Consider the following 72,089-nt stretch of genomic DNA (forward strand, 5'->3'; position numbering starts at 1 on the left):
CAGACCGTAGAGGGAGCAAGGAGGAGCAGTACATGAAAACAGACACTTTTTTAGAACTTTAGCAAACGTACAAAAGAACATAGATTAAATATACAAACCCCAAAAAGGGCATAATATGGGCTCTTTAATATGAGTCATTATCACACATTATACAGGTATATGGTATAACTGGGCTGCAGAATAAACATGTTTCCATAAGATCAGACTTCTAGAAAAGAATTCCAAACAGTAAAAGTAACAATAGAAATGTACTTTAATTTAACCATCTTGCTGTCTTATATTGAATATCAAATGATTGTTTGAGCACTCTTCAATGACTTTAGTAAAAAAAATCCAAAATGTCGTCTTATAATTATTTTTGAATGATTTGCCAAATATGAACAGGATCCCACACTGCAATTCATTTCTTGGATAGAAACCCCTAAAGCCAGTCAAAGCAGAGAGCAGCTTCAGACAAGTTTGTGGTCTGTTTTGCTTTTTGTAACGGAAGATGACTGACTTTAAAAGCCCAAAGCCAACAATCTTCTCAGCACGCCTGTCAAGATATCAGCTAATTTAAGAAACAAATTAGTGCAAAAACACTTGGGCCTCTCACGTTCTGTTTTAGAGTGAACACAAGAGAGCACTTGATAGTTAGAGTCCAGCATCAGACGAATATGTCCACCCATTAATCAGTCTCTAGGGAGGTTTAAAGTGTAATGAAAAGGCTACTCTTTTCTCTTCTGTTACAGCCATTACAAGGCAGGCTGGTTTATAATTCTGAGTTTACAGAAAAAGTATTAAAGTGAGAACAACGGCTCTTTTTGAGAATTTCAAACTGATCAGCTCTGCCATTATCATTATTATAGCGCTGAGAAGTCAACACACACATTCTCCATGTGTGCCTGGTAGCATGTTTCCTGCAGAACTTAGAAAACATCATTATCAAAGACTGACCTCTAGATTTGTAAAGAAAGAGATATTAAATGAAGTTCTCTGATGTGCACCATGCTATATTATTTTGGGTGTTTTTGGGGAAGGGGGGAGTGAACATTAGTCTTGTTTGATATCATTAAAATATGGTCACGAGAGACATTTCTCTTCAGGGAGAAAATCACAAGATAAAAACAGAACCATCTTTGTGAAATTATTTATCTATCGTCCAAGGTCTTCAAAGACTGAAGGTCACATGAGAAAGGTCAGCATATCAGAAACATTTATCCTCAACTATCATGCAGTTATATTCATCATTCTGTAAAAAAAACCCACATGTAGCCTCAGTGCCTCGAATCCTACAATAACAGGTAATTCCTGGGATTCATTTTGACATTTAACATGCTCTTTATTGGGTTGAATCGTTGTACAATATTAGCAAGGAAAGCCGTCAGACATCTTGGGTTTGCCCTATCTCTGCACTTCCCTGCTTCTGTCCCTCAAGCACGTGTGGCAGACGCCGAGCTCGCTCCAAGAGACCACAGTGCTGTCAGCTCAGATCCGTCTTCGTTTAGGAGGCTGCTTGTTCATTAAGGCCGACATGGCTCAACAGGAGGCAGGCTTTTATAAACAAGCCTGCGTACGGTGTCATAAATCCACATTAGGAGAAGCAGAGGCATCTCATGTGGTGGGAGGTTGCAGAGGTGATGGTTTTTGTGACCAAGTAGTCCAGGCCTTCAGCAGAGCCCTGTTCTCCTAAAGATCAGGAGCAATGGTGCTACATCACAGAGATTGAGTGAATTTCTGTTGCTATGTTAAAAAAAAAAAAAAAAAAATCGTTATCATAATTCCAGTCTACAAAGCGTGCTCTGTGTGACTGCCATTTACGCGGCTGGATTGTTTTATTTTTTTCCTAGAGAAAGGTCAGTGGCTGGGGCAACATGCCAGGTGTTGTGGAGCAGCAGACCAGTGTGGTGTACTGAATGTAATTATGGCACTCTGGCAATCTGATAACCTGCCAGTCTGTCTCTCCACACTGCAAAGGTGCACTGGCATATTAAAGAGGGCTCAACAACATGGCTGTTAGCAGGGAACAGTGTGAACGTGTGGAGGTAAATGGGATAGGGGCCAGGGTTCGACTCGCTTCAAAGACCAGTTGTTTTCCATAGTGTTAGGGTAATTATTTACTTTAAAATACAAGAACAATTCAAACAAAACCATTGTGATTATTGATTTAAGTCATTCTATCTGACTGCATCTATATTTTAAAGTTCAGTTGCAACCAGTGCTGGAGTTGTGTGCACAGTTGTAGGCTGGTTTACTGTGTTAACCCTGGTACTAGAGTGCTTGTTGTCTGTGTTTTTACCAAGTTTTCAGAATGTGCTTTTGTGTTGAATATACTTTTATATCCGTATCCCTCTCTAAGGCTTTCCACATAATGGAAAGGCAACAAGTGATGAGACTTTTCTTGACGACAGCTCTTCTCCCTCAGGCCTTGTTCACCCATTGTCTGGAAGGCTAAAGACAGACAACAGAAGTCTCCCATGTGCAGTTAAAAGCTACAGATTACATGAAAGATTGTAGCATTATTTGGCGCTGCAGCCATGCTCCGCCTGATGGACTCTAGCCTGAGATAAAAGGAGGGTTTCCCAAATGTGAGTTACTAAATTAAAGAGGGGATCAACTAGAGTTGAAGAGCCTTCCTCTTGTTCGCTGTATAACTCTGTAATTTCCTGTATTTCCACAGGCAGAGTTTTGCCATGTAGAACTGCAGCGGAAAGACAGTAGCCCAAGGACAACATTTTGTTCTGCAGGATACCCACCTTAATTGCCTAACACTGTCGACTACAGAAGCATCATAGGAGCTAACGCCTGAAATTTGGCAAAAGATTTTGAAATAAATGAAGACTGACTTTTTTTTTTTTTTACCCTAAGATGTGAGTCGAGCATATCCGTGAAAAAAAAGACTTCTGTCTGCTTCACATAATATTCTGGCTTCAGTACATAGTCCTTCTCCTGTCAGGAAATAAGCTTCAGGCGACGACTCTAACAGATAACTGAAAGAGTCCAGGGAGCAGCCCGAGCCCTGCCACTGCCTCTCTGAATCTCAGCTGACACCATAAGTCAGCGGCCAGCTATTTAGACATCTAAGCTGTTTTGAGACTTGTGTTAACAAGCACAAAGGGGCCACTGAGCCAGCCAGAGAAGGTGTTGCCGTGCTAACAGAACAGAGAGCACTCTCCAAACTCATCTGTTTCATTCTTCCCTTTCAAACATTCACTCCCTCACTGGCTTTTTCCTTTTTTTTTTAGTTTCCTCGCTGTAATTACACCAGCTCCACCAAGCGTAGCTCGAGGCGTGGCTGGGCAAAATCACTCGTTAATATGAATCTGCAGAGTGTGTGAGAAGGAGAAGGAGGAGGAATACTCACAGGCGGTCTCTGTGGAAACATTAGGTTGTAAGCAGCCTGCACCTGTGTGGTCCTCCTGGGACGAAGAGGTAAAGAAGCCTCACTTTGGGGAATTGTGTGAAGTGAGACCATCCATTTTCAAAATGAACCTGCGACAATTACAAAGTCAGAGTGAGGAAACAAGCTTCTGTAACTAACAGCCATCGGGCTTTGGATTGTTTAAGCAGCTGAAACTAACCTGCAAAATGACATTCAGGAGGATGTCAGAGCCAAAAAGGAAGGTTTATCTTCCTTTATTTCCTTTATTTATCATCACAACAGAAGCCAAAAGGCGTAGAGAATAATAACATGCAGCATATTAGTGACTACACAACTTTACACACCCCTGCTTATCTCCAAGATTAGAATCCCGCTTTGGAACAACTGTCTCCTAAACAAAGATATCTCAAGGCTGAACGTGTGAATCAAAGGTGTGACGACACATCTTCAACCTCAGAGACAGTAGAGTGGCTGCTGTGTTTGTTAGGAGACATACAGATTAACACCAGACAGAGCACCAGACCAGACAGATAGTGTTACACAGCGCGCTCTCCTACCAAATGAGAGTAATCAGACACATCCAGAGATCAGAATTACAGCAGCAGCTGATGGCAAAATATGACTTAATTTATACCGAAATCCATATATGTACCATGACGACACACTGTTGTTGCTACAGTGATGGAAATCTGTGCAAAAGCCATGCTGTGCTACTACAAATGACGGGTAGCTGCAGGCTATGTAGGGCCAGTTGTTAGAGATGCTGTGTGTGTGTGTGTGTGTGTGTGTGTGTGTGTGTGTGTGTGATTGGGAAGAGAGTGAGAGATGAGTGAAGAGGGAAATTATTATCTCTCTGAGTGCTCTTCAACAGGCCAAGGAAGTTCACAGTCGTTCCTGTGTGCAGACACAAAAACACCCTCATTAATATAGACAGCTAGACAGCAACATGCATGGTACTCTTCAAAAAGGAAAACCACACATTCATTATTTACCATATTATACTGGACAGCGTGAAATGTAGCAATTGGGAAGAAAACACTAATGAAAAAACACTTTTCCTATGAATGTCACTTCCCCCTTAACAGGGTTACGTAGAGCGCAAAGCAGCTTGAGCTCATTTTCATAAAACCTCTGTGTCCCCCAAGTGAATAAGGGGGCTCAGTTTGCCTTCATTAGCATGTGCCAGGAAACACCATTACTTACGTTTTTTTTTGCAGCTGGAATATTTTGAAAGGCATTTAGTGTGTTCTCGAGATTATTGGACGTCAAAGGAGCCCACTGGCTGAAGCTCAAAGACCTTCTTTTGGGGAATTCACTGCAGAGCCAAGGTTTTTTTTTTTTTTTTTTTTTTAAATCAGATTCACAGCAGGAAGCAAATTGGATGGGAGATAACTGTTGGCTACTCTCATCACCTTAAGACCCGCAGATGGGTGCTCATTTATATTCAGACAGAGTCTCCTCTATTCAACTTCTCAATTTGACTTTATTTCCCACCGCATAAAACACACTAACCCCAAACTGTTGAGATTCTTCATGTGCTGATCCTTCATACATTTTCTGATTTAATGTTTTTTTTCCACATAGCTCATGCTAGCTATGTTGCTGCCTCAGGAATGAGTATCTCCTCCATCAAAGCCTGTGGATCACATTCCTCACTTATAGGATTAAAGGTCCTCAGTCAAGACAGATACCAGCAATCCAGAGGCTTTTTATTTAGCTGAATATCTTCACAGAAAAAAAGAGCAATTACATCTATCTAGTAATCCAAAAAAAACCTATGCAATGTGCACTATAAACGTTCAAAAAGGGCATACTTTATATCACAATTCACATATTAAAAATAACAAACTCATAAACAAGCAGTATAGCATTTCTCTGCAGCAGAGGCATAATGACAAGGATGCAATGACCAGCTGAGTGTTTGTTTATCGACAGGTATTCTTTCACAAAGTCACCTAACTCCGTCCGTTTCTCCTTTAGGAAAAGTAAAAATAGAACATATCACTCTTTGCAGCTCTTCCAAAAGAACAACAGCGACCGTTTACCAGAATTCATTGCCCATGCAATGCAACACGGAAGACACACAGCTGCCAGGTACTTTTATAAGACATGCGGCAGTGGTTGAATGGAGTTTGTGGGGGGGGGGAGGGGGGTAATAAGGAGTCATGACAGATGTCAAATCTGTATAGCATCAAAGGGGGAAAGGGGGAAGGGGAGGAAGACTTTCATGCAACTCTTAACAGTACAAGTCATTTCAAATCTCACTGTGAGGTCCATGACACTGTCCCACTATTGCTCACACATCTGAGTTGATGCTCAGGTTGGCCAAACGGGGGTCAGAATTTATCTCGTACCTGTAATGGTACCCCTCCATATGGTCCCTACAAGCATCCCGAATGTTGTACATCCAACGCTTGATACCTTTTCTGTTCAGGTAGAGAACCAGCAGAAATATGACGCCAATAAGAGCCAGAACCAGCCCCAGAAAAACATAAGAAGTCTCCAGGACGCCCTCCATGTCACCCAAACACTTCAGCTGTGACAGCTCTAGATGCAGGAGGTGGCTGCGCCTGAGGGCCTCGGGATCTGCGCAGGTCAGGTACTGCCTGTCCACGATCTGAGTAGTGTTTTTCAGCCAGAGCAGCATGTCTTCGATGAAGCAGTCGCATCGCCAGGGGTTCCCCGCCAGCTGGATTCGGAGTCCAGGCTTGTGGTCGAACTGCACCAGGGTGGCGGTGGGAAGGTCCCTCAGGCTGTTGTCCCTCAGGTCAAGGTCACGCAGCGGCACCTTCAGCGTCCCATTCGGAATGGAGATGATGGAGCTGTTCTGCAGGCTGAGGTTGACCAGGTGGGAGAGGCTGGAGAATATGTCATCTGGAAGAATCACAAGGTCATTGTTGGACAGGTCCAGGACTGTCAGCTGATCGAGGTTTCCACTCTGCAGGAAGCCCAGAAACTCATCCATGAAGGTATGATTGTGAAAAGTACTACTGAGGTTCAAGACTTGCACTTTGTTCTCACTGGGAAAAGCTCTTTCACTGAAATTCAGAATGTTGTTATTGCTAAGGTCCAGTCGCACAAGGTTTGGCAAGTTTTCAAATGCCTGTACATCCACAGACTCAATCTCATTCCCACTAAGATAGAGATCTGTTAACAGTTCTAGGCGGGTTGGGAAAGAGTCCACACTAATACCGGAAATGTCGTTTCCTGTGACGAACAGAACTTTGGTGTTGTTTGGTAAAGAATGCGGAATGTCATTCAAGTCCTGGTTTTGGCATTTCACAGTTTGTGAAACGCACAAACACTTGTCTGGACAACCGTGACAGGTCAATATGACACAGAGGAGCAACAGCAAATAAATCATCCCAGAATTCAGTACTCTCCCTCTGTTGTCTTCGCGGTTCCATCCGCATGACGTGCTCAACAGGCGCATCTTGGATTTTTACAAATCTGTCTGTGGCAGACTGTGCGTAAAGATTGTTCCCCAGCCACACAAACCAGTCACCGCCTCGATCTTCTAAGGGACCAGGGGAAAGTTTTTTTTTCAACTGTTTATCCCGCTTTTTCTCCTTTCGAAAAACTGCCCCGAGTTCCTATTTAAACTCCACATAACTACCCCCAAACCATCCTGGTTTAGGGAAAGTCTACATTTCCTTGGCGATAAAGGACGCTCGTAAACTTCTAGGACAATCCTCTTCGTTTGTTCTCAACCTCAGACTGTTTAAAAAACCAATCGATGCTTTAAAAGGCAAAAAAGTGCGAAGCAGATGTAACTACGGCAAACAACTTACGACCATTTCAGAGGCAGAAAACGTTGCGTGTCTCCAAACACTGCCATGTACGTAGGCTACTTCCAGCTTGTGGATCTTGTACACGGCGGGACTATGGAGGGGGAGACTAAACAGAGCAGCACTGTGCACAGCGTTGGAAGGTGGGAGCATACCATTTTTTGACGAAAAGGGGGAGGTGAACAGAACATTCATACAGGTTTATTCGGATTTTAAATGAAATATTTTACTAAGGATCCTATATTGTTTTTCTTTTATATTTATCTTAAGTCACTATCAAACATCTTGTGAAAATTGCATCTCGGCTTGTAATGATATGTGCTGGGGGTCCAGGAACCACTGAGGGTCTGCGACGGAGCTATAATGACGTCCCGAGCAATGTTACTGTAAAATGAGGTAGCCTCATTGTACTTATCAGATAGGCTTATTTGGTGATGGTTTAGTTGCAACTCCGTGTTAAGTGACCACTTGCACATTTTCAGATATAATTATTGAAGGCTATTATAATATCTTTATAATGCCTATAAGCAATTAAGTATAGGGAAAATAGGCAACAAATCATTAAGAATCGAACACCCATTTTAAAGGCCTACATGCACAACCCTAAGGCTGAGAGAAATCAGGTGAAGGAAACATCCAACATTTTATTCAGTGATAACGTCACATAAAGGAATCCATATTTTACTGCTATATATTTTTGAAAATTGAATTTTCATTAGGGACCCTTAATGATAAATTGATCTTCATATCTCACCCAGGGATGTCAAGATGCCATTTGTTTGGATGACAATTTTATATTTAACATGATCCAGTTCCACCTAAACAACAAACTCAAACCGAGAGCAAATCAGAGATGATTCTTCCCTTCTTTAAACCGACACATTAAATTAAATCATGTTGTTTTTTATTTTTATTTTGTGTGTGTGTGTGTGTGTGTGTGTGGGGGGGGGGGGGTATACATTTATTTTCTAAAAGGGGGTTTACTTATCATATAAAAGCGCAAATGTTAAAATTTAGGCTCTTCACTGCTATCTTTAGCTATCTATGTGCTGGAGCAAATGGTCAAAATTGATATGTTAGGATGAACTGACACATTTATTCTGCTAGAGTCAATCAAATCGAGTTAATTGAATAACTCAACATATTCACCTTGGAAAGCTTTGTTAGGCTTCAAAAACATTGTTCTAAAACAGGGGAATGGTCAGTTTAACTTTTTTCTCTTAATATATGGTCTGATTTTGTTTTCAATATTCTTTCAACAAATGATGAGTGGACAAATTGCCTGCTGGATTATGCAGGATAATACTGCTTAAAAAAACTTGGATGTGTTCATGCATGACTTGTCAGGGAGGGCATGCTCATCAATATCTCATATTTGGAAGCCCCTGAGAAGAACTCAATGTAACCCTACCTTTACCCTACTCTGACCCCATCCTGACCTCAGTCAATGTGACAATTGCTTCATGGAACCAGGATCAAACAATACTTTATACTTTATTTCAGACCCATAGGTCCATATCGTTATAAAAAAAAGCACAGATATATAAATACAGGACATTAACAAAGGGGTGTTTCCAGAAACACGAGGAATACCTTGTGTCGCTAAGTCTGGGCTGGGTCAGTGACATTATAATGACATTTTGTGAGTTATTTAATCGACACATAAATTTGAACATTAAATTTCTCCACCTGAAGCTAAGTTTGATATTTTTACAGGGTTGGGGCATTTTTATAGGCTATTTTTTGTCACAACAATGTAGAAACTCTTTTGAAAAGGACAACACTTTGTGTAACTGTCGTGCTTTAGGAAGAAAAAAAAGTCTGTTAAGTGCGCTACACAATTATTGTTTAAGACTTGCATGACTGGCAAAATGTTAATTCATCTTTTTTATTTAATAATAATAATTTGTTGTTATCTGGTTGTTATATAATGTTTATCAAGTTTATAACAGAGTTAATAATATCAATCCCAGAATCATAATAATAATAAAAGACTAAACATTGCCGATGACATCATTGGTACAGCAACAGCCCACTAACAAACCCACAAAATGAACCAATCAACTACTGGGATACACATGCCTGGACCAATCAGGAGGCTCGACACTAGTGAGTGTTTTACCTGCAGGGTTTCAGACTTCAAGCCCTGTCAACGTTTGCACCTGAGCTAAAAGCTGACAGTAGTAATGACACATTGGATGTACGTTGTTGATGCTACTTTCTCCATGTCATCGTTTTTCTTTATCTAACGGAAGGTAAGAAACTAAACGACGTTACTTTAAAAACGTATCATAATGCCAACGTCAGCTCTCGATGATGTGTCAGCTAAGCTAACGCTAAGCTAACTGTTTAGGATAACTATCCTCAGGTGAAAACGTTTGCCCCCCTTTTCTTACCTATGCCGTTATAGTTGATTTTCCTACTCTGTGTCTCAGCTTGCAGATAAGAAAATACACATTACTTTCTAATGTAATGGGGCTTTTAGTGTAACGCTTTCCTCCCTATGTGCTAACACTTAGCTAAGAGAAGTAGCCTCTTCATTTTGCACATTTTGCAAATAATTTTGTAACCTGTGTGTGACATCTGAGGGAAAAGATGATCAGTAATGTTATTCTAATATACATATAGGGTCCTTATTGTTTTAGCAGCCCTGTTTTTTAACGTGTGATTCCTTGTGGGCTTGAATTGGGGTATAGCCAAATTGAAAACTAGCAAGCTAATGTTGTCCGCTAACTTAGCTTGTTACATAATCAAGTTATTTAGGCAACGTTTGTGATGACCGGGCACTTTCTTCTAGTCTCCAGAGGCCCATATGCAAAGTTAAAATGTATTTGTTTAGGTCTTATCTGCACAGCGCTGTCGAATAGATGTACAGATATCAATAGATCCGACCTCTGACCTCTCCAGTTTGTTATTAGGCCAAACTTGTTATGACCTTTAACCTTATAGTTTTGGATCTCATTTCACTACTACAGCACCCTAACACAGTGTCACAGGCATGTTCACGGTTGCAAACTGTTAAGTGTGAATGTTGGCTGGTATTTAGTGATAACTCACTGTGATCTTTCTTCCTTAGGTGCACTCTACAATTATGGAGTTTTGAAAAAGAGACAGAGAATTTTGGGGGGAAAGGGGGCCTTTCCCCTCAAGTTTGATGGTTGGACTGCTGGGCTAGAAGGTCAGAGGGTTGCTGGTAAAATTGCCTTTTGTAAATTAAGAGTATTTAAAGAGTATATATTTTTGCAAACATTAATGTGTATAACTTTGTATGAAACGCACAAGAAGTTTTGTATTTATTAAATTCATGATGCCATTGTATGCTAAAAGCACCTTAGTTTGTGACCAACCCTTGGTTGAGATGGTGGACTGAAACGAGCCACAGAAAGGCTCTGGGGTTGCTAGGGTGCAGTGGAACCTCAACACAAGCACAATTCTAGCACTCCAAACCATCTCAACCTTTTGTTGACACATTTTATTTTCTTCTTTGAGAGCAGCTCTGTGACAGTAAAACGTTGTTTTTACTGTGTTTTCTTTTTGTCACTGCACATTGTGGTGTTTTTAAGTTTGTTTAAAGTTGTGGGTGGCGGGCTGTCATAAGGACTTTGTAATATAAAAAGGTGGAGGGTTCACTGAGGATTTGATAGAGGTCAGGATGAGTCTGGCACCACCAGAGTGCACCCCAAGATGCCGCTCACAGAAGCATGCAGATGAGGTTGTAGCTGCACTAACGGGTGGCTCTGAGGGGCAGCTACGGGCGTTCCTGACTTCATACTGCCACAATGCGGCCACCCTGCGGGATAACTTTGGTCGCACTGCCCTGCACTTGGCAGCTTCATTGGGAAAGAAGGCCCTACTGGAGTGGTTGCTTGAGAGTAAGAATGCTGACCTGATGGTGAAGGATAAGGAATCTGGCTGGACCGCTCTGCATCGCAGTGCTTTCTATGGACAGATCCACTGTCTCATATCGCTGGTCAAGGTAGGGTTTTAACTTGGATTACCTAAAAATGTGTGTCCAGTACCTAAAGGTGTTCTCCTTAAATGGTATTTTATGACAAAATTCATTAAATGATAAATATTAACATGGAAAATCACAGGGAGTTCCAGGAAAAAATAAATCTTGTTAAAATGTATTTTCTTTCTTTGAACTGTTTCTTTCTTCTTGAATTACTTACTTTTGGTATTTTATTTATTTATTTATTTATTTTTGTTTCAGCATGGCGGGCTACTTTCCACTCAGGACAAGGAGGGTCTCTCTGTCATGGACCTCACAATGAAGGACCGACCTTCACATGTTATCTTCAAAAACACTGGTACGATAGACCAATGCTCTCTGAGATACTGAAAAAACTTCACTCAATATTTATTCAGACATTTAAAAAGGTTTTTCGATGTTAAAACTCCAGCTTCCCTCGCAATACAAATAATCAATTGTGAGAGTAAGAGGATTTAGCTTGTGCTGAAATGTTTGTGACATTCCCTATACCTGAATGACATTGAGGAAGAAACTTAAAATTGTGTAACTCTGTTGTTTTTATCACAAGGCTAATGAGCAATATGACTCATTCAAGCTAATGAAGTATTTCACACTCGTACAGGCCAGGGATTTGAGGATCCCTGTGGGTTATAATGTGTCTTTTTAACTAGTATGGTCTCTCCTTTTTTTAAATTACAGATAGAATCTCTAACTTTAATGCATCTAACATATTATTTACCATTTAAAAATCATTTTATAAATCTTTTTACAAGTGTTTTTACATGACCCTTTGCTTCTTCATTAAGGTCCTATATGTGTTATATGAAACTTTCTGGATTGCCTTGTTGTTGATTTTATTCAAATGACTTGCCTTCTCGTAATGGTAGAAGGGACCGGTGGTTAAAACGAGCTCAGGTAGAAAGCAGTGTTTTGTCTGTGCTTTTAATTGTGTTTTCTTCCTCATTAAAGACCCGACAGAAGTATACACGTGGGGAAACAATACTAATTTCAGTCTGGGTCATGGCAATCAGGAGAGCAGACAGCACCCTGAGCTTGTGGATGTGTTTGCTAGGACTGGAGTTTACATCAAGCAGGTAGGCAACACTGTGATGTTATCCCAGTTCTCCAGGGGACAGGGAAGTGTTTTCCTACAGCATGGGGGGCTTCCCTCCCCTTAAACCAAACTCAGATGTGTCACAACCATAATGACCTGAAGCACAACTCTGTGCCAACATGTGTTGCATAAAATAAATTTAAAAAAGCAACTGCACAGAGGTAGTCCAAATAAGCCACACCACCTGGGTAAACCAGCAAAACACCCCCTCCCAGGAGTGTGTTACACAACCGTCTCTGATGCTCAATCAGCATTTAAAAAAAAAAAAAAAAAAGAGTGTTTCCCTGTGAGCATTACCAATACAAACCACAGCAGTACAAATACTGGTTATTCTTGGAAGTTTTCACGTTTACTCGTAAGAAAAGAGGTTTAATTGAACTTTTGACAAATGAAAAAAGTTTGTGAATGTATTACCATGGTATGTCACATCAGGTCACATTTATTAGGTATGCTGCAGGGAAGCATGTACAGTGTTCTTGGCTCAATATGGTTCTGGGAGGAGGGGGATCCCTCAGTGATGATGTTTGACTGAGTCAAAAAGAGGACCTGTATAATATTAATGTGGGACTGTATGGAGCTGGTGGGTGCATGGTTGCACTATGTAGACATGCTGTGCCAGCCTGGCTACTATTTCATGTGTTTGTCATGTGAATGCTCTTAGTGTGATTAATATAGCTTCTGGCACCGGTGCACCTACCCCCAGTGGCGTGAGTACACACCAGGTGCTATTTGTAGTTGATTAAGTAATACTGAATGACAGTGTAAGAAATACCGTCATTTTAATCTATTGTAAAGACCTGACATTTGAAAGCAGCGTGTGCGCTTGTTCAGAGGTTATAATCGGGTGAGTTGGGTCTCCCATTATCTGGTGTTTACAGAAGAAACCCTGTGTTTGAGGTGTTTTTCAGCCTTGCAGGGCTTGTCATGCAGAGTCATTTCATAAAGCCTAGTGGGGGACAGATGGGTCTGATTTCATGACCACACAATGACCCAGTGCCATCGGTATAGTCTTTTATCTTCCTGGCCCAATAGAGCAGGTGCCAGAGGTTAAATATTAATTCCACAATGACATGTTTTTAATTAAATGAACTGGAGTAGTGTGTGTGCATGTGTGTGGATGTCTACATCAATGTGATACTTTGGGAAACATCACTGGTCTCTATTGAAAGCTTGAGGGGGGGCAATGTATTAGTAATGATGTTTGCTTTTCCACTTGTGCCCAGGCCTTTATTGGTTTAGTGTTTTACTATCACTACAAGAGGTCTTGGCTAAGGTACATGGAAAGAGATGCATCACAGCCTAGGCTATGAGGTCAACATTATAATGACAAAAGACTTGATCGACACAAACATCAGCTTTTTTTCTCAGAATAGGTTGTTAAGTATTTCAAAATAAAAAGCAAAAGCAGAAAATCATACATATGTTAATGTTTAATGGTCTCTCCTGTCTGCAGGTGGTCCTCTGTAAATTCCACTCTGTGTTCCTGTCACAGAAAGGCCAGGTCTTTACCTGCGGCCATGGACAGGGAGGACGACTCGGCCATGGAGATGAACAGACTTATCTGGTGAGACTTGTAAGAGGGAATTTTGGAACAAGATGTGCCAAATCAAATAAAAAGTATAAGGGAGTCCTTTTCAGAGCTATCACTTCAAAAGTCTGACAGTTAATACTAATTGATCATTATCTGAATCCATTCATAATAAAGATAGCGGTTCTTCACTGACCACAGCTGCATAAACATAGATTTTTAAATTGAGAAACATTTTGTGTTTCTACCTCGACTACTAAATGCTTTGAACTGCAGCCTGCAGACCTAGAAGACTAACTTCTTCAGATTGAATGTCTACTTGACATCATTTAGGTCTTTTGACTCTGATAAAAGTGTAACGCTGTAATATTTAATGCCCATCATCCTTAAGGCAGCCAACACATATATTATACCTTTACAAAGTTTATAATATTTAGTTTAAACTGAGACTGTCATAGAGACTCTTGTTTAAACACAAGCCTTTTATTGAGGTTTTAATCATCAGCGGCTCATACTGACATCTGGAAAATGTTTTCCAATAGCAAAATGACATGACTGGTAATAGATACAATAAACTACATTGCTTTATATTTATTCAAATTTAGAAAAGAAAGTATGAAATGCTTGATTGGATATCAATTAGGAGTATTAATGATTTATTGAGAAGGGGTGGGGTTTCACTAGTTTGTTTATCCTCCTTTTCAGGTTAAACCTGAAAAAGATTCTTTGTATTTGATTCTATTTACAAACCATTTGTAAATAGAATCAAATACAAAGAATCTTTTTTTTTTTTTTTTTACTTTTGTCTGTTTGTTTTTTTTAATGATAGAAAAATCAACAAAAACTGGCTGTTATAACCTTCATAAGGAGGTATTTAAAATAAAGTGGACAGAGAGGCTAATGGCTAATTATATATTGGGGGTGGGGTGATGGTGGGTGGTGACTATACTTTTGTATGTAGATGTCAAACTGAAGATAGCATTGACTCTTACAACCGTAAAGTTAAAATGTGGGTCTACTAATATTGTTAAGTCATCAGGTCTTGGTGTCCTAATTTCTGTGCAAATTTGATTGTTTCTAAATCATATAAGCACCAACTTAAAACCTTCGTTCTCACTTTCACACTTCTTAACATTTTTTTTGAGAGAATGAGAATTTAAATGCACAACACAAAGTTCCTCCACGTTCATGTATCGATACCGTCCTTATAAAAGGACCTGGCTGTAAAAAAAAAGTGAAACTTTAACTTATCTGGAGGAAATGTTTAGTCGTCAACTTCAGAAGCTTTATGCATTAAATAATAACTCTGGATTTATCTTTGTTACATATGAAACTGTTTTTTTTTGTGTTAATCTCAACAAACTTAACAAACACAGGAGGTACTGCACAGTGTTAAAAATCTCCTGCACCTTTTATTTGTCAAAACAGTCAAAGGCATAACACTGAGCAGTGAGATGTTGAAATGTCTGCACGTCTGTTTTTCATTCTCAATATCCACCCCTTCTCACTCCCAGGTTCCTCGGATGGTGGAAGGCCTGATGTCCCACCACTGCTCTCAGGTGGCTGCAGCTAAAGACCACACAGTGGTGCTGACTGAAGAAGGTTATGTTTACACCTTTGGCCTCAACAGCTTTCACCAGCTGGGCCTGGCTCCTCCTCCAGCATCAGCACATGTCCCTAAACAGGTAGGAAATAGCTGGAATGGATATCTTTTTAAAGGGATGATTATCAGATTATGTTGAATGAAATCACAAAGTACAACAACTTTTTTTCATTTCTTTCTTACTTAAAATGTCTTAAAATCTGTATAAAATAGCTTATAGTTTCTGTATTTTGCTGTGAATGTAGGTGTTCTCCAAGACGCTGAAAGGAAGGACAGTGATTGGAGTGGCTGCAGGACGATTCCACACAGTGCTGTGGACCAGGGAGGCCGTCTACACAATGGGACTCAATGGAGGCCAGATGGGTAAGACTGACAAAAGACTATTGTGCGATTTCTTATTTGTATCTTTTCTGCAAAAATCCAGTTTTAAGCACTCACTGCTGATGAGAAACCCATTGTAGTCATGTAACATTTATTTTTTTTCTATATTTGTGTAAAACTCTCCAGGTTACCTGTTGGATCCAAATGGAGAGAAATGTGTTACTGCCCCTCGGCAGGTATCAGCCCTGCACCACAAGGATGTTACCATAGCGATGGCTGCAGCTAGTGATGGAGCGACGGTGGTCGTGACTGAGAAGGGGGACGTCTACCTGTTAGCCGACTACCAGTGCAAGAAATTGGCTTCAAGGTATAAGAGACAGGAGAACTTAAACCAACTATGACACTGCAGACACAACTGAATCTTAAAGTAAAGGGTCAGTTCAGTTTCACGACGACACAACAGTAGCTCTTATACTGTCTGTGATATATCAAAGATACACACAAAGATACACAGTCTACACTGAGCAGGTCCAATATCCAGCATGCCATTACCAATGTTATGGAAAATATCATGTTAATGTTATCAAGAGGCTGCATGTTGTGATACAGAGTCACATGGAGCAGGAAAAGTTCAAGAAGATTTTGTAAAGAATTTAAGTTGTACTCTTCGTAATGATCGGGTTGATATGTGCACAGCAGAGGTTCTGTCTGCTCTGCGTCATCCAAGATATTCAAAGGAGACCTGTGTTGAATAGTCACAGGCAGTAAAATGGCCGAGTGAACTGGACACAGTTATCACTTCCTTAGTTTTGCATAGTGGTTTTGAAAAGCTCAATGGAAGGCACGCCTACCGTTTCCTAACATTGCATTACCGCAGACGTCAAAGAAACCGCAAGTTACAAATAAAGGAGCATCTTTAACTAATTAACGAGGATCTTCTTCAACAGATAGACACACTGATGAAGTATATTACACATGGCCTAGTGTCCTTTTATCCTTTTTCAGGCAGCTGAACATCAGGAAGGTTCTGGTTAGTGGTGGTAGTCTCGACCACCGTGTGATTCCACAGATCCTGAACGAGGGTGGAGGAGAGAAGGTGTCCATCTTGGCGTTAGATGAAGCTGGCAGGGTGAGTGCAGAAATGATTAAAGAAAAATGCTTTTTATTCTATCAGAAAGGACCTCAAGGGGGCAAGCATTCGTTCATTATTAAATCCATTATAAGAGAATAAAGCTGTAGTTAAATGTCACTGCCTTGATGTCTGCAGAAGTGAAAGCACAAAGAATATGTAACGTTTTTTGTATTTTTAACCCAGCTTTTCTTCCCTTGCAGTCATCTAACCTATGGTATAAGTAGACTGTTATGCAATTCAAAACCTATACGGGGTCCTTCAGATGAAAAAGGTGACTAAGACTTTGTGTTTGTAACTTTTTCCTTAAATTTCCTCCCTCCTCCGTTTTCCCTATCTGTCAGGTGTTTTGCTGGCGGTCCTGCGGCAGCTCGGTGAGACAGTGCCGGTGGGCGTATGGGCGTCAGGTATTCATGTCAGACATAGCGCTCAGCAGGAACAGCATGATGTTTGTGACTCAGGAGGGGGAGGGCTTCAGTGGCGTGTGGGCTGGAGAATACAAGAAGTACGAGGAGAAGAAAGGTGAGGAATTTAGTTACATGGTACATTGAATCATAAAGGTGACCATTGTTTTGTAACGGCTTGTTGTTTAATGTATCAAGTTTTCATTGGACATGCACTGACTTATTTTAGTGTGTTGCTAAAGGCAGTCAGATCCTTAACCTTAGATAGATAAAGCCATTTTTTAAATGTTAGTAAGTTTAACTGTATTTATATGGCATCCTTCTAAAACATCTTCTCAGAAAGAATTCAAAAAGACATTTAAGAAACACAAACATCCCAGCAGAGAAACTATACAACAACCCATCACCACTCACAGTCACACATGAATTAAAAAAAGATCCAAACATATTAATGTAAAGTTATTTATTGGTTTTAAAAAAAAAAGCCTAGCAGGTGAACCAGGATAAGCACTGAAAGGACAACAATATGAAAGTCAGAGTAAGTGAATTGAATTTTGATCATTATGCTTCTTGTAATCTTCTAGAGGTCAGTGTGGAGGTTTGTGGTCACTCAGATGCCGGGACAGTATTCGAGCGAATCCGCCTGGAGAAACTCCCGTTTGTCCACCGAGCCGTCAGCATCACCATGGACTCTAAAGGGAGAAATTATGGAGTGCTTCAGTCCGACCCGAAAACAAGGTAGTAAACAGCACGTGTAGAAAGGAAATGAATAGAATGGACAAGGCTGCACACAATGGAGTGCATTTATGAGACATTTGGCAAATTTGCTCCGTCAGAGAAGCCTGATCTCTCAAAAAAAAAATCAGCTGATAAATAACCTGTGTGAACAGTGTGTTAAAAACTCCAGTGAGTGTCACTTGAGTGATAATTGAGCTGGAGGAAAAAAAATCTGTGAAATCATCAATAGGCACTTTGTAAGTATCATACTGAAGGTTATTCCAAACTAGTGAGGTCATCCAAGTGAGTGGATAGACGATGCTAACTAATACAAAGAGGAGGATATGATGTCTGAGTTTTTATTCCTCATCCAAGCTCAACACTGTGATTATTAAATCATAAACACATTTCATTTTTTACAAGTTCTATGACTCAGTTGAAATGGGTTTGAAATCATTTCAGCAAACTATACTGTTTGTTAATAAAACAACGACCACAACCAGCAAGGTTTTAACAGCATATATAATAAATGAAAAAGAACAATGTCTTATTTTGAAACCTTGTGATTTGATCACAACTTTTATTCTTCAACTTGTCTACTTTCATTTGACACCGAACTTGAATTGATCAGATAAACGTCCTCGGGTGGATGCTTTCAAACAGGTACCCTTTAAACAGGGAAAATACAGTGTTTTTTGACATTCAAAAAATCATAGCGGACTTCCTGTTGACATTAGACAATGACTTCCACTGACTTTTTTGTAGGTCTCGGCATGTTCAACATTTTCATAGGTAGGTAAATAAACCTATTCGTAAAAATCAAAAGGGGGCGCCATTGAGCCATTTTGTACAGAAACACTATAATACGTAAATTTCACGCTCTCCCGGTCTGGGTGCTAAAAATTGAGAGTTTCGTGCACGTTAAGGCCCCCAAATTAGCGATTCATTTGTGCAAAGGAAAACCACTACAGATACAATAGGGTCCTCGCTCCGAGGTCGGTGCTCGGGCCCTAAATATCATGTAGACATGATTCTATTCCTACCTCAGGTTCAAACATTGAACTCTGGTTGCTTTTTCTTCTTTATACGAGATGGGAGGGGTGAAAAAGGAACAAGTATTCCGTCATTAGGGACTAAATATTGACCTACGACCAAATGCTGGTACATTAATGTGGTTTGACATAAACATGGACTATAGCTGATCTGGTCTTATTGTTTGTTTTTAGAAAAAAAAACATATTTTCATTTGATCTCCTGCTGGTCATGTATATAAATATAAATATATATATATAAACTCATTTATTTTAGCCTATGTTTCCAGCATGGCAGCTCTGTGCACCTTGTCTTTATCACACTGTTGTTCTTTTAGGCATTTTTTGTTTGACATTTTTATCTTGATTTAAAAAAAGTCTGTTCACAATAGACTTTCATATTTTTTCATGTTTTCTGTCTTGGGTCACAGATTTCACTTTTTTTTTTTGATATTGATCTTTTTTTTTTTTATAGTTCTTTTGAATCATGATGTCTTCCATCTTTCTTTTATTCAGCTTGTTTGAGATTCCCATGGTTTCTCCACCATCCTTCTCTCAACACTTCCGGAGCCTTCTGGATGAGGCAGACGAAATGGACAGTATCCATGACGTGACCCTTCAGGCAGGTGATCGCACTTTTCCGGCCCACAAGTACATCCTTTCCATGAAGTCTGAGTTCTTCCGGAAGCAGTTCATGTCTGAGCATGGCGGCGTTGACGAGGAGCCTGATGAAGAAGTGAGGAAGAGCGAAGATGCCGTGGGCTGCGATTTACTCATTTTGGAGAAGATCCCGGCAGACTTGTTGGAGTACACCCTGCACTTCATCTACACTGACTCCTGTGAGCTGCTGGTGCATGGGGCCCGGCCCAGAGTCTCAGTGGCATCCAATGGACAGAATCAGGTGAGGAAAAGGAGAGAGCTCGTGTCATTTAGAAATGTACTTTTATTTAATGTTCTATCTCTGAGCAGCAAGTTATGTGCTTACACCTCGAACAACATTTAACCTCTGAGGGATCTGTGGTTATTTGATGATGAGCATACTTTGCTTTTGCCAGGACTCAGAGCAGGAGAGGCTTATCAGCAGCCTGCAGGACTTGGGCCTTAGAGGTCGCTCAGCCCTTGAGGTATATCGCTCTCTTCCCCCTGCATCCAAAGGTGATGGTGACAAGGCAAAGAACAAGTGTGCCAAGCCTGGCAAGAGGGGGAAAGGAGGCAAAGGTGACAAGCATGGGGCCAACGAGGGAGGGGCCAACCCTCTGAAATCCTTACAGGGTGTGGCAAAAAAGCTCGGCCTTGGAAGCCTGTCTGCACGGTGAGAGAGATTGCACTCTTAACCCTGAGGGAACATTCGATCTGGTGTTATGTCTTGTTGATCATGCATATTTTATTCCTTCATAGACTGGACGGAGTCAAATATGAAAATGGAAAGATCAATGTCATTAACAAGAAGACTGGAAACAAACCTAAATTCTACCAGAAGAAATGGTGTGTATAACAGCGGAAGCCATAGATTTTAAAATTTGACTAGAAAATGTGGAATTTCTGATACATCAGTCCGTTTGTGTGCGTACAGCTCCTACCTGTGTGATGTCACTCTGAAATCTGAAGATGGGAAGGAGTTTCCATGTCACAAAAGTGTCCTCTGTGCAAGACTTGGTAAGACTTTGTAGTTGCTATTTTGCATGAATGCTTACAACAGAAACCAGCACCAAAACTCACCTCTGATTGGATGATTGACAGTTTTGGTATTGCAAAGTGTGTCACAAAGGTTTTTTGTCAATCTTTTCTATAGAATACTTTAACAGTATGCTCGGAAACCCTTGGATTGAGGTATTCCAGCTTTTTATTTCATACTGTAAAAATGCACTGTAAGGACCTAACAGGACCGGTACTGATCATAATGTTGTATTTTTTTCCAAAGGCCACATCCTGTTCTGCCCTGGAGATGCCTACTAGCTCAGAGATCCTGCACGTCATCCTTGAGTACATTTACACAGATGAATCTCCCTCCATTAAAGGTATCTTTTAAAGTTTGATAGTGACTCATTTTGATCTAGCATGACATGCTCATATTAACAGGGCATACTGTTTTTCTTCTTTGCTCTGCAGAGTCCCTGAATGTGGAGTTTATCTGTAATGTATTGGTTGTGGCTGACCAGATGCTAATCACACGGCTGAAGGAGATGTGCGAAGTCGTCATCACTGAGAACTGTATGTTGTTTGTATTTTTTTTTTCTCTGTGTAGACACTGCCCTTTCATTTGTCTTCATCTGTGTCTGCTCCTTTAATCTTGAAATAGAGCTAAATTCATGTCACATGAGGAATACAAATTAGTTGGATTAAAATTCTTAGACGCAGATTACACAATTTGTTCATGTACAGTGATTTAGTCACGGACAACATGAGACGAGGTTTGTACAAACTTAAACTGATTTCCAAAGGATATGTACTCAACATGACCATTACTCGACTTGAATGGGTGGAAAATTGGCAAAAAAAATCTTGTAATTTAATGAAATACTGAGTTATACAAGTGCAACACAATGAAGTGACAGTGTGAACACATTATGAACACATTCAGGTCTAAAAAGGTCAACAAAGAAAATTAACCCATTTAATAAGAAGCTGTTTTTAACCTTCTTGTCTAAATGATACAAGGTGTTAAAACATATAAATTTCTAATGTTTGTTATTGAAAATATATGATAAATGCTTCTTTTCATATGTTTGAAATGATTAATGAGGGGCCTGCTTTGTTTCTTCTCAGTGACTCTGAAGAACGCTGCAGAGCTGCTGGAGTTTGCTGCGATGTACAACGCAGAGCAGCTTAAACTCTCCTGCCTGCAGTTCATTGTGCTCAACATGGCCGCCCTCCTGGAGTCAAAGTAAGACTTGTGATAAACTTCACCAACTGTTAAATAGAGAAATATCATTACTCTTAGTATTTATTTTGTTCATCATAATTACTTATGAGCCTTTGAAGTTAATGGTTCACATTACTACTGAGAATCTCATTTACCTTAAAGAACACACTGATGCATGAAAAGTGAGACATTATGTATACAGTGAAGGAAAAGTACTTTACTTTGCAGCAGAGAACTGCAAACAAACTTTTCTCATGTGTTTCTGTCTGTCTGTCCCTTCGTTTTGTGTGTTGCCCTCAGAGCGCTGGATATTCTTAGTGATGAAGTGCTCGTGGAGCTTTCTGCAGCCTACAAGAGGATGGTGAGTCATCCCGTACCAACGTCCTGAACTGCATCCTTGTTTTTATGACTTCAAATTTAGTGTTTTTATTTTATTTTTTTCACTTAAAGTAAAAATAATATTTGGCCTTAATAAGGTCATGTATTTTTAAGTAGTTGGTTCAGTTGACTGTAGACATTTTTTTGTATCTTCAAATCAAAGAGCTGACTTTGACTGAGTGACTAATGTTACCTCTGTTTGTGTTTGTTATGTAACTGCGGGGTCAATGCAGCAACTTTTCTCATATTCTTTGACTATTTCTGGTTCTTATATAGCCATAAACTTTTACAGAGTCAACTTCTGTTTAACTATATCTAGTGCAAGTGATGCCTCATGGAACAAAGCGGGTTCTAAAACTTCTGCTTAGATTTCTCAGACAATCTTTATATCTATATCTAATAGAGGTGGGGGAAGAAAAATTGAGATTCTTATCTTGTGAGATTTTAAAGAGATTCATAACTTCCAAAAATAGATTTTCTTTTTCTTTTTGGGCTAATCAGTCACTCCCTGCTAAGCTCTAAAGCTCTTTCACTCAGTAGAATGCCAAATGGAGCAGCAAGAAATTCAGCCAGTCTCACAGATGACTGGAGTAGAAGTATGTTCTAATTCATAAATAGACTTTGAATCATGAATCCAGAATCGTTTTGAATTGAAATTAGATTCTGAATCGAATCGTGAGACACCCAAAGATTCCCAACCCTAATATATATATATATATATATATATATATATATTTTTTTTTCAGATCCCAGCAATGCAAAAGAGGATTATCACTCCATATCCTGGCGCCCCAGACCTCAGCATGTATGAGGATGAAGACTTGGACTCTGCTTTCAGCCCCAAATTAGAAGCAGAAGTGGATCACTCCTGCAGGTAAAAAAACATGTTGAGCAGAGATCTGTAAAGACAGAGATGTTCTCTCGTGAGTTTAGATCAGAAGGACTTTTAGACCAGCTCAAGCTGACAGGTTTAATTTCAATCCATGACAATCACATTAAACCAAATTAAAGGTTGTACTTGAAATAAATACCCGCTAATGGTTGTAATGCTTTACCTCGCCATCAGGGATATTCTGTTGAAGAAGGCCAAGATGAAGGCTAAGAAGAAACCAAGACGACGCTCTGACAGTTCAGGGGGCTACACTCTTTCTGATATCATCCAAAGCCCCCCTGCTGCAGGTATACTTACCACATGGAGGATGGTTTTCTACTCTAAACACATATACAAATGAAACATATCCTTCTTTAAACAGTATCAAAAATGAAAATTCTTGAAGTAATATCTTGTTTTAAACTTTCAAACTGTCTGTTCTCTCAGTGGTCTCCCAGTGCCTGGTGAAGTCTGGAAAGGCTAACTCGACAGAATCCCTGCAGGAGCTTCTCACATCTGACTCAGAAGGAAGCTACATGGGGGTGGGCAGTCCCCGGGACATGCAGTCACCCGTCTTCCACGACAGAACTGAGGTTAATGTCAGATGATATGTCATGCTGCACCATATGATAAACTTGTATTTATATTTATGATAGTTATCCATACAGAGTACTAGATATAATACGTAACTTAATCTACAGGATGAGAAGACTCTCAGTCAGAGGCTGAAGACCCCACCCAGCACCCCAACCTCCATGAGCGACTGCCCCCCAACTCCCCCCACCTCTACTCCACAAGCCACCCCCAAGGTCCTATCCTGGTAAGAGGAGTAATGACTCCATGATTAAAGACAAATCTTTTTTTATTCTTGCTAACTGGTGGTCTCTAAATATTCTGCAGAACATTCACAGTGAGGAAGTCAACTTTTTTTTTCTTTCCATAGAAGCAGTCTCACTCTAAAAACAGATGAAGTCTTGGTTTAACAAAAGTTGATATGCACTCCCACTTCCTTTTGACAGGGTGGGGGGATGAGAAAGGAGGAAATGTTATCATCACTGAGCTGTATGTCTGAATGTGTTATTTCAATCTGCAGTCCTGCTCGTCCACCCCCTGTCCTGGATCTGAGAACTATCATGGACATGGAAGCTAGCTCCCTGCAGACCCCCAGAGCTACTCCTAAAAGCCCTGGAAGGTACAGAATATGAGCCATTAATGAGAAGATTATTTAGGAAACTAATACTTGATTGCTTTAGAATTACATGCATGTTTAGTCCATTTGTAAAGTGTCCTGCTTCATTTTGTCCCTTTGCCAAGTTTAAGAGGAAGCTACAAAGCCACTTAGGATAAAAAAAAAATATCCTCATGTTTTTTTACTGCAGTACATATTTTCCTCTGTCTGCAGTGTCAGCGCCAGCATTAAGCACTCTCCTGTTCCCGCCAAACTGTCTCAGAAGCAGAGGAAGATGTTGGCAATGGCCAACAAGGAGACCAGTTTGGAGACCACTACATCCAAATCATCCCCCACACAACCCCCATCCAAAAGCAGTGGGAAGGCCTGGTGAGTGAGCCCAAAAATGAAGAACTCAAATCTATCAATATACAAAAGTAATATAAAACTTCCTGCTTCTAGTTTTAGTTCTACAGTTGTTATGTTTATGTTAAGATATGTGTCAGCACAGAGTATTCCCCCTCAGCTGCTCTGTGGATTGCCTTGTGGAGGCAATGAAATGCCATTGCATGTTCAGCCCCCTTCACTCTGACATCTCTCCATTAGTGCATGTCCATAGGATCCTCTTTGCACATGGGTGTGTGTTGCATGTCTCAATAACAGAGTATAAAATTTCCCCTTGTGGTATTGATAAAGGATATCTTCTAACCCTGCACTCCAGATCATTATTAAAAAAGATTCCAGGCCAGCCCTGACATTATCCAGAGTTGCCTGTTCACTCATGTTCCTCACTGCAGGAGAATATATTCAAGATGGTGGAAGAAGTTTTACCTTAATACCACTGTTACAGGGAATTTGATGAAAGAGGGGAAAAGAATACTAAGCAGAAAAGAGTATTAAGAAGCTTTATTACGTACTCAAAGATCCTAGAGATTCCACTCTGGGCGTATAAGATAAACGTAATCAAATTTTTGGACATTTTCAGGAGTGCAATCAGTGCGCATGTGAAACGGGCTTAAGAGTGTCTTGGCTTTTTAGTGCTTGACAATCTTCTAAAACTGAAGGGCCAGTAGTTCTCCATGTGATCAGAAGTAACAGAAGTGCAACCAGCTTTTCCTTTTGTTTGTTTTGAATGTCTAATTTGTCTATGTGATTTTTATCTATCTACAGGGCAACATTAGTCCAATCCCCACCCTCCTCGTCTTCATTTCGAGCACTTCTAGAGGAAGAGGAAAAGTGCTTGATCAAAGTGGGACAATCAGGAGCCCAAAGGGTCCCAGGTACCCAGGGGTCACCTAGCACTCCTGCTTCTGCAGCCAGAAGGGTCACATTTAAATGTGCTGAAGGCAGCGAGCCAGAGAGACCAACTGGGTGAGTATCTCTTCATACCCTGGAGTACAAACTGTTGAAACAAGGTTGGCCAAACCTGTTCTGTTCAGGGTTTTTGTCCACTTGGTGGCACTATTGAGCTGGTTTATAAATCTGCTGGATGTTTTTTACCTTTTCTACTAAATCAGCTTCCCACAGTCCTACTGTAATCATGAGACACAATGAGATACAAAATGTCACATTAACATGATTCATCCCCTTGTACATTTAATTACCTTCACCTCATTATATTCATCAGTTTTATTCTTCCCATTTTATTTATCACATTTTATTATGTTCTAATATTTTACTAGACTTAGAACGTTTTGTGCAGCCACTTAGAGATGTGAAACAGGACTAACAGACCTGAAACGAACATATACTGGTGGCTTGGGAGATTACCAAACACAAAAGGGATGTAACGATGACACTGACACACACTCCTCTAGTCAGACAGATCTCGAGAGGCGTGATGCTCTGGTCTGAGTGAGGGTGAAACGCTCCAAATGACCCTGTGCAGCTGGGTTGACCTGCCCGCAGAAACTGAGTCACCCTGACTTTTACAACATCCCCAAACAGCTGGACAAACACACCACACACACAAACACACTCTGTGAACTCAGATTAAACAATAATCAGTGATAACAAAGTATCATTAGTTTAATTTATTTCAAATGTAGTCCTGTATGTGTGTGAGAGGAAGTCATCTCAGGTCTTAAAAGTAGATTGATCTTTTTAGTATTTTGTAAATGCCTCTCTTGTTATCTGATATTTTTCTTCCTCTGTGTGTTCTCCTACGCAAAATCTTCAGAGCAGCCTTCTAGATATCAAACAGCTGTGCGAGTGTCTTAAGAGAAGGCAGTGATGCTAATCAGTATTGATAAGGGCAGCCCTTGTGTCACAACAGATCATCCAGTACACAGAACAGTTTCCAGCTTTCTCTCTGTGTTTGGATGAGCAGAAAGACAGAAGAGTTCAAGACTCAGGAAGCAGCAGTAACCCTGTACATTCTCCCGTCTACCTTCTGGGACACTGTTTCCATATCCCAGTCAGAAAGAAGCATCATAATGCCTGTATAATCTTTGTGATAGGGTCAACTTTTTTTTTCTCCTCTCATGTCTTCCTAAAATATTTCTGCTTATTTCATATTTACGTGCACTTCCACACTCCCAACTTGCGCATTGCTTAAACATACATCTTAGTGAGTGATTAGGAATGTTTCTGGCTTTATTTATAACTAACTATTAATGGAGTGTGTCTCCAACCCCCACATACACATGGCATCTTTGAAAGAACAAATCACTCTAAAGGGACACAAATCAGCCTGCAGGGAGTTCATGTCATCTCTATGACATGTCGTATTTCACATGTCAATTCCAGTAGACATTCAAGGTTGTATGGACAAGGAAAAACTACAACTCAGATTTTTTACTTTTAGAGTTAAAAGAATATAAATATTCAGAGGAAGAAATGTTTTCTGCAGCCTATTTGTAAGTAAAGGGCAAACACTGCAGAAGTGTTTTATAAGGAAGCTGCTTTATAGAAATTTAAAAGGAAAGAAACTAAAATATTGATTTAAAATAAAACAAATTTGGTGACAATTTCAATATAAAATGAATCTAAAGACATCAAATAGAGAAATAAGAAGCTGGAGGTAACATATCATCTAATGCTTCAAAATGGATACAAGAAATCTGTCTGTTGCACATTGTTTAAGCAGCTCAGGAATGACTGCAGCTGTAATATTTCAAGATGAAGGTGGAGACACAAAATGTGACTGCTTACACATGATTTTTAAGGGTGTTAAACAGGACACACCGTAATACACTTATCTATAGGCGTTTATCGTGTTTTCAGCATCACCTGACAAAAGGTCTTATGTTTAAGGAACAGCTTTTATAAAAACATCTGAGTGATTAATCCACAGAAGAATTCTTCTCAAACTTGATCTATTCACTATCACTCAGGCATATTGACTACATCACAATCACTCTACTTTAGAAGGCAACAAGACACATGCCCAATTGCTATTCATTGATTCTTCATCTGCCTTTAATAATATCCAACCCTATATTGTTGAACACTTTGTCCTGAGTTTTAATTTGCTTGGATGGATCAGGGATTTTAAACAAACTGAACACAACAGGTGTTGAATGGCATATTATCAGATTTATTTAGTCTATTCGTTTGCTGTGTTGTCTCACCCTTGGTTTATATTGTGTACACAAACATGTGTAGAAGTAAACAGGAGAACAGGATCATCTTGAAATTTGCTGATGATTCAGTCATTGTGAGTTTGTTAACTGATAGTGAGTCCAATTGTTGATGAGTTTGTCACCTGGTGTGACCAATCTTTCTTGGAGCTAAACATTTCCAAGACAAAGGAGATGATAATAGATGTTTGAGCCCACGCTTCAAATCATCTCTGATGTCCATGATGAGTTTAAACCAGGTTGTCGACATTATTGATACAAATATCTCAGGACGATCACAGATTCCAAATTGACCTTTGAGAAAAATTGTGAGGCAGTTTTTAGGAACGCGCATCAACTTTTGTTTTGTCTTCGAAAATTGTCTCCTTTTCACATTGATACAACATTGATGATTCTGTTTGATAGAGCTTTGATTAAATCTACCCTGTCTTAATCTCTTGTTTCATGGTTTGGTAACCTGACTTTTAAAAACAATAACGCTCTTAATCAAATCCTCAAATTTGCGAGCAAACTGATAGGTGAGTCTCAATACAACCTGTCCGATCATTATTCTTAACAGCTGCAGCGTAAGGCGAGCTCTATTCTCCATGACTACTCTCCTCCTTTAAATGGGGAGCTTGTCTTTGGAACTCTGAATATCCTGTCTGCACAACAAATTTACCTTTTTAGGTACTAACAAAACTTGAACATCAACCTTAATGTTGATGATGAGTTTTGTGGTCACAACTTATTTCCAGTGGCAAAAAAAAATGTTTTTGCTGCTTTGAAATGATTAAAGGCTAATATCAGAGTCAGGAGATGTTACGAAATGAAACCGGACCAAGGGGGCGCCTTGACCCTTGGCCAAGTCATTAATTTGCATGCCCCATGGACAGAGATCATAGTCCTCTAAGCAGGTAGTCTGGGTTCGAATCCGACCTGAGTTTACTGTCCTGCATGTCATTGCCCACTCTTTCTCTACCTAATTTCTGACTCTGTCCACTGTCCTGTCTCTCCAAAAAGGCATTACATACCCAAAAATGTAATCTTCAAAAAATAAAAAAAATAAACGGGACCGAGATTGGACCCCTGTGGAACTCCGTATGAGGTGTACTTTGAAAATGAACTCTACAATAGAAGACAGGACTTCTGGTGTACAGATATGTCTTGAACAATATTTCTGGTCGTCCTGCATCCCTGAGGTTGAGCAACAGTCCTGTTATACATACAGAGGTTTGTGAAAGTCAGGTGGACAGGTGGCCGCTCACACACAGCAGCAGCAGCTTGTCAGCAGTTGTTGACTCAACCTTTGTTCAAAGCCAATTCTTGTTGCCTTCACTTTCACAGCACAAGCATTTATACCCATCCTCTCCTGCTTTTCCTCTCCTTGTCACCCCTCTCTACCCTCAGGCCCTGGGTGCTTGGAGCAGTGGGTAGCCCTCCCCTCTCCTCCCTGGTGACCTTCGCCTCCATCGTGGAGGAAGAGAAGCAGCAAGAAGCTGCACTGATCCGCAGCCGAGAGAAGCCTCTGTCACTCATCCAGGTAACTAGTCGTAGTCACCGGCACATAGACACTCCTGCCAGGACTGAATGTAAAGCATGTGTGAAGTCTTCAAGTGGAAAACATTGCAGCTTTTCATAATGGCCTCAGCTTGTGTCTTCTTCCTCTGTTTCCTCCTGGAAGCAATTTATCGAATAAAGATCACACTGCTGGTTAGAAATGAAGTGCCTCCAGTTTGGGGTTTTTGACAGGCCCCCATGATCTTCTACTGTTGCCAAGCTTTTGTCAGCACCTACACAAAACACTTCAGCTTTCTCCTGCAGCTTTCTGGTTGCAATTATTTTTAAACATTCTTATTATCATTACACTTCCAGGGTCAGCATTTTCCCTTTACACTTAAATTAAGCATGGTTTTATTGCCCACAAAATCATTTTTTTTTGTCTTTTCTGTCATTCCAGATTGAGGAGCGGGCAATCCAAGACCTCCTTTGTCATTATAAGGCACGTGACAACCCAGATGAGCTGATAGTGGTGGAGAGGTCTTCCAGAGGTCCTATTGCAGCCCCAACTTGGAACAAACACTGATGAAAAACAGCACAGCCACTTCATACCATCAATTCGAGAACATTGCTTGCGGTTGTCCTTGTGTACCATCATCAAATCCATCAACGTGTGTTAAGTTGCGCCTCAGAATCATCCTGCCCATAGTTTGGTTCTGATTCAAATCTATGCTTCCCTCCGCAGTGTTACATTAAGTTTTATTTAATTGCTGCTCAACATTTAGTTTGTGTGGTGTGATGAGTATTTTCATGACTGAATGCGGTCCTGAAGAGAAGTTTTCGCTCTGGGATAACTTACAGATATATATGTTTTGATGGGTTTTATGTCTCCTATTGGCAAACCAATAACAGAAAAAAGTAACCGACTTTCCGTAATAGTGAGAGGTAACTATGAGAAAGTAAAGGTGCCAAAGATGACGAAAAAGAAATGTAGATGTTGAAGCCAAAAAAAAAGGGTCCAAACGACATCAGCCTGAGGGCTTGTGTTTGTGTTAACTAAGTTAAGACTCCTAATGTGATTGGAAAAAAAAAAGTGCCAATCAGCAACTGCGGCAAAGCATCAGCTGTATTTAAGAAGTAGAGTGAGTTGTTTACGACGGCAGTCAGTTTCTTTAAATTGTCCTTTTTTTTTCTTTTTCAGAAGTGCGTTGTTTGGATTGGTTCAACTGTTTTGCAGTGAGATGTCTACTTTCCTGGAGGCAGTGAATATGTGTATTTTAAATATAAATGATATTTTAAATACATCATTTGATGAAGTATTATTGAATGGTAAAAGCTCAGTAGAATTGGTTGATTGTGTTGAAGTCATGACTAGTTAACGGAGGTGGTGTGCCTTTATCACATGGTGACTGTACTTAAACACATACAGCAGCTAAAATATCATTTTCCTCCTCATTTGTTTATCTCGTTATTCATTTGATTTCATTCTCCAGCTAGGAGCCGTTGTAAGCTTGGTTGGTAACTCAGATCTGGACCATGTTACGTTGTCTTCTTATGCAATTTGATTGTGCGTGTGCGCGTGTGTGTGTGTGTGATAGAGAGACACACAAGGACGTTAAGAGAAAATGGCAAATAATAAAAACATCTCAGCTGTGCAATGATCCTGTCTCCAGTCTCCTATTTCAGCTTAGATTGCTCCTGATAGACAAATTCAATTTGTCTATTATTTCATTTTTAATAACTAAAACTTTAGTCCTCTGTGAGAAATGTGTTTCTCACAGCATCTAATAAAGAGAACACTTAATCTGCCTGTTTCCTGACACTTCTAGCTGCCCTGCATGAGCAAAGCGCCATTATCAAGTCTCCGCTTGTGATTAACTGTGATGACCCTGATCCGAACAGCGAGTGGGGCGATTTAAAAATTTTATTGGCTGTAATTACAGGTAGAGCAGGGAGAGACAGCTCTTGGGAGAAATATTAATTACAGATTAGGATCTATTAGTCGGTGCACAGATGACATATGAATCAAAGCCTCGGCGGAAAAAGTCTGCTGCTTTACATCACTCCATAAGGAGCCAGGCTGATACCACAAGCATGAAAACCCAAAACAACTGCTCATCCTCAGCATCTGTGCTCTGAATCGAAATGGAGTGTTTCTGCAGGTGGTGGAGTGCCACATTAAATGATTTAAAATGAGACACTCAAAAGTATAGAGACACTAAATGTCAAGATTTATTTTTGGGCATTTTGTTCTTTTTATTGGAGGGATAGGACAGTGGATAAAGTCGGAAATCAGGTTGAAAGAGAGTAAGAATGACGTGGGAAAGGAGCCACAGGTTGGACTCAAACCTGGGTCGCCCGCCAGGAAGACCACAGCCTCCATACATGGGGAGCACGCTCTAACCATTGTGCCCCCCTAAAGTGTCTTTAACATGTTAAACCACTTGATTCAGATTACACGATTGTGAAAGTATTTATGTAGAATTGGATGATGATTTCTCACCACCTTCATCATTTTGTCTACCATAAACAAATGTTATAGATCTAGACACCGTGTTAGCTTTGCACAGTACAAGGGTTTCAAAGTGGGAGCATATCTACTTTATCTCTGAAACAGGAAGATGACGTGTACATTTGCAAAACATAACTGAGATAACATAAAAATAAACAAGACCATAACGCTTGTGCAAATGCATTCTGTTGATATTCATGTTTATGATGCAAAGAACTGGTTCACAGCTGCAGTGATGCTCCCACAGTCAGATGAACTCTAATAGGCACACTACTTCATCAACCACACATCAGTCATTTTCTAAATCTGTTCAATCTGATTGGTTTTAACTTGAACATTAAGATTTATATCATTAAGTGTTTCCATCCACTTTCATGCAATAGAAGAGCAACGTTTGAGCCGTCGAGTTAGCAGTCAAACTTCCAAGCACTTTGAGCAGGAACTAGATAGTTCAACCATTTACACTAATGCTATCCTTTACTTTTACCTGACCACATCCTTTCTTAACAATTGCCTTTTTCTCTTCAATTTATCCTAGACTTCTATCCAAATGTTTCAGTCCCTTTTCCATTTTAATGTAGCTAACTATTTGAACCACCTGTCCATGACTTCTTGTTATTTCTTATCTATTAGGAAAACTTAACAATTAAATGGCCAAAATGTACCCTACCATTTTGGAGATCCAGCCTGACTATGCCTGTAGTAAAATCTCTGTAACTTGTTTTTGTTAAGAGTTATATTTATTGTGATATCAAGTTTATTAATATAAACCTTGTAACTGCAGAGGTATACTATTATGTTTTGGCATGCCACTTTTGAGCTGAACCTCAGAAAAAGATTTAAGGGATGATGGGGTTAATAATTCATGTTGAGCTATTTTTCCATTAGGCCTCCTGTATTTCATATCATGTTGTCTTGTTGTCAATTACTTTTAGCTTTTGTCATTTAAACATGAAGATGAATGTGCTAATTAGCCTTCTAGGTTTTAAAGTCAAATATTAACGTTTGTTATATAATTTTAGTTAAGCGAACAGTTCAGGTGGAGAAGGGCGTGACAGAGCGGTGAAGCCTGTGGAAGCTTTGGAGGGATGGCTAAGGATGGAGCCTGGCTGACGAGCCTTCCTGCGAGGCAGATGGTAAAGTAATAGGGACATCCTCCAGAAGGTGAGGAGAACCTCAGGATGAATTTGTTATGGAGAAAAAAAAGGAACTTCTAGACACTCAGAGGAATAATTCCTACATTCCTAATCTGCTTTGACTTGGATGGTGCAAGATTAAAGCAAAAAGATCAAGGCCATCTAACCTGATATCATCACTCATCAGACTGCTTCTTGTCATCGGTTAGAGTGTAATGATTGTAAATGACTGTTAAACAGTTCTCTACCTCTCTATGCATAAGGTATTCCTAGTTCTTGCCAACTCAAAAAAACACAATCAGGTGACTTTGAAATGCTGAATTGATTCCGTTTTTGACCAGTGTTAATTTCAATAGATCTGTGTGGTTTGTTTTCAGAATTGTCTATCAGCAAGTAAAACACTTATATATAATATTCAAAAGACAGGAAGTTAACAACCATGATGATATCCTGAAAGCCGCTTGCCATTGACCTTAGATCAGATCAGTAAAAGAGAGCCAGATCAGTAAAAGAGAGCCACTTTTCTAAAGAAGTTTCCTTTTCAGCAATCACAAAAGTGATCGGAAGTTTGGATAACAAGCTTCAGTTCAGCGGTACAGAAGCAGCCAAAAGGGTGGCTGACGTGTTTTGTAGCAGGCTTACATATAGGGAAATGTACCATTTAGCTTTAGTTTTCCTTGAGGAACTAGTTTGTTTGGTCACATTGCCTGTATTAAACAATTTGGTTTGCTACCTTTTGCTTTACAATCAAAATAATTTTGCATTTGCTAGGCCTAAGTCTAAACTTGTATTTAAGATTAGAAAAAGATGCATTTTAATGTATAAAAACGCCTCTATGATTATTTTATTTTGTCATTAATTGAGGACCAGAATTGGAGAGATCCCCTTTCCAAGTGTTTGAATTCAGATCACAATTCTGCCAGTACAAGCAGCACATTGATAACTCACAAACTACCCACATATGTTAGCAGCTGAACTTTGTAAAAAAAAAACACAAAAGCTTTTTAAAACATGTTTAAAATCATGCACAAGTCATGTCGATGATTTGTTTTAGAGGGAATGGTGCTTCCAATGAACAACACAAGCATTATTGCCTTGATTTGATTAATACACTTAATTCTACTTTTTTTTACTGCGGCACAGATTCAAATCCAACCTGAAGCTCCTTTCCCACATGTCTTTCCCCACTCTCTCTCTCTCTCCCTGATTTCCAACTCTATCCACTACTATTTCTACATTAAAGGCAAAAAAAAACAAAAATATATCTTTAAAAAAAATCGTATATCTTCATGCTGGAACAACATACTGTAATACGTAAACAGTAAACTTCTTTTGTGACTACAGAGCCCCTCAGGGGATATTGTCCAAAATTAAAAAAAAAAAAAAAAAAAAGCTTCTGGTTACCACTTGAAAGTATCTTGTGCTCATAAGAAACTATCTCATGCACACCAGGTACTTTCTTGTGAGCACCACAAAGACACTTGATGTCCACTTGAGGGGCCGTGTAGTGTGACACTGTTAGGCAGAGTGGGAAATACAGCACCGCGGAGGAGTCATGGAGAAGAAGAAAATGTTTTTATGATCTACTAAAATGTATAATTTTTTCAGATAATGTACTGGGTCAGAACATCTACACATTAAATATACTTAAGTGGAATTAAAGGCCAAACAATACACTGAACTTGGTTTCCGTCTGACCCACGCCTCTTTATTTTCACTCTCACTGTCTCCGATATCCAACTCTAACGTCTGTCCTCCCAAATATATAGACATTAAAATATCCTCATTAGTTTTAATGCATAATATTAAAGTGGCAAATCTGTTGTCACCTCAAGAAAATAACAACCAACATATAGGCTTAGTCCTACTAAAATGTGCAAGTCAACTAATCATGCACATTGTTACCTGCATTCTGTTATCAACTATACACCTTGACTGTCGGTGTCAGCATGTTTTTAAAGTTAGCCTGAACAAAAAGCGAAAAGGCTAGATAGATGCAAAAAGGTTCTCCCCAGTGAGTTCAAATTAGCTATAGTGTATGTAGTCATGTGATATAGGTTACAAATGTAAGGGAATATGATAATTCTGAGACGTTATAATTAGCTCATTTGAATTAGATACAGCTATTTATTCACATACAACTTGATTAAACATCACTATACTTTGTATCTGATGTATTTCAGTTTCAGTGAAGCAGACATAAAGAAGATATAATAAGTAGAGCAGGGTTTGAATATAATTTATTAACCTGATGGCAACATTAAAGCTGGCTCTTAATACCTTCCTTAAGTAGTTACTTAAGAGTTATTCCTACTCTTCTTTATCTTGAATGTTGATCTGTCACTGAAAGAGCCTTCCAGCCGCTTAGTTACTCTCCATAGCCTGAGTCAGAGAAGGGTAAAGGTCTAGCGAGCTCATTCAATCCTATTTAGTGGACATGGAGCCAGTTAGCTGTGGATTACCTGACCCCCCCCCCCCACGGCCGTCACTCAGCTGGCAGCTTTACAAAGATCTTCAGGAAGTGTTTCACTCTGAGAATGTGGCAGGAACGTGCAGGCTGTCCTGTCGCCTTGGCTGCTGTTCAGCTGACGTCTTCTTGCGGTCAGTGAGACAGTGATCTCTGATCCACAGGTCTACTGGCAGCGAGCGCGGTCCTGTGACGTACTCAGAGCTCTGTCATGGACCATGTGCAGACCAGATGTGATGACTGTCATGCATTCTCCTTCATTTTTGCAAAGATCATATGCTTAAAATTTTCACTATGGTTCACTGTCTCACCCACTCTCTCTCTCTCTCTCTCCCTCTCACACACACACACACACACACACACACACTTTCACAAAACCTGACCTCAAACAGTTATTTTTTGTGTGTATGTGGTGCATGCAGAGTTGGGCCTGCACGGTGTCTTGTATGGAAATAATCAAACGATGCTTACATTTTGACTGACTTCTCTTGTTCCTCTTTCCTTATCTCTGTCTCTTCCTCTTTCTTCTTCCTCTTTGTTACATTTCTGTCCTTTTATAAATTGATAATTCAACATTTAGATACCACTTTTATCTCATGCAGCCAGTTAGCTAGTTAGCTACGAACAGAAAGCATCATTCTGCTTACCTTCTAGCACACTTAACATTTAATCTGCTTATTTGTGTTTTTCAATTTAAAAAAAAAGAACATCATAGTTGCTTTATGAAAATGTGTTGAATGCAACCTTGCTGTGACAAGACTTTAAAGGTAGAGTCAGTATCAATGTTCTTTGCAGCTTGTAAGCACAACATTCAAACCTGGCCACACTCACTGCAGGACTATAGTGTGTACATTTACTGCTTGTAGCCTACCTAAACTGCAAGTTACCGCCAGCTATAGCATAAGCCAACCACTGGTGTTTGGCACCTGCCTGTCCATCAGAAAGGCCAACTCTGGGTCCATGAGTCAACACAAGGTTCACCCTCGTTTTCGGGAGGTAAGCGAGGGTGAACAAGCTTTATCCTCTTGCCGTTTCACCTCACTATGATTATATTTTCTTGTCTTTGTTTGTTATGTCTGTCTCTGTCTTATTCACCGTTAGAATCACATGGTATCACTGAATTGTATCAACTCTGCGTGCTGTCATTAGCTGGGGGAAAAGACACCAGCTCCCCGCCCACAAACATCCCGCATCAACCCAAATAAAACATTAACATCCAGGCAGAAGACAGGGTCTCAGTAGACACAGTCACCACCACACATGTACTGTCTAGAGGCCCATTACTACGACGGAGGATTAGGGCCACGTTAAATTTTTAATTTTTTTTAAATTTCGAGATTAAAGTCGTAAATTTACGAGGTTAAACTCGCAAATTTACGAGAATAAAGTCGTAAATATACGAGTTTGAAACCAGCCTGCGCGAAAATGATGAAAGTAGAACTCTTAAAGAATAAAGTTGTTATTTTAGTCTATATCAGAAGAGCAGCAGCATCCTGTTCTCAAATGACAAACATGGAGCATCTTGTCCTAAATGTTTCACTAATAAGGAAATAGGCTACTTCCTTGTGTAGTCGGTAAAAACAGTTCAAGAGAAGTTTTCACATCAACTTGTAAGATCTTGTTTATCTGTAAAATGATGAACAGGACACAAACTGTCTCTGCACATGAGACACTTTAACAAGGCAGACCGATAACAGACACTAATAGTTGTGTTGTTTACTTATGCAGATATGAAACTACACATGCTTTTGGCACATCATCATCTTCACATTGTCATAAAATATCAGCACCCTGAAAAGATACTGTAAGAAACTGAAGAAAGAACCACACTGACTGGGAGGAAGTTGTCTGCAGAGGAAAATACTTTGATAGTTTTGCACAGGCTGGTCTCGAACTCATATATTTACGAGTTTAATCCTGAAATTAAAAAAAAATAAAAAATTAACATGGCCCTTATCCTCCATCGTACATTACTGATGATTGAGTGGCATTACTTTTGTAAAAGTCAATTTTTTATTTTTTAGGAAAAAGCTATTGACTATATCTTTTTTTTTTACAAAAAATGATCCCTCACAAAGCAGAATAATGAAGTGTTCCTCACATGTTCCTTGTTTAGTGCAAACACAAACTAACTGGCTGCTTGGTTTAACTTCATGTTAGCTGTACAAATGTGAAAGTGTGTGAAACCTTTTCTTTACTCACTGAGGAAGTCATTAACCAAATGTATTCACCAACGTGTTAATCTGTTCTGTTACTGAATGAAGACACCATGTTGGTTATAAAACTGATAATAATCCTTGAGCTTCATCTCTCTGCCTCTTCTCAATACTTAGACATGTTGTTAGCGTAAATGGACACACCTGTGAAATTTGAAGGGTGCAATCAAGCATACAGTAACAATGAAACAGTAGAACACTGCTGGTATGCCTTTGAGTTAAAGGTGTGGCTGTTTAAGGTAGATGTTTTCCAGCTTGCCTTCAGAGTGGTTTGGACTTCCAGATGTGGAAGAGGCTGTCATACCTTTAAGGTGAATGCACTGGGTGCAAGTAAGCCCGACACAGCACATACAGTACCAAGATCACAGCATGTCTGTAGCATCTATTAGTCTGGTGAATGCTTTAGCAGCAGCAGCTCTTCTACTGTCTCAGGAGCTGCAGGTTGTGAGATCACAGAGACCCTGTATTAAGGCGGATTAAGTGAGATGGGCCTCTCTATCTCTCTGTGAAACAGGAGCTCCTCTGTAACCTTCAGCATGAACCTGCCAGGATCATTTGAAACCAATCTCACCACACAGCCTGTCTTGGGATCAAACAGAGCTAGAATAAAGGGATGCTCTGTGTTGAGGTGATAGCTGCTTCTTCTTCTCTGCAAAGACCCTGTATAACCCCCACAATGCTGTTCTTTAACAGCAGAGCGATTTTCCAGCTTTTTTGTCACTGGGGGTCAGAAGCAGCTTGACTAAAAAGAACTGGAAATCCCATTTCTGTCCTTGTGCCTGTGATCCACAACCAAAACTAACTCTGCCCTCAGCAGAGGGAATATCTCTCTCCAACAGGCGGGACAAACTAATGTGACCCTCCTGGAAATCCAGTTACCTATTTGAAGTGTGGAGGAGGAAAGAGGAGACACAGGAATGACTGGATCTTTGTTTTCTAGTTATGTCACCGCTCACCGTTCCTCAAGCGTCATTGGCTCTTGCACTTCTCGCCCATATGTGAGACCATCGTCACGCTGCATGGTTTCTGAGGTCGAGGTTTTCAGATCGAATCTGACACCCAGTTATTCCGTCTCCTTAACTTCTCCAGGGCTCACTGACAGCAGAAAAAAAGATTTCTACTTCTGTTGACAGTTTATAAATGAAATGTCTATGGGTTTACACTCTGTTTAAATCTGTTCTTGTCATCAGAACACACTCTGCACATGTGCCAGCGGAGGTTTTTGCACCTTGCAAGAATTATTTTATCAGTCACCACTGCTTTATTGGCCTGTTTCTCATATTGGCAACAAAATATCAAGCAGCTGTGTTCTCTCCTCTTCTGTTGAAGGTGAGGATGAATTCTAATAACGTACCAGTGGAAGTTTTAAAATCAGCTCAACTTCTGGCTGTTTAATCATCAGATAGAAACGTAATTCCACACATCTCATTCAATAAAAATGCAATTAATTGGAAATAGGTAACACTTTTAAATGAGGCTATCCAAACTATTGATTCTAGAGATTTGAAATTAATACAATGATTGGAATTCTAAGTTGTCATTATAATACAGGAAGTCAGTATTTTCTCCAAGTTAAGATGTAAGGGGCAGGGGTGTGGCCTCCCTTAGAAATGATTGGCTATTGCCTTATCAGAGGATGCACTTGAGTTGAAATCAACTATTTGGGCTGTGTTGAAGCCTGTTTGTAGTTTTCTATGCTATACAAACGACACATGAATATATCAACTTTTACTTGTCAGCATAATAATAATAATAATAATAAAGTTTATTTATATAGCGCTTTTTGCAGACAAAGGTCACAAAGTGCTTTACATCAACAAAAAACAACAACAGCATACATACAATAAAAGAAGAAAAAATAAAAAATGAGTACCTCATGGACGACATTATAAAATCCTGCTATAACCGGGAACAATAATTGGCACAATACAACATTGATGAGTAGGTACACTGGGTGGACCTGATTACCCATAGGCCTGTGTGTGTGTGCGTGTGTGTGTGTGTGTGTGTGTGTGTGCGTGTGCGTGTGCGTGTGTGTGTGCGTGCATGTGTGTGTTTGCGTGAGTGTGCGCAAAAGTTAAAAAAGACTGGCTCCGCCGTAATAAGTGGGGGAATCAACGCTTGGAACCTGTGGAAGTTTCCAGAGACTTTAAAAATCCCAGCCTTTGTCAGGCTCAATAATCAAACGAGTTGAATATGTTAAAACCATATGAAAAAAAAAGACCAAGATGAAGCACTAAGGCACGCATCTTTGTACGAATCAAAGTTTTCATAAAGGCTTAACAGTGTGCATTGACTTGAGAAGTCTGTGGTTTTCTGACCCACCTTTACTTTTTATTCTGAAGTCAATTGGACCGAGTATACGTCTGCTCAGCATATATATATTAAGTATGCACATCACAAAAGGTGCAGGGCCTTGCAAAAACAGCAGACTGAGAAGGAAGCCTGCACACTTGATAAAAATTTAATTCATCACAATCAGATTTAAGCATCAATGGGCTAATAGATACCACAATGGAAGGTGTGGTCAAATATTCAAAATATCCCAGGGTGAAACACAATGGTCACCTTTCAAATATAACGCAAAGGGAAATATACACGGTAAACAAACAAACAAAACCAAAATAAATATTGTCATACACTTCTTAAAAAATACTATTAAAAAAGCAGTGTATTAAAACATCAACATCAAAGACGCATCCCCAAACCATACAGCGTGCATTATGTAAAGAGGAGTAAACACATCTGTTGATTTATAGATGGTCATAAGGTTTACTTATTTACTAATTTATTGATTTAAGATATATTTATATATTTGTCTGTTTTCTTTCAATCAGATGGTTGGTAGTTCCATCAAAGAACGAGTCATACTGTCAAGACACTGAACTCCAGATTGCTCCTGGTGCATTAACACTGGTGTGTGAATGTGCATGAATGTGATGAGTTAATACTGATGGCCTCTTCACATAGCATCCTCTGCCATTAGTGTATGAATGTGACGTGGAGTAAAAGTTCTTTGAGCGGTCAGAAGAGTAGAAAAGCGTGACATACGTAGAGTGGGTCAGAAAGCTTTAAAGTTTTTTGCACTTACTGCTGAAAACTGATTTTCATGTTTTTAAACTCGTGTGAAATCTCCTGAGTCCAGGCTTTTGGTGTGCAGATCATTTAGATTTTTTCTTATACATACCATGCTTCTCTTGATTAGTTATGCCTTGTTAAAGTACAATAGGACAAACCTGACTAAAAGAAAGCTTAGATGAGTAGATAAATAACACAACAATATATAGGATTGGATAATACTTTATTGATCCCCAGAGGGAGGGGAAATTCTACTCTCCTTGCAGCACTACAAGGACAGTAGAAGAAGGTCATACAAAATAAAAAATATAAACAAAATAGATAAGATAAATATAAATAACAATAAGAGGTATATGTACGATATAAATGGTTATGTTAACAGGGCAATTAGACATTATGTGGAGCGAATGGCATGATAAAGTGACAATATAGAGGATACCTTTTTATCTGAATATGTTGTATTGAACCTACCAAACAATATACATTCACGTGTTCTTATGAGTTTCAGCATTTTATAGGTTTGACATGTATGAGTATTTTTGGGAAATGTATCTTGATTTCTGAAATCTTCAAAAATGAGAGTAGCTAAAGCCAATATTTTTCACACTGAGGATTTTTTGCATGTAAAGCTCAAAAGACACGCTAATAAATCAGATATTGTCATGTACAAGATAACAAAAAATCTAATGCTAGAAACAGACTATGATGTGAGTACAGTGGTAAATATAGAACAAATATGTAAAGTGAAATAAAAGGAAAAAACAGGTGCTAGATCATGTTAAGCTAGCAGGTTTAGTGGTCTATCCCAGCAGACATCCCTGAACTAAAGGAAAAAGGCAATGAGGATGTTACACTTCATGGTAGATAAATCTCATGCAGTCAGATAAATGGCACTGGAAAACAAAACAAGGCTTTCTCTTTTCCTTTTGTTGGGCTGAACTGTCCAAAAGATGTTTCAGGGACCCCAGAGAGTAGCGCCATAAAAGATTCCATTATCAGGAGGGGACGAGGAATAAGTCTCTCCCACATACATTAGAGCACAGAAACAAACTTCTGTTAGTTTCTGACAGCAGCTTTGATTTAGCTCTGCATCGTTCATTGTGGAGCACTCATTTCTCCACACCTGGGAAACCTATTGGCGGAACTGTAACTGACTAATAGTTCCATGTATATTTCCAGATGTGGAATTCACTCACAGAGACCTGTGATCAACCTGTCTGATGGTTGCCAAAGCAAAGTTTAGAGCAACACAAAAGTTGTATTAAAAAATGAGCTGCAGATCCATTCAAAATAATTCTCCTGTGTCATTCCTAAAATGTAATGTCTCCTTTTGTTTTGATGAAGAGCTCTATTTCAGTTTTATGCACAGTAGAATCTACAACAGGTACAAAAGGGAGAGTGTGCATTCTGCATAGGAAGTGACACTGATCTGAGGCAGGTGAGCTCTTGTGTGGGCGTCCGTGTTAAGACAGTGCAATGGAGAAAATGAGATAATCAGGGTTTACAGATCTGGGTGACTGTAGTGACGCAGGGCTTTACACCTGCCTAATGGAGAGGCCATGACAGCTGCCACGCCTCGACTGCTCTGTTCAACCAGACTGCCTGACCGCCTCACATTCTGCCTGAACCAGGGACTGTCTGCTGACTCTGTCTCTCCCGAAGAAAACCTGAAGCCAAAGAAAAAAGTAATTATACAAAAGTCTTAACAGGAATACCATGCATAAGATAAAATGCTATACATTCACATGATCAAGGGTATTTAAAGGTATGAGTACTGTATGATGTTCAGAGGGAAGAGTGACAGCCACATATGTTGTCAGAAGCTGAGGGTAATCTTTCAGAGAAGCTGCAGACCCTGATCTGGACCTTTTAGCGGTCTGGGGCTAAAAGGCTTATGGGATCACAGAAAAAGTATTTTTTTGTCTGTTTTAAACAGGAAAAGACCCCTCTCCTACATTGCTAATTAGGTGCTTAAATGTATATTAGGGTGCTTAAATGTATATTAGGGTGCTTAAATGTGACACAAGGAATAAAACAGTCCGTGTAATGCCAAACCAGCCTAGGGAGGGCGACATTGAAACGTCAAGTGAGCTTTATATGCACACAAGCAGAAAACACTTTCATACTTCAAGTTATTTCTTTGTTTTTATTTAAAGTTTAAAGTTTTTTTTTGTCTAGAATGATTCTAAACTTCCTGTAATTTCTGAATTAATTCATGTGCAGCAATTAACTTGTATAACCTGAAATGATTCAAAAGGGTAACATCGTGTTTATGTAAATGAGAATTTCAAGGTTTTTAGATTAAAAGCATTTTTTTCTAACTCAAGGACGGCTGGGGAGCCGATTTCTAAAGTGGAGTCGTGCAGTATGATCATGTTGTGCAGGGTTTGCATCGAGCAGTAGACTGTCAGAGGGGGGCGGGGTGAAGTAAGCTGACATCCTCTCAGACTACAGAGCTGACTGTTGCAGAAGGACGCGGCGTGCCAAGTGGGCTAGCAACGGTTAACTTCTGCACAAGTGAGAGAAATATGTTCTTCTTAACGGAGTTGGGCTAAGCAAGCTGGATTTCCTGAGCACATTCACTTTGCATTATTTGGATTATTGGTTGGAAACAGGAGAAGATATTAAAAAAATGTAGGAGCTGTGCGTAAAAATCCACAGGATCCCATTGAAGGCTTGAGCGTCGGTCGGGGGGAGGATTTTGCCAAAGCGCGACTTGAGGAGCAGCTTATTCATGCAAATTCATAAAATCATAGGCGTGCCTTTGGGCGATGGAGTCACAGCTGGGAAAGCAAACCCCCTCCTGGATCATCAGCGACCTTCAAAGACTGTGATGCGCGGCGCTCAGACACATTGACTGCAGCACCGGAGCAAATGTTTTAAAAGCGCAGAGAATCAGAAGAGAAAGTTATCGCTCCATTTCTACACGCTTCTGCTGACTGGATGCACTTTCTCCTCAACGCAAACACCGGCTTTGACTGCTGCGCCACTGGACCTCCAACCCCAGGCGGACTGCGTTACTCTGTAACGTGCTGTCAACATTTGCTTTGGGTCTTTTATTTTATTTAAACTTTAAGTTTTTCATGTTTTTGATCATTTGGACGACTTCAACCTGATGTGGCTGCAGTTATCACTAATCTACACTTCAGATTTAGTGCGTAAAGCATTGTTCCCTTTTTAAACATTTTATTTTTCAATTGAATCTCTGAGGACTTTTCGCCTTCAACATGTCAGAGGACGACAGCAGCTCCACCACCAGCTGCACGTCTGACACAGAGTGCAGCAACGTGAGCGTTCTCAGCTGGGAACAAGTGCAGCGTCTTGACACCATCCTGACGGAGACCATACCGATACACGGCCGCGGGAACTTCCCCACTCTGGAGATGCAGCCGCGGCAGATCGTAAAAGTAGTGCGCAGTCGGATGGAGGAGAAGCAGATCCACGTGCGGGACGTGCGGTTAAACGGCTCTGCAGCCAGCCACATCCTGCACGAGGACAGCGGCCTGGGCTTTAAGGACCTCGACCTCATATTTTGCGCAGACATGAAAGGTGAAAGTGATTTCCAGACTGTGAAGGACATAGTTTTGGACTGTCTCCTGGATTTTTTACCCGACTGTGTGAATAAAGAGAAAATCACCCCGTTAACGTTAAAGGTACATTCACTCTCTCACCTTGGTGCTGTTATTGTTTTCCCTGCTTCTCTTGTTTAAGATACTTTTAGACATTGGATAACGCTTAATGACATTCGTGCCAATTCGGCTTAACGACCATTACCTGCAGCTTAATGTGCAATTAGATTAGTTAAGTGATAGTAAAATGTTGATTTTCTGTAGTTAAGAAGATTGAGTTAAACCAATTTGGAAGGGATCCTAAGCTCAGCCACCTAGGTCGAATATCCCAGAACATTTAATATTGGGGTCAATACTATTAATAACACAGGATGGTTAACAGAAAGATGTGCAGCTTTTACTAGTATTTGTAGAAAACCTGCACCATGCAAAATAATTCCTAAATGTATTGACACTTTAATGGTTTCTACTTTGTATTCACAATGTTTTTTTTTCTCACACAGGAGGCCTATGTGCAGAAGATGGTAAAGGTGTGTAATGACTCAGACCGCTGGAGCCTCATCTCCCTCTCCAACAACCGGGGAAAGAACGTGGAGTTGAAGTTTGTGGACTCTCTACGGCGGCAGTTTGAGTTCAGCGTCGACTCCTTTCAGATCAAACTGGACTCCTTGCTGCTCTTCTATGAGTGCTCAGAGAACCCAATGGCCAAGACCTTTCACCCCACCATTGTGGGTGAGAGCGTGTACGGGGACTTCAGCGAGGCCCTGGACCACTTACGTCACCAAATCATCTGCACCCGGAACCCCGAGGAGATCCGAGGTGGCGGTCTGCTGAAGTACTGTCACCTGCTGGTGAGGGGGTTCAGGGCCGCCTCGGAGACCGAGATGAAGTCCCTGCAGCGCTACATGTGCTCACGTTTCTTCATTGACTTCTCAGACATCAATGAGCAGCAGCGCAAGCTGGAATCTTACCTTCAGAACCACTTTGTGGGCCTGGAGGACCGCAAGTATGACTACCTGATGACCCTCCATGGAGTGGTCAATGAGAGTACGGTGTGCCTGATGGGACATGAAAGGCGGCAGACCTTAGGGCTCATAGCCATGCTGGCAGTGCGAGTTCTTGCAGAACAGAACATCATCCCCAATGTGGCTAATGTAACATGTTACTACCAACCTGCTCCTTATGTGGCAGATGGAAACTTCAGTAACTACTACATAGCACAGGTACAGCCCGTGTTTGCCTGCCAGCAGCCTGCATACTCCACCTGGCTGCCCTGTAACTGAGTGAGCCCCGAGCGTAGGAGGAGGGAGCCTGATTTGTTTGAACAGGAGGAAGCAGCACTCAGCCCTGCCTTGCGTTTGACAGCTGACACAAAGCTTGTGCGTTTGTTCATGCGGTTTGCATGAACACTTGGCTTTCACTACAAGTATTTCAATGTGAATATCTCATGTTTGTTGAAATGCCAATGTCTCCTGATCCTATCTTGGCCAGCAAGCTGCAGAAAACACTCATTTGTGCAGCTTGGGAAAAAAGGCTAAATGCAAAATGTGCAGCTGCTTGAGTGCAAGCGTTTGATCCGTCACCAAACCTGCACGAGACTGTTTGAATCAGTCAAGAATTGATAAGGCAGCATATTTCGACTGCAAACCAAACAGCTGTGCAAAGCTACAAATTGAACACCTAAGACTCAGCTAAAACAGCTTAACTGAGGCGAGACACTGTTTAACCATAGTTTGGATGACAAACTGGCGTCTCCGCCTTGCATTTGGATATAATTATGGTTGTTTACAGGCCAAATGTTTTCTTTTTGATTGTTTCTAACAAAATCCCAATGTTGATGGGGAAAATAAATACAATATGAGAATATGTCTATTTGTATATGTGAAACTATTTGTGTTTTAAGTGCCTATTGCCTCTCAGTCGGCAGAGAAAAGAATGAGCAGCCCATATGATTTTTATGAAATAGCCCCCTTTTTGTTTATTCTGATTACAACAGCACCCCAGAGGATTGTGAATGTATATATTAAACCATGCACATGTCATTGTTTGTGTACATTTGGATAAACATCATACATCAGTTCGGATATTGCAGTAAGGTAGCATTCAATGTTGCTGTTTTACATTTTTGTGTGAACATTCTGAATTACAGCGTGGAAACCAAACATTACCAAACAGTTTTACATTCAATTCATTTGTATTTTGCTGTAAGAAAGGGTGACGAGCATTTTATCGTTTGCAACAAAGAAAACTGTCACTCACACACAATTTCCTGTCTGTTTTATTTCATGGTGCTTCTTCTTTTCTCATCTGTAAGTTCACAAGAAATAGATAAGAGACAGCGAGAGTGTGTTCAGAGAGAGGGCCGACAGAGAGCCTGTGTTCGCTTCCTCATGCAGTGGAAGGGTATTTGCAGAGACACCTCAGATGATGAGACACTTATTTGCAGTAGCACCCTTGCAGGGAATTCCTCAGCTGCTGCTGAAGAGCTTGAACTTCGCTGCTGAGGTTGGGTGTGCAGGCGCTCTGTTCAAGGCTTAGAAATGTGCCAAACATTTTGGTGGCTCCGCTGAAAAACCAAAAGTTTAATGAGGCAATGTGTTGACCAAGGAAAAGTAAAGTAGTGGATACAGAAGACAAGGAAATAGACAATAGAGGAGGAAATGGGAGATGAAACATTCATGTATTAGTGTAAAAGACAGGAGGGAGAGTGAGTGAGTCTGGAGAGATGGGTGCAGCTGGTGATGGGGTTTAACTTTACTGTATTAACTGTCTCTGTTAAGGTCACATCCTAACTTAATGGGACAGTGCTGCAGCTCTCCCCTTGTTTCAGGGGACCAAAACATTATGTTATTAACGTTGTGTTTTAATCATCTGATTGTACAAAAGAGTGAAAACAGATGAGAAAATACTTTCCTACTTCAGGAGACCTGAAGATGCAAGTATATCTTTTAATTTGAAAGGGTTATAATTGATGCTTGTTCATGCTTTATTCCACATCATTTAAGTAACCGTGTATATACATGATAACAAGCTTCAGCTTTGCCAACTCACCTACTTCTTGCAAACTTTAGTGCAGCCTTTCCTCTGGAAAGATAGGACAAAAGGACATGATGATTTCAAGCATAAAAGGTAGACTATGGCTAAAAAACCAGCATCAACTCAATACTGCAGTATAAAGGGACATTCTCTTGCAAATAGCATTTCTTTGTCATCCTCTGTTTTTCCTGTCTAACTATCCATAACGGCTCGGTTCCGTTGTACTTCTTCTCAGCCCACGTTGATGGTATCCTTTGGATTGTGCAGGCAATGTGTTGTCAGTTAATACTCAGTGACACCCTAACAGCTGACTAGCTAGCTAGCTGCAGTCTGCCTGTCAAATAGTGATTGTGCCTATCAGTTAGAGATTGTGTTGTACGCGTTGTCTCAAATATCTGTTTCTGCTCATGCAGTCTTTTACAAATCACAGTTTGAAAAAGGAGGAAAAAAAGATCTTCGTCTTTTATGTATATTTTTTATGATTGTTATTTTTATAAATGTATCACACTGCAGGTGATGCAGTGCTTTTGAATCAGTGATCCGGCTTCACAGGATATGTTCTCAATAGCTTTTTTTGCTATATAATGTTATGTGTCCAATGGGTCAAAGTTAAAAGATGTTTTCATCAATAAAATATCTGAAAATTGGATTCGTAATGTCTCTTGTTGTTTATCTCTCTGAGTCACGTTTACTGCTCTGACTCGGCCCAAACAGAAACCTTCTGCCAGACATGAGAAAATGCTTATTTGTTGACTCGCTTCAGGTTTCCTTTTTTTCCAAAGGAGAGTCCCTGTGTCTTTCACGCATATTAGCATTTCAGTGGCTTTCAGTTGCTTCCCCTCTCACTCACACAGAGAGGCAAATCCCAGTCATGGCCTGCTGGGCCCAACAGGCCCAGCCAGAAACCCGTCCAGAACTGGCCTGCTGCTGCCAGAAAGAGCTGTTGTTCAATGTGAGGGGATTTTCATCCACCTAAAAAAGACACTTCAAAGCTTTTGTAGAATGAATATCTTTGCCTGCTCATCAAATTCTCTCTGCTAACAGCTCCCCCCTCCCCCCTCCCCTACCCAGTACAACAACAGCAATGCAATGACGACCAGTGCTTAGGCCTGCAGAGAACAGGGTCCACATAGCTCATGGATGTCAGGTGAAATAAAACTCCACAACAGAGATGACTGCCACACAGGTCATGTGACAAGCTGTCCTAGATACTGAGGGATATGGAGAAGAAACCCTAGAATGAGTAAGAGATTCACTATACTTAGCAGACATGATAAGGACATCTCTTTTACTTAAGCGCATTTAAAGCTCATTAATCTGAGCCATGGACTGAATGATTGACAGGTTTGTGCTGCACAGTAATGCACACACAGGCACACACAGATAAATATCTCATGTATGTTTAATCTTCTGTTGGCTACTCATATTCTGAAAAAACTAACTTACAAAACTCTGTATCACTGTTTGTTTGACTAACTGAAGCACCATATTACTTATCTGACATTACTTATTAGTTATCTGACAAAACATGTCTTAAAGGTTTTCACAAACATATTTAAAAAAAACAAAAAAAAAAACTGATTGTATTCCTTTGTGAAGAATGTTGCCTTAAAGAACTAATCACAAAAATATAACGATTGCCTGTCAGAAGCAGAAGTAGTGTTCTAATTTAGGGGTAGCATCCTTCGAAGGAACCATCCTTTGTAGCTGGCTTAGACCGCTCAGGCAAAACTGAAATGAAGAAATTCATGGACAACAGAGGATTTCCGGTTGCCGTTACCATCTGTTCCTAGCCTTGCCCTTTTCATTAGTGCTGCTGTTAAGTGCCAGGTGATGGAGCATGGTGCTCACTGTGGAAACAGGAGCATTGGCTAAAGTGGCAGCGAACAACAGCCTAGTGTGCGGCGCTGACGGACCACGATGCACATGGAGTATGTGGTAATCGGCAGTTTTTCTCTTCAGGCGATCAATGCTGTGCTCTCTCCTTCATGTGTTTGCTAACACACTCCCCATGTCAACTTACTATAAGAAGTTCATCATATGCTTTTTAACTTCTTGTACTGCCCACAAGTGGCAGGTTGAATTATCCATTTAGGATCATGATAAATTATTATCATCGGAGCTCAGTGTTTGTCTGATTGTTTGAGGGCCAGTCATTAACTCTTTTCACACATACGGAAATGTCCTGAAAAACTCTGGAGATTTGTCTACCCGGAGGTTCTTTAGGCTATGTGTGAACGCAAACAGCCACATTTTTTGCGTGGACTTTACCCGGAGTTTCTCCTCCAGACCTCTAGTATTTTATCTGCAGAAAATCAGAGTGAGCTGATGTCTGAACACTGCAGCATATACTCTGGAGATTTCACCTCGAGCCAATAGAAAGAGAATGACGTTTATATACCGTGACTGCCTAAAGTGTCTGCACGCGACCACTACGATCTCTGTGCTCTAATGAACCTGCTGCATTCTGTTTTCTGTTCGTCAGTATGTTGTTCTCCTCTCTTTTGTGGATGGTGTCAATATTCTCATTATAACATCGTGTAGCGGACTCTGTTGCTACGGCCGTTATTTCCGCGTTGTTTATTTACCTCTTAAAAGGACTTACTGGCTGCTGCGTTGTTGACAGAGAAGCCAGCACTTCAACACAACATGTCTGATGATATAGTAAGGTAATGTATTTTTTTCATTCAGTAAATATCTATCACATATTTGACCTCTGACAACCTTTGCTCTGAGAAGTTAGATTGATGTAACAGAGGCGCCACAGGGCCTAAATCTCAGATCCTTAATTTGAGATGCATTAAATGAAAAGCCCTGCTAATTTAAGGGGACTCTCATTTGAAAGTTTAAAGAGTGAGTTGTGAAAGACTCTTGCCGCAGCAAGCTGGCTGGCAGAGGGTGATAGCTGAAGCCGACCACAAAGTGAATCCCCACAGTATGTCTTTATAATAACCTGTTTACCTTTGAATAAAAGCTCAGACAGTTGTCTGTCATCCTCCTGGTCCCTCCCACTTGCCGGAGAGCTCAGCTGCTCTCTAATGGCTTTTCCACTGAAAAGATTGGAGAATGGGATTTCTCTCCTTTTTTCCTTTTTATGACTATGAAGAATTTTTTCCAGATGAAAGTTTTTATGGAATAAGCTGGAACTGTTTGGACTTCGGCTTTACCAAACTGACGGCTGGGTCGGTCTGGTCTGGTCTGGGGTCCAGTCTGAGGAATGCTGACCCTGGCCAACCTAAATAATGCCTTGGTTGACTTGGTGCCTTGTCTCTGAAATGCCAGTAAACACAAAACTTCCACATTATACAACATTTGACTTATAAGACAAGTGTGGGATAACACTGAGCAGACAGCATGAGAGCAGAACTCCCCCCAACATTAAGCCAGGCTTGTAAACAAATTCCAGAGGGATGAGTTTGTACAAACAGTAAGGAAACATTCATAATGCATGTTAACAGCCATGAGGGAGATAAAGAGTCAGCTACAGGTCACAGACTGTTAGATCTACAGTACACTACTGTTCTTAGTAAAACAACATCATCTGAACGGGTCTGGGCTGGGCCCCTGCTCTCACTCTGCTGCCTCCAACATGAAACCATCTCACATGAGCAGATACAGCACATTCCTCTCACAGGAGAGCTGATACTGGTTTCATGCCACCATATCATATCAGATAACACTTGTTATGAGTTGACGCTATACAAATAAAATTGAATTGAAATTGAATATCAGACTACATGATTACACGCTGCTATCATAGTAGAGTTCTGTGTACCAGTGTCCATAAAGCTGTCATTACTTAAATCAATACTGGCCTTTTCTAATCCTTAAATTCACTTACTGTAGACGTCACCTGTTTGACCTTTTGACCATCTACTTGCAGGCGATGTCACTAACCGGACAGCTGTGTCACCCAGACATTTAAACTTGAAATGTTTGCTTATGACTGAAAACAGATCTGTATGTCCTGTTCCAGTCATAGTGTAGTGTGTAATCACAAACTACCTCATGCTCAGTTTGCACATATTACACTCATTTTTTGCACAGTTTAAATTTTCTATTTGCACTCTACTGCCTTGAAATTGCCTTATTTTTTGTATATTTTGTATATTTGTATATATTATTATTGTTTTTATTATTATTATCATTTTTATTTGGCTATGTTTAATTTTTTATATTTTATTGTTGGCATTCATTGTCGACAGCAAAGAAAGAATTTCATTGTACAGGGAAACATTTCATGACAATAAACATTTTGAATCTTGAATAGTGATGCTTTTTGGCATTTTACTAAAACAGAATAATACAGTCACAAAAAAGGGAAAAGACAAAAATAAAATTCTTTGTGTTTTCAAAACTTAAAGAAATTTGCTTTAAAGCTCAGAGTTAAAGTTAAAGTCAGGCTTCCAGTAGAGCTGGAGCAACCTTTTAGCAAAGCAGAGGAGGTCTTTGTATCATAGTTGTAATGTAAGACGACTCTTAGTGTTACACCCGTTGAGTCTTGACCTGTAGTCAACAACTTATGGGAAAGAAAGCAAACACAGGAAGAGGAACACAGCTGTAGATCAATGGGCAGGTGTCAGTGGGAGCGATGGGGAGCTGATGTCTGTTGTTGCTGATGTCTGAAGATTTATCGACTCCTCTAAAAGTATACCTCAGCTCAACGGTATCAGGAAAAAAACCGAGCTGAAACAACTGAGTAGGGCTTAGTGATTCATGGATTCTGGATAAGGTCAGACATGGGGTGGGAGGCATTGGGTGGAAAAATGGAGAGAGTTTAGACACGAAGAGGAGTGGATCATAAAAGAGCTGTTTGTGTGTGTGCGTGTGTGTGCGTGTGCGTGTGCGTGTGTGTGTGCGTGTGCGTGTGTGTGCGTGTGCGTGTGCGTGTGTGTGTGTGTGTGCGTGTGTGTGTGTGTAGAGAGAGAAAAAGAAGTCCAGGGAGGGCAGGGAGGGAAGGTGATCCTCTCGTCTCACAGATTAGTGTTATTTAGGTTAGCAGGTTTATCTTATATAAGTCTCTGAACCTGCAGGACAGACGAGCCTCCTCTGATTCAGCAACCAGGGCGACTCAGAATCAAAATTCTATGAACAACAATTTTTATATTGCTCAGAAATAAAATGCAGTTATATGTTTTTGAATTTTCAACCCAGATATGGTATATATATATATATATATATATATATATATATATATATATATATATATATATATATATATATATATATCAGATATGACCGAGACAATGACTTCATACACTGACATGAGCATCATTCAACATTCTAATAACAGTTTGCCATTTTGTAAAAATTTATAGATTCTTTACAAAACAACGCAACGTGGAAAAATGAAGCAGCTACAACATCGTGACTTTGGTTCTGATAAATATTTGCTTGTTTTTTCATTTGTTTTCATTAGCTCCATGTGACCAAATAAAAAATTTGATTGTTATATTTGATTCAACAGTGTGGTCGGATTGGTTGGTCTGCCTTGTCTGCCCGTAAACTAAACCACAAGGGTATTCTCTGTCAGCTTCCATCTTACCTACAGAGCTACACACTTTAAAAAAGTACTTGAAAAGTACAGGATTTATAGCTTTTAAGTTACCCTAAAGACTGTACTGAGTTGGGAAAAAGGGCGTTTAAGTATGCTGCTCCCTCTTCTTGGAATCAGGTTGCAAAATGACTCTAAATCTTTGGGAGCTGGTCTCCTTGGATGTTTTTAAGGGGCTTCTTACTGATCTGGAGATAGATGGAGATTCTTAATCTCAATGAGACTTTTCCTGGTTAGATCAAAAATAAAACAATAGTTATATTTTTCTTATGCTTTGATGTGTCAAAATATATAATCTTGAAACAGATTATTATTTACAACTTTCTTTAAATACGTGGGAAATGGACTTGGACTTTCTAGTCTTCTGACCACTCAAGGCTTTTTGACATCACATTACTTTCAACCATTCACACCACATTCACACACTGATGGCAGAGGCTGCTACATGAAGTGCCAATCGCCTCACAGTACAAATCCATTCAATTTCTGGGGGTTAAACAGTCACACACTGGCTGACTATGCATTCAAAGCAACGTGTGAACGCATGAGCTGGGGATCAAACCCCAAACCTCCTACTTGAGAGAAGAACACCAACCCACAGCCACCCACAAATACATTAAGAGGAACTTTTAGGACAGAACTATTTGTTATTATAATGATGATGTAAATAGAAAATGTGTGAGATTAGTAAACACAATTTGCCTTACAAGTAAATCATAAACACCTTAATGGGCATGAGAATTTAATTGATATAAAGACATTTTATATGCTAGATGTACTGTAATTCTAAGCATAAAACTATATCCCAGGATCAGTCCTAAGTAATGTTGAAGTGTGCACATCATTTATCTGTTTTAAATCACTATATAGAAACAGTCAGTCTTCTCTGGTGGTCTGGTCTTGTTATACTGTGTATAGGAGATGGTATTAAACCAAGAGTGTCACAACCAATTAAGACTCTACACAGTATCTTTAATAAACTTAAGCTATAAAAAATATATCTGTGTAATTAACTGGCGTTCCTTTTTTTTTTTTGACCAACTTTTTATTTATTTTGACAGCCTTTTCAGGTGTATATCATCAAATAAATTCATTTGGTAGTAATTAATTTCTCAACTTGTATTTTAAATATACATAGAAGCATTTAGAGTAAGTCTAAAAAATAAAATAAAAAGTATATAGGCAGCTCAAATGAACAAAAAATAAAATGACAAATAATAATGAGAGCAATAATGGGATTAAAGATTGAAATACCACAGTGTATTGGAGAACTACTGGCATTAACTTAAGAATTAAGAATTAACTGGCATTCCTGTTATGTATTGCTGGTTGTCTGCAGTGACAAAGTGTGGTTATGATGTGTTGTGTGGCTCTGTGTTGTTGAGAGAGCTGCAGGTCTCTCTATGATGTGTGTGTGGTGTTCTGTGTTTAACCACTGTGAGGATAAAATGTCTCCCTTTCACACAGAGGAACCATTACACCCATATTAGCGCAACACGTCGTGGTTATGCATGGATGGCTGTGCGTTTGTGCAGGGTATGTTTGTGTAAAAGAGAATGAGGTAGAGATTGACAGGTGGTGCGTATAGAGAGTATGAAATTAGAGTTACCTTTAAGTTTCACAGGGAAACATGAAACATTCTATTTGATACGACAGTAATATTTTCCCTCCCACTATCATATGTTAAATGATGAATGAGTCCGTCATCGTCTCAAAAACAAAAAAGACTTATTGCGGCTTGTGGTGTGTGAAGCTGCTGGCTGGGAGCTGACTGACTTTCTTTGTCTAAAGAAATAAGAGACGCTGACATTATCAAGCTACTTAAACGGGCGGACATATCCCTCAGTAAAGATAATCTGAAATCCCTCTAGAGTGCACAGGGACAACTAGATGTGAGGAGTGGTGAAAACAAGCATATTAGGTTACATTCAAGGCTGTGATTATGCATATCAATGCTTTGAAGTAAATGCTTACATTAGATGGTCTCATCATAGACTGTGTAATAAAAGAGTAATTCATGTAGAAATGATTTGAAGCTGCATTTTTTTTTATGTCCAAGTGGAGCAAAACATGCCAGATTGTATGAACATTTTTTGTATAAATCAGCCAATTTCTCAATTGATTTATTAACTTATTAGCTGTTTTCCTAATGAGTTTAAAGTCTCAATCACTTTAATCACGTAGTGAAACACTCTGAGGAACCACGATGGTGAAGTTGCTGAACTTGAGCGATAAACAGCCACAAAAAAGGGGGTTGTACCTTTTTTCAAGTACAGTAATAATACAAATTCTGATATTTGGAAAACAGGAACTCTTTTTAAAAGAGTGAATTGTTAATTTAACCTGTGCCTTGGCTGAATTTGAATATCACAATGTATGGGGTCCTATGTACATTTCTTGACAAACATGTAACTGCAATAACCAAAGATTGTAAGCAAAACAGACATGATTAGCATGAGTGTAACCAGCAAAGACTGGTTTCACAATTATTGCACTGAACATACAACATGGGTATCTAGATGTGTTGTAAATAAGTACGATAAAGAGGTGATGAGTGTTATGTTTAATATTTCTGTGAGACAAGCTGACTAAACAAGAGACACTAAAATAGATCCAACCAAGCTAGCTGATTTTTTTCCTGCTTTCGCTTGAAAAGAAGAATATGAGAATATATAAAAAATATATATATATATAAAGAAGAATATAAGAATAGTAGTTGCGCCCTTCAGCACCAGCACGAAACCAAAACAACTTGCGCTGCTTTGTTGTGTTAGCATTAGCATGCTAACACAACAATGCACTCTTTATCTTGCATGTATCTTCACAATGCCTCTCGCCCAATGACAGCTTGGATCGGCTCTAGCCCCTTCGTGACCCTGAACAGGAAAAACAGTACAAATAATGGATGGATGGTTGAATGGAAAATATATAAATTAAAGTATGTGTTCATTGCATTTCTAATTCATTGAAACCAGGAAGATATTTCAGATGGATGGTTCTTATTATGCAAAGTTATGTAGTAAAATTAAATCTCAAACTGCCTGATAACCAAATCTGACTGATCTTATAGCCAATATTTACATTGGGTTTTAGTCCAATACATACACTAATCACACTTAGAGCCCCTTAATTAATCTCCCCCAAGTGCCTCCTCTGTGCCGTGAGACCGTTGGGCCTCAGACCCTCACAGGGAGGTAGGTTTCTCGGTTCACAGGGGTCAGTCTGAGGATGTGTGCTGTTTGCACTGCAAAGCCATGCTGCTGCCAAAGTGAGCCATACAAAACTTTAAGAGCTCTCACCTTAAAAGAACAGCATTTTTGGAAAGTCTGAGATTTTTTTCCCTTTCTCCGCTCAGGTTCTTACTTTTTAACACTGGACACATGAATGTTAGTATGCAGGGGGAAAATCTGTTAGTGTCATTTTGTGTTGGCTCAGTCAGTTATCTAGTATTGGACAGTGTTAAGTCGGAAATATCGCAGGCTGAACAGATTGAATCACAAAATGAAAAGTGGTCCAATTGGTGAATTAGTTTTTGCTTCAGCATGTGTGTGACCTCAGGAGCTTCTGGATATGAGATAGTATGCATACACATACTTTGAGTGTATATGCTGTGTGTGTGTGAGAGAGAGTTTGTGTTTCAGCGTGTATGTGTGTGTGTGGTTCCTGACACACTCCCAGCTTCCTCATCCACTCCTCAGAAAGGCACTTGTCTGGTCACAGAACAGTAATTCATTGTCTGACAGCTGTTTTCTGTGAGTCGGCCCTGCTTGGATCCTGGGGAGTAATTCCACACACAGAGCCAGCTGGAAGGTTTCCTGAAAAAAAAAAATGAAAAAAGGCCCAGTGCTGACACATGGTCCAGTAAATAGCACTAATAGAGCATCAATAGTCCAGAATCCAACACAAATCTCCTCCCATTAGTTAGTATCCAGCTGTTTAATGTCCAAAACACATAACACCAAGCTCCAGCAGATGTATAATCTAATTAGGCTTTAAATTTAATTATGTGACAGTGTTTGTTTTTACAGGTTTTCTGGACATCTTCATAAACACTGGCTTCATTTGTTATTTAAGAACTTTGCTGCATATGCCGCAAGCTATGTAATTACAGTAAAGTTATTTACGCTTTTTAAGGTGAAATCAAGAGTCAATTAAACCGATTTTTGATCCTACACACTACAGACACAGAGAGGAAATGCTTTTTTAGTTAATTAGATATTTGATTATAAACCAAGTTATGAGATTAATTAAACTAAAAAAAGACATGAAGTCATTCCGTAGTTGACAAAGCTTGTCATCTCTGCTATACTGCCTACGTGGCCTAGAACTTCTATAAACATGAATTGAACTTTATTGATATTTGTGACCAAATAATTAAGTCTCTTAAGTGTTTTAAAAAAAATTAATAATTCATAATACAAACTTAATTATTCGGAAACCCTCCCAGAAAGTTGATGTTTTGACACTAGCCAAGGGAACACAGCTGTAGTAGCATGGCTAACTTTATTTATTAGTTATTAATTTGTTCCCACTCTTGTGTTACACTCTTGTGTATTTCATGAATGATTTCTAATTTCCTTTTCGAAAGGGGAAGTTTGGTTAAGGTGGGAACATGCTTGTCCAGGCTGCACAGAGGCTAATTTGCAGAACTGAGGTCATATCTGAAACATCCGTCTAAATGCTAAGGATTTGCAGGAGCCTTTGCAGCATCATTTTTCAAAACGTAGAGGAATGTACAATAATTACAACGACAGTCCAGGTCAGAACAAGTTAAGGGTGAGCTCAAGGCTTCTCCTCTCTGAGTGCCAGGTCTCCTGATGACTCATGGGCAGACCCGTTTTACAACCATTTTCCTTTTCATTTCATGTATGAATGACCCAAACCTCTCTGGAGGGTAGCCTGTCATAGCACTGGCTTGGTTTGGACACCAACTCTACCCTTTACTTGTAGACAGGATGTGTACTGGACCTCCTAGAGAGGTCATCAGAGGGGAGCCCTGGGGGGATTTTCCCCAGATGGTGGAACATCAGTGCATTTGCCTCAATGCTGAGGTGATGAAAACTGCTGTAAATTACAGCATAATACTTATCACTGATAGGGGGAAAACATCATAAAACCATCTAGATTTTTACAGTTTCACTGCAGCTGAAGGATTACATGATCCTCTGAATACATTCTCTGGACTCTTGGCCTTGTAAAACACAGATCTGATCCACTGGGGGACAACTAACTTATCTCAGCTGCTGGTTTGAAAAAAAAAAAAGATTTCACAATGTCTCTCAGATCAACAAACATCTTCATTCAAATGCAGTTTGTCGACTGAGCAGTGCTATGTGTGCTAGATAATAATCTAAATTCTGTGAAAATACAAACCAAATAACGTTCAATACAATTTATTGACAATTTTACTATTACATCATGCTGCGCATTCCCTAAAACTGTAACACTTTAAAACCAGACTTATTATTTTCAAAATCAAAATACTATGGATTTGTTTGCTCTGGACACATTTGTAACACCATGACAGTTTTCTGACAAAACTAAATCTTTCATTTTCATGAGCTAAATGTCATGTTCTCTTACAATGTTCTTATTGGCATGTATTGTGAGACAGCGAACACTGCCACTTTTAATATCACCCAGCTACAGCAATGAAAGAATTGCATTTGAAAAATCCACAACTGCAGGGAGCAAAGACGGAGAGTTTGATAGATAAGGGCTTCCATGAGCTTCGTTCAAATGTTTTATTGGCACAAAGTACCAATCTTCGACATACTTCCCTCCTCAAGAGCTCATTAAAGCTAAAATTACACCAGTTAAAGGCTTATAAACCTCTGTATCGCAGAAACTTGACAGAGAAAGCATAGCTCTCCAAAGGTTCCTTCAACAGGCCTTTATGCTCGGGCGATGGGGCAACACTTTACATCTAGAGCCACAGCTATACTTACCTGGGATAAGGATGACAGTAATTATCAAGTCTTCCATCGTCTTACCTGTGCTAGCGGAATCCCTAACACAACGTACACACCTACCTCTACACAGGTAAGTACAGCCCTCCTGCAGTGCTACAATTCTTCAATTCCAAGGACAGATGCTTCCATTCCATAAAGCATAATGGAAATATGTGACCATGAAATGGAAAAATGATTTCATCACCTTTTCTCTGAGAACTTACAGAATGTGTAGATTTTGGGTGAAGTTTCATTTTAAAAAGAAGCAATAATGTGCTTAACAAAATAAAAAGATAAAATGAAAGGTTGGCATATTGGAAAACATTTGTTTCCACAAGTAACTTTCAGGATAAAGGAGAACGATGAAAGGAAAGGAAAATAAAAGAGAAACATTCATGAAGTTTAAACACAACTGTTTTTTTTGTTGCAAAAATAGGAGATGTTTCTTAAAAAAAAATCCCATTTCATTTAAAACGCACTACAATAGTCAAAAGGGTTGGGTCGCCATCTTGTGTGACTTTTTTTGTTTTCTGGTATGACAGAAAAATCGGAGAACATCATCTGTCGCAGCAAGGGATGTCTCTCAGCGCTAGGTCAAGCTTTCCATCTGTGTGCACTGCATGGAAGTGAAAAAGTTTCAAATTGGGCGCAGCGCACATCGCTTCCTTTCTAAATGCCCCTTTAGACAAGCTTTTCTGCTTTTCTGAAACCATCTAACCAGTTGTGCCACTGGTTGAGGCTGGCATTCCATCAAATGGCTAGTTATCAACATGGCTAGTGACCTCTCCACCAGCTACCCAAGGCTGGTTTACCAGCTGATCACCAGTTGAACCAGCGTTGGCATGCTGGCATACCAGAAATGCCAAAGCTGGTTTAACTGAATTTGGACAAACTTGCCCCCCCCGTACTTATACTAAGCTAAGCTAAACTAGGCTAACAGTCTCCCAGTTTTCATGTCTTTCCTGAACACATACTAAACTACATCAATAACTCACAGTGTTGTAAGTGTTTTGTTATGCCTCAGAACCAGCCTGTGCTTCATGAGGTCTTTGTATCTGAGTTACAGTCCTACTCCAGGTCAGGGTCTGGTCCAGTTCATGCTGTGGCCCTCATGTGACTAATGCTGTTGTTCTGGGATCCTGCCGTGCCAGTCCTCGACTGTTCCAGTGTTGACAACTCCAGAGAAAAATCTGGAAAGCAAAACATGGGGAGTGGGAGGGAGAGGGAAAGAGATTACAAAGGACTTAACATGTACCAAAAAAACAAATGAGAAAGAGAGCGTCAGTGGCGTCTCAATGTTATCCGGTTGTGGTTGCCATGCCAAAAGCCAAACAAGCGTTTTATCAGTTTCTGGGGTTCAGATATAGTCTGCTGTTGTGAGTTTCTGCCTCATAAATCAGTGCATGATTCAGCCTGTGAAGAGGTTTATAGTGTATCGAACATCTGCTGTCTAACAGCCTTGTTGATTCAAGTAGACTGTGAGTAAAATTCAGGTCACAGTAAGGTCTTCAAATATTGTTAACAGCAAGTGAGTGGACTTCCAAAAGTTTACAAAAAAGTCCCAAAGAACAACAATGTGCACAGCAATATTTAACACAAAGTGAAAACAGAAGACAATCATTTAGCCTTTTGACATAATAAGCTGCACCTTTTCTTTGGATCACGCTTTCTGCTTCTTGGCAGTGCATTGACTAAAGTTCACCGGCTCACCTCATTTATATTTCTGAATGGAGCTGGACACCACTTTCTCTGCTCTAACCACTATGGAGTGAGAACAGACGTCCACTGACTGCCTGCTGGGGCAGTGATAATACCTGCAATAACCACGAACACATAAAAGTGACAGAAGATGGGTGCTACACTGTATTCATCTTTCCTGACATATGTAACCACACGTACATTTCTCGCATTTTTTATGATGTGGTGCTATAATTGTAGACACTTAGCTCCACCGCAGAGCTTTTGTCTGAGTCCTCCTGGCTCTGGACGCTCTTCAGCTGAAACAATAAAGGGATCAATGCCTTGGTTTTCACTCCTCTTGAAGCCAATATTTGTCCTATTCTGTCCTGTTTTACTTCATCCACCCTCCATTCTCCTCCTGCCTCTGTCCTATGACTCCTTCAAGTGCTCTGTTTCCCGACATGTGAGGAGTCTAATTCTGCTTCTTATTAGACGTGACCGCCACGACCCTGCGCTGTGATCCAGCCAGCATGTCCCGTCCCACAACAGGAAACACCATCACTTACAATTAGCCAACCCATACAGAGTCTCTGGCTCCGATGAAAAACCTTCAGCCTCACAGATCAAATTCTGTTCAACATGGCAGAAGGTTTCTGGATAGGCCTATGGAAATAGAAACAAAATACATGAGGATTACCTAATACTATGGAGAGCCTTGACTTATACATTTTCATCACTGTTTACCCCCGTAACCAGACAGATCTGACAGCAAGACGTGGCCAATAGGGCTCTTCCAAACCAAGAAACATTATTGCAAACAATCAGCCAATCAAGACAGTTTCTTGGTTCTCTCTTAGGTAATTTCAGTGTTTCACACTGCGTAATGCAAATGGCCCCAAAAAACAAGAGCTTTGAAATGGAAATTAAAATATCATGTCGCTCCAATGATGCATGGAGTTGGGGTATCATTGGGAAAAAACAACAACCCCTTCTGTACAGGTAGTGTGTTACAAATTAATGCTGACAGCGTCCCGAGAGCCTTCAGAATTCAATCCTTGTTCTTCGTTTTCTCACCCACTCTTTGTGTATTACTGTTTCCCGATATTGTTGGACTATCATGTTTCTCTTGATTCGTTTATTTAGATATCTATATTTCCAAAAACAAAGCTTCCACTGAAGTGCTAACATTTACTCTGTAATCATTTATCTAACTTACTCAATCTACAGAGGCTACCATCTGCTGCAAAATAGTCTGATGTTCTATTCCTGCTATTTGGTGAGGCTGTCTGATAACAGTTTAATATGATACCCTTTATAATGATCATAAAGCTCCACTTATATCAATGTTTTTATCCACCATACAATTTGTCAGATGATAATGTACTAAATAAAACGACCCAATAAAACAAGTCCTGGCTCCACCCTGATGCATGTGAATGAGCTCAGCAGTTTTCCACACAGCTTTGTATATTGGGCCCTTGGAGCCTGCACCTAAGCATCCAGCCAAGTCAGTTGAGAGCTTGCATGTCCAAGACATATTTGACCTTTTACACTGATGTCAGATTTTCTCCTCACATATAAAATAACAATTTATTCTTGCAGTTTTTCCAACGCTTTATAAATGTAGCTACACTGAACAAGTCAAATTATGAATATCAGACCATATCAAATATAGTTAACCATTTACAGCCAGCTATGTATAAAAAAAAGTATTTTTTTAAGCTTGCAAGACATGATGATCCCAGAAGTCACAATTTCCAATGAAGCCACCAGTCTCAGATCTTCACAGCTTAGTTCAGTTCTTGGGGTTAGTTGATCAGCCTTGAGTTAAGAGTTTAGACATTTAACCTTAACCAAAAATAAATCAGTTAACACGATTATTTAAATGAAATAGTTTACATATACTGTTAAATACCATGGCTGGGGCTAAGAGGAAGACGATGACGAATGCAGCTAAGAAGAAAAAAAGAGAGAGTGACTGAGGAGCGTATTTGCCGGCTTTGCACTCTCTGTTTGTCACATTGTCCGAGAGGCAGAGGCATTACAGCGCTATAAGTGTTTTATGCAATTTCAATCTGAGACCTTCAGTGGGCACCAAAGTGCACCAAACCAAATTCCTACATGTTCTGGCTTTAAGTGCTTTTTTTTTTTCAGGCCTGCCTTTGTACATTTAAGCAAATGTATTGAAAGGGTGGTAGACCGGGATGTCCTACAGCCTTCGATATGCCTTTCTGTGTGTGCTTTGGTTTTACAGAAAACAGTTCAGTTCTTGAATCCTTATGACAGCACGTGTCCATCCATACTCACATGCAGCTATGCGTGCCTGTATATGTAGAGTATGACATCACTTTTGTGTAGATGTCCATATGTGAGTGAATGCTTCTAAGACATGCATGTGAACTCAATCACCCCAATCTCCATCTTCTCTGGGTAAATGATATCACCCCAAGAACAAGTTAACAACGTATACATTTAACAGACTGTCAATAAAAAGGGACTAATGCTGGTTGTCAACAGTGAACAGAAATGCTATAGTAAAAATTGCAAGTCAAGATGTTTAAAAAGGCTGTAACCATTATAACATTGTGAAAAACTGCCTCACATTTTTAAAGGTTGGAGCTTTACTTCTAGTTATTTATATACTGTAGCAGCATCCCTCAGGTTATATTATGTAAGTATTACTGCAGACAGTATACCAGCTCTTATTTGGACGGTTACCATGTGAAACCCAGGGTGCATGTTGGAGATTTATATTGGACCTTATGTGAACTTTTATTACTCAACCATAACGTAACACTTCTCAGTGTTACCGGTAAGACACATGCAACGATATGAATAATCTCATTTTTTCCGTGGTGTAATCACACTTAACCTTTTCTACTTTCAGATGATAAAGTGGATGATGGAGGTAAAAACGTTCCCACAGATGTACCTAATGGCCAGTGGAAACCAAGTGAACACAGCAATGTGAAAGCTAATTCGCTAAAGTCAGTCCCAAAGATGAAAGACGACCATTAGGGCAGATTCCGGTGCAGATTTCCAGGTGTTTGTTGCCAGAAAGCAGATGGATGAGTGCAGTTATTCTGATCAGAGTTGTTGGAATAGCAGAACTTGCCTGAGACACAAAAGGAAAAGTTTAAATACAAGCACTTTCTGTACTTAGGGTAAGATTTTTTCTGGTCCAAAATGTAATGTCAGACAAAAAGTTAGCTTATTTCAAGATAAAAAAAAATGTAATGGAAGTAGTACAAGATTTTACTCAGATGAGTCTGTTTTTTTTCAGGGTCAGGGAAGAGGCCCCTCCATTGGCTGTAGGTGCCCTGGGAGGAAGATAAAGATAGTGGTGTCAATTGTTAAAGGAAAGGAGCACTCAGAGGTTCAAAAAGGCCATAGTTACACTTGAGCTTAAACCCTGAGGAGTTGAAGTGCAGCTGTCTGTCTGCATTTTAAAAGCAGCAGAGCAGCAGAGACTCTTTGACATCACACAGTAAATACACATGGTTCGCTATGTGACATGTAGAGACAAGGTAGAGAGTCAAACTGTGTTATTCAAAAATCATGAACTGAACAAAAAGATTGATCATGCCAAGGTCATTCTTTTTCTTTTTTCCCCTCCCTGGCCAGTTTGATCTCTTTGTTCTTAACCACCTGTCTCCTGCAAAGCATTTGCATTTTTGTCATGAAAGGTGACCGAATCTACTTTCACATGGCCTTACATAAAATGTCCCACTGTTATATTGCCTGCACACCATTAAAAAAAAATGTTGATTATTCCTGTTTTTAAGGGATATCAGTTGTGTACTGGGGCGGCTGTGGCTCAGTCGGTCGTCTCTCCGGATAGTCAAGGGTTTGATCCCCAGCTCCTGCAGCAACATGTCCGATGTGTCCTTGGGCGAGACACCGAATCCCAAATTGCTCCCGCTGCTTCGTCAGCAGTGTATGAATTCTTATGAATGGGATTAGTTACTTCTGATGGTGTCACTAAATACCAACCTCTGCCATCAGGGTGTGAATGGGGGTGGATGTGTAGGTGTGACATGTGGTGTAAAAGCACTTTGAGTAATCTGAAGACTAGAAAAGCGCTTTACAAGCTCAAGTCCATTTACTGTTTTATGTCTCATACCAAGATAAGACATGGTGCATTGTTATAAACTGTTATAGGTATTTAGGTATTTTAGGTAGCTATAGTATCCACTGAGGGAAATTACTATCTGTCCTTACAACAAAAGATTAGAGAGGTTAAAATGTAAAAGAAATACTTGATATGTCCCGTGTTCAAAGAGCTGAGAGTGATATTAAAGGGTTTTATAAAAGAAATGATTTGCTCAAGAAAAACATCTGGCACATAGGAGTGACATAAATCAGACCTGCTGTGGGAAAGTCATGGGAATGGGAGTGCAAGTGGCTGTCCAGAAGCTCTCAATCTTTTATTTTCAGTATTATATAAAACAAAGCCTGAGTGACTGACAGAATCTTACAACAGAATGATTGCTAATGGGGAGTTGAGCAATCAGAGCTGCAGTGGTCAGCAGCAGCTTAAAGAAGGCCTTACATGAAAATGTCAATTCCTGATAAGGTGGAAAATTAAACCTTTTCACATGTTTTTTTTTCCAGCTATGTTTTCCCAGAAGCTGAGTGATGAAGTGATGGCAGAGTGTTCACCCATTAGGGGCTCAGCTGACTGGCTCTCTGGGCTCTGAGGACCAAACATTAAAAGTCAGGCTGTCTGCTCCACTGACTGAGCAAATCTGGTGTGCTAAAGCCAGGCCACAGTTAGACTTTAGAATAAATAGCTTAGCCTTGGGAGTCATCCCCCTACCAGATTAATCTTGGTCGATTAAAAATCAATTGCTCATAGATGTGCATATTTTATTTCTGGAGCTCCAACAATGTTCCAGTTGCTGTTTTTTAAAAGCATGAATCTTGAATTCCTTGGTTTAATTTGATTTAGGTGACTTATTTTGAGTTTGAACCAACATTTAAAATCATTGCATTATGTACTGCACAGTGAGTAAGCATCATAAAAACAGCAACTTGGTCTCCGTTCACCTTGTCACAACATCATACTCTCAGAGGTAAAGAGCTAGACACCTGTGAAAGCTAAGGAAAATATAAAAACATTGATTTTTCCGCCATATGCTTGCTTCCCACCTGCGTGACAAGCATCTTGTGCTTCACTGACTAAGTGGGTAAGCTGTCCTCATATGTGGCTCCACACAGATTTTCCTCGGCCATCACAGAAACCCCTCTGGCACAACGCCAGTGGACAGGGAGAGAGAGTTTCCCAGATCCGTCACACTCTCTAAAACGGTCTGTCTGTGTGTGGGTTTAGCCTGGATAATGTCTGAAGAGTAAAGTGGGGATAAGTTATGTCTCAATGGTGAAGTTACAAGCCTGATTTGTGTCGGTATTATCTGCTCTGAAGGTGTGACTCAACAATCTGGGTTTATCGAGAGACTGCAAATGACCTTAGCTCTTAATGAACGATTGATGGTAAACACAATAAGACACTGGGCAGATGGAGGAGAAGAGGTAGTAAACAAAGGCTGAATAATGGAGGAAAGGAGGAGAAGAGAGTATCTACAAAACATCTAACTGTCAGATGCAGAGCCCTAACCATTTTGGTGCCCGAGGCAAGATTTTAGCAGTTGCCCCTTAAATTGCAGCCAGTTTGACCACTAATATATTATATTCATCCACTTAAAGAAAACTGGCATACAGTTTTATATTAACATTATTTATTTATTTAAAAATAACAAATACTTATAAATAAACATTAATAAAATGGTAATAACTCTAATATTTTTTATAAATAAACACAAATAATTAGTGTAACAGAACAAACAATACCAAACAGTGCAGAGAGCAGAAGTGGTCACAGACGGCCCGGAGATGGTTTTAAATGTTTTGATTGCATCTGGAGAGAGAAGATGAGCATTTGTTAAACAATCTGCATTTTATAATATAGTGTGAGGGCAGTACAGAAACCTCTGCATAGATTTTCAGGTGAGCCCAAACGTTTTCCTTACAACCAGACCTACAGCATGCACAATTATCTATTCAGTGAGGACTTCATGCACAAAATGCATTCATGCTCTTAGACATCAATACTCTAAAGGCAAGAGCTTAAAACTATTAATGACAACAGGAGATGGAAAATAAACATTTTAATCGACTAGGGTGAGAGCTAACTAAGTACACAAAGATGTCAATAAATATATAAGTAGGTTTTGTGTCCCAAACAAAATAAGAACAAAAGAAGAAGTGTATTTCTTACACTGGTTATTATTTCCTTAACATAAATAATCTTAACCTAATAAAAGTACAGGGGAAATAACTGATGTTAACTCGAGCTAGGAAACACTGACGTTACTATCATCCATCCATAACAAGCTAGCTTAACTACAACAGATAATTGATCTGTGCAGCACGTTACCTCTGTGTCTTTTTCACATTATTCCTCCTCTTCTTCTGTTTTGTCCCTGGCCTCACGAGGGCTGTGTTGTTGTTGTTTACATTACGGTCATTTATAAACGTGATATTAATCCATACGGTCAGTGTCTCTCACTTCTAATATGTCATCTGCCCTCCTCCTCCACAACGAGCAGGTAACGAGCAGCTGTGTTGTGATGAGCCGAGTAAAGCAGGAGACAAGAAAATAGAGCCTTTTTAAAATGAGTTGTGTTTTCATGGCTTCTTTTGTATCATTACTAAATAAAAGCATGAAAACTATATTAGATAAATAATATTTAAACACATTTTTTCTTCTATTTCTTCTTCTTATCTTCAACTTTTCTGCCGCACTCATTTGGGGCACCAGCAGCGCCCCCTATGGATGATGGCGCCCCTAGCATTTGCCTATACTGCCTATGCCACGGGCCGGTCCTGGTCAGATGTATAAATCTCTTAACCATAGTTTTAAATTTGACAAGGAGCAAAGCCTTCCAACTAATTTCATGGTAAATAGAATGCTTCCTTCCTAATCCTAATCCTTCCTAAAAATATTCAGTGTCAAAAGCCTGATCTAGAAAGCTGTAATGTTGTAGAGTCTAAGACAGTACAGAAACTGTTAGCAAAAACGCCAGGACCTAATCCATGCATGAACTACAGTGTTTCACCCACGGAGCAGCTTTTGCAAGTGAAGCTTTCAGTGCGTGCCGGCACAAACGTGTGTAAGATTAGAAGGGTCAGGGAGTTCAGCATCTACTGAATTTCTGCTCTATATGGATTCAGTAAAAAAACACTTTCATATGACCAGGAACTGCCACAGAAAACCCCAAACCTCCTTTTAAAAGACTCACGAGTCTCCCTGAAGTATACTGAGTATGGTAAACTTTGTCATTGTTGTTTGTTTTGTCTTTTACACAATCCACATTTCCATCATAGTGAATTAGAATAGATTTATCTTACAGTTATAGTGTTATACTGTTTGTCTTTTCACACTTAATATTAAAGCTTGGTTTTTTTTTTTTTTAAGTCAGCCTTATTCGTGTGAACATGTGAATACTGAAATTGGTTTTGCTTTTTTTTAATGTTCGCCTCTTGTTCATGTCATATTATTCAAAATGTGCTTTCAATGAGAGTGATGGGCGTCTTTCTGTGCAAAAAAACATTCCAAGCTTCAGCTGAAGTTGATATGAGGCTTTCACAGTCTTAGCTGGTCTGGGTATCTTTCAAAGTCAAATGCTTTAAAGTATATAATTCCCTCTTTGTGTTTCCCTTGGCACTCTTTCTCTGCTGAGCTACAGTGGAGGGGATAGGAACTAAAAATATTCATTTCAAACTAACAACTACCTTTTCCACGTTTTAATATAAAACAGAAAAGGCACGGGATTGGTGGCCTTAAAAAAAAAATCATTGAGCTGATTCAAACTTAATTAGCTGACTACCTAATGCTGATGATATCTGCCAGCAGATTTCATTTAGTCCAACAAAACTGAATGTTGCTGACTAGAAGTTTGAGGTTTAGGGTCTATTTGAATTGTTTTGTCTGCTTATGAAGGTTCCTAACTGAGTGAAATGACCTGGAAGCATCTAAGTGGCGGCCATGATAAGAGCCATTTGAATTCTCTAAAAGCTAAGGAAAGGTGTGAGCCAGATGATGTCAATCCATCCATCCATCCATTTTCTTCTCATTCTTTTGGTCACTACCCATAGCTCATGACCATAGGCGAGGGTTGGAACGTAGATCGACCGGTAAATCGAGAGCTTTGCCTTCAGGCTCAGCTCCCTCTTCACCAGAACAGTCCAGCACAACACCTACATTACTGCTGACGCCAAGCCAATCCGTCTGTCAATCTCACGCCCCATCCTACCCCCACTCGTGAACAAGACCCAGAGATACTTGAACTCCTCCACTTGGGGTAAGTCACTCCCCACCCGGAGAGAGCAATCCACCTTTTTCCGGCAGAGAACCATGGCCTCTGACTTGGAGGTGCAAATGAACCCTCATCCCAGCCGCTTCGCACTCGGCTGCAAACCGCCCCAATGCCTGCTGGAGGTTCCAGCATGAGGAGGCCAACAAAAACCATGTCATCTGCAAAAAGTAGAGATGAGGTTGAGGCCCCCGAACTGGAAACCCTCCTCACCTTGGCTTCTCCTTGAGATCCTGTCCATGAAAATCACTAACAGGACCGGTTACAAGGGGCAACCCTGGCGGAGGACAACACGCACTGGGAAAGTGTCTGACTTTGTACTGAGGATGTGGACACAGCTCCCACTTTGGTCATACAGGGACCGGATGGCTCGTACCAACGGCCCCGGAGCCCCATATTCCTGCAGTGCCCCCCTCATGATCCCCCGAGGGACACGGTCAAAAGCCTTCTCCAAATCCACAAAACACATGGAAGAGCAAATTCCCATGCTCCCCCAAGAAGCCCTGTGAGGGTAAAGAGCTGGTCCACTGTTCCACGGCCGGGACGGAATCCACATTGTTCCTCCTGTATCCAAGGTTCTACAATCGGCCGGAGCCTCCTTTCCAGAACCCTAAAGTAAGCTTTCCCTGGAAGGCTGAGAAGTGTGATACCCCGATAATTGGAGCACACCCTCCGACCCCCCTTTTTGGAAAATGGGAACCACCACACCGGTCTGCCACTCCACAGGCACTGTCCCAGATTTCCACATGACATTGAAGAGGCGTGTCAGCCAAAACAGCCCAACAATGTCCAGAGCCTTTAGCATCTCAGTGCGACTCTCATCAACACCTGGCGCCTTGCTACTGAGGAGCTTTCTAACTGCCTCAGTGACCTCTGCTAAGGTTAGTGGTAAGGCTTCCCCTGGATCTTCAGACTCTGCCTCCTCTTCAGAGGACATGTTGTCTAGGTTCAGGAGTTCCTCAGAGTATTCCTTCCACCGCCCAACAATGTCCCCAGTTTGGGTCAGCAGTTCTCCACCCCTGCTGATAACAGCCTGGGGCAAGCCCTGCTTTCGCTTCCTGAGCCGTCGGACGGTTTGCCAGAACCTCCTTGTGGCCAACCGAAAGTCCTTCTCCAAAGCCTCCCCAAACTCCTCCCACACCCGGGTTTTTGCTTCCGCAAACACCATGTGCAAACATAGGGATGTTCATAAGTGTACCTGGTACCAGAGCACCCTAGGCCAAAGATCGATGATCGACTTTGAAGTTGTTTTGTCAGATCTGCGGCCGTATGTTCTGGACACTCGGGTAAAGAGAAGAGCAGAGCTGTCAACTGATCACCACCTGATACTTCTCAGTATCTTAAAAATGTATGCATTTTGTAATCTCTTCTCGGATGTCACCTGATGAGCAAAACAGCATTCATATAGCAGGAGATGTGATCAGTAACACACAAAAGCATGCATAAATTATAAGAAAATAAAGTTACTAAAAACCCCATCTGCCCATCCAGCCAATGAGGTAGTCATCAATAAAGCACCACAGAATGAAGTGTTAGCAGGATCAATACACAAACAAAAGCCTGGCGGTAATTGGATGTTTATGACTGTATGTCAAGCACTCCAGTTGAAAATTGTGAACTATCAAAGATTTTGTGTGTGCAAAGGTAGCTTTGTGTGTTTATATTTACAGGTGTTATTGTAACACCATACAAGGCTTTTGACAGTGTGTGTTAGGGTTCTCTCTCTGTATGTCACCGTGGCCTTGATCATATGCAGAAGCTTTTACCGGTCTCAAAGGCAACGCCACCATTAGCCAGAACAGACACTTCACACAGCAGTAAACGTATTCAGTCTCAGGGTCAGCTGCTTGACGTCAGCCTTTGCTTCTCTGTTGTTTGGAAACACACATACACGAGCTCATGCATACAAATCAACTGGACTTATACTCTATGTTTATTCACTCTACACCATTTTGATCCTCACTCCCTCCCTGTGTTCTTCTCTCTCTCACATAAATACAATACATAGAAATCCATGGACAGCTTTCATAGATTAACCACAGCTACAGATTAACACCATGTATTACTGAGAAACTGATTCCAATGATTACTCTGAACTGGATGAAATTATATAACAGGAGTGTTACATTTAAGATTTATGGCAAGTTTCAAATGATCACTCTTCATTGTTGAAAGCACTTCTGTCTGATGTTTATTGTTACTGTCTCTGTTTAGAAATCATGAAGCATGGACATAAGCATAGCAAATAGGGGTCATATGACAAGGACAGACAATAAACTGAATAAAAAGATAAGGGCATTACTTACATTTTGAACTTTATGTTTGACTTCTTTAATCTTTTTTTTTGTCTCAGAGTTCCTCTTCTTCTGCCACAGCCTAAAAAATACATTTTGGAAGCTGATACATAAAAAGTCCAACAACCAGCGTTGCAGAATCAGCCAGGACTGAAATTCTAAAGATTCAAGCATCAAGGTATAAATCAAAATTTGTGTTGACTTGAATAATGACTTTAAACTGTCTGAAGCAGAGAATTTAGTCTGCGTTAGCCTAGATTCACAGCAGTGACAAAGGAGTGACCCAGTTTAATGGTGACAAAAAGCAAAACATCCATAAAAGCCTCCGAAACCTCTCCTGGAACATAATGCAATTCTCTGCAGAATGCTATGCATGTTCCAGACCCCCATTCACTGCTTCAATTCCCTAATGCATGACCTTTATGTTTTTAAAGCTTAGTGAAAGCAAGAACAACAAAGGCAAATATTGTAAATAAAAAGTATTTGGTGAGATAAGTAAAATAATTTGAAATACCGAAATGATAAAAACTTCAACTGTCAATTAACTCTTGATTCAGCATTGACTTTATTTTGTGTAAGCAGCTCATTTGAGCTAAACAAGCTGTGCTCAAGCCGTTCACACCATTTCACCACATATTCAATCAATTCAATTCAATTTATTTTGTATAGCGTCAACTCATAACAAGTGTTATCTCAAAAAGCAGGTAAAAGACCTTACTTATTGCTATATTACATATGTCTTTATTACTTTGATTTGTGCAGCTGCGTGGCTCAGTGATAGTTGATCGTCTCTTAAAGGGATACTTCACCCATTTGCATTAATCTTTGTATCATTAGAAACCTGGTAATATTTTTGAATGGTCGTGCATCCCGCCCTCATTTTCCCCTGAGATGTGAAATCTTTGTATTTCT

The 72,089-nt window shown here is 40.1% G+C and overlaps 3 protein-coding genes across 4 annotated transcripts; 2 read left to right on the plus strand and 1 right to left on the minus strand.

Annotated features, from left to right (window-relative positions):
* Positions 1-5,049: 5,049 nt before the first annotated feature.
* tpbgb (trophoblast glycoprotein b) lies at positions 5,050-7,260 on the minus strand. Its single transcript, XM_020634333.3, has one exon. The coding sequence runs from the start codon at positions 6,792-6,794 to the stop codon at positions 5,658-5,660; it is 1,137 nt and encodes a 378-aa protein (XP_020489989.1). The 5' UTR covers positions 6,795-7,260; the 3' UTR covers positions 5,050-5,657.
* A 1,986-nt stretch (positions 7,261-9,246) lies between these two features.
* Positions 9,247-30,970, plus strand: ibtk (inhibitor of Bruton agammaglobulinemia tyrosine kinase). 2 transcript variants are annotated; one of them, XR_002277976.2, is made up of 30 exons: positions 9,247-9,404; positions 10,226-11,125; positions 11,363-11,459; positions 12,092-12,216; positions 13,690-13,800; positions 15,279-15,449; positions 15,613-15,730; positions 15,875-16,055; positions 16,694-16,817; positions 17,162-17,339; positions 17,806-17,959; positions 19,486-19,870; positions 20,025-20,281; positions 20,368-20,454; positions 20,543-20,625; positions 20,762-20,799; positions 20,891-20,987; positions 21,079-21,180; positions 21,736-21,853; positions 22,133-22,193; positions 22,957-23,084; positions 23,277-23,389; positions 23,529-23,674; positions 23,783-23,901; positions 24,175-24,273; positions 24,484-24,639; positions 25,420-25,620; positions 29,220-29,352; positions 29,770-29,980; positions 30,511-30,970. XR_002277976.2 is itself a non-coding variant. In XM_020633873.2 (29 exons), the coding sequence occupies exons 2-29, from the start codon at positions 10,802-10,804 to the stop codon at positions 29,893-29,895; spliced, it is 4,032 nt and encodes a 1,343-aa protein (XP_020489529.1). In that variant the 5' UTR covers positions 9,247-9,404; positions 10,226-10,801; the 3' UTR covers positions 29,896-30,970. The 2 variants fall into 2 exon arrangements, 1 of the variants encoding a protein (XP_020489529.1); XM_020633873.2 differs by having other exon boundaries at positions 29,770-30,970.
* Positions 30,971-43,169: 12,199 nt separating this feature from the next.
* tent5aa (terminal nucleotidyltransferase 5Aa) lies at positions 43,170-47,972 on the plus strand. The gene is made up of 2 exons (XM_020633231.3): positions 43,170-44,371; positions 44,791-47,972. Exons 1-2 carry the CDS (start codon positions 43,946-43,948, stop codon positions 45,568-45,570), a joined length of 1,206 nt encoding a protein of 401 aa, XP_020488887.1. The 5' UTR covers positions 43,170-43,945; the 3' UTR covers positions 45,571-47,972.
* The last annotated feature ends 24,117 nt before the right edge of the window (positions 47,973-72,089 follow it).

This window comes from Labrus bergylta, chromosome 8 (genome assembly GCF_963930695.1).
Source record: "Labrus bergylta chromosome 8, fLabBer1.1, whole genome shotgun sequence".
Taxonomy (NCBI): Eukaryota; Metazoa; Chordata; class Actinopteri; order Labriformes; family Labridae; genus Labrus; species Labrus bergylta.

Bases quoted from the DNA above. Each gene is read 5' to 3' on its own strand.
- tpbgb (XM_020634333.3), bottom strand. From the start codon at position 6,794: ATGCGCCTGTTGAGCACGTCATGCGGATGGAACCGCGAAGACAACAGA.
- ibtk (XM_020633873.2), top strand. From the start codon at position 10,802: ATGAGTCTGGCACCACCAGAGTGCACCCCAAGATGCCGCTCACAGAAG. The intron at 20,455-20,542 runs GTGTGTATAACA...GTGTGCGTACAG, and splicing joins AAATTCTACCAGAAGAAATG to CTCCTACCTGTGTGATGTCA. The intron at 29,353-29,769 runs GTAACTAGTCGT...CTGTCATTCCAG, and splicing joins AGCCTCTGTCACTCATCCAG to ATTGAGGAGCGGGCAATCCA.
- tent5aa (XM_020633231.3), top strand. From the start codon at position 43,946: ATGTCAGAGGACGACAGCAGCTCCACCACCAGCTGCACGTCTGACACA. The intron at 44,372-44,790 runs GTACATTCACTC...TTTCTCACACAG, and splicing joins TCACCCCGTTAACGTTAAAG to GAGGCCTATGTGCAGAAGAT.